This window comes from Palaemon carinicauda, chromosome 20 (assembly GCF_036898095.1).
Source record: "Palaemon carinicauda isolate YSFRI2023 chromosome 20, ASM3689809v2, whole genome shotgun sequence".
Taxonomy (NCBI): domain Eukaryota; kingdom Metazoa; phylum Arthropoda; class Malacostraca; order Decapoda; family Palaemonidae; genus Palaemon; species Palaemon carinicauda.
Genome location: NC_090744.1, coordinates 43454300 through 43526237, shown reverse-complemented (window position 1 = coordinate 43526237; position 71938 = coordinate 43454300). Strand labels below are relative to the sequence as shown.

Below are 71938 nucleotides of genomic sequence, written 5' to 3'. Positions count from 1 at the left end.
TGCCCGTAGGGCTTGGCCTCTTGCCAATCCCATGGCAAAGGAGCTCAACGACACTGGATCCGCTGTCAGGGGAGGTAGAGATGTTATGAACGGGACACGATATCCCTGACAGATTATGGAAATCGTCTAGGAATCGGCCCCGAGTTGCTGCCACCTGTCTGCGCAACTTTGAAGGCATCCCCCCACTGGTGGACATGCAGGGGGACTGCCAATCCTAGCGTTTGCAGCCTCGGCTGCTCCCTCTAGGATTCTTTCCTCCCCTGGAGGACGCTTCGACACCGTTGCCTTCGCTGCCACAGCCGGTTTCGTTGTCTTGGACGGGGGAGGTTGTTGAGGTGCCGGAGGTTTATAGGGCTTTGATGTAAGAGCCCTATGAAGGAGGGAGTCCTGGTTGGATTTCCTCCACCTCTCGGCTGCTTGTTCCAAGTCTTTAGGCTCGAACAGGTTCTTCCCTAGAAGGGAAGAATGTCTGAGCCTTCTGACCTCGACGGCTGGGACCTTCGCGTGGAACCTCTCAGCCACCGCATCACGACGTTTCAGGATTGAGTTGGCCCACAAGTTTGAGACTTGGTGGGCCAGAAACTCAATGGTGCGGGTGCCCGAGAGGAGGAAGGTCTCCAGGGCCTTCCTGGTGCTCTCCTTAGAAAAATTTTCGGATCGCAACAGGATGCCAAGAGATCCCAGCCAGATGTCAAGTCACGAAGTAGCCTGCATGGCACACTTCGCGACCTTCTCCTGGCTTATGATCTCAGTCGCCGAGAAAGTCACTTGCTGGCTAGAGAGTCTCTCAAGAGGGACTCCCTTGGTAAGCTCTTCCACAAAGTGGTGCAGGGGAAGAGTCTCCTCCGTGATCTCGAAGTACCTCCTCTGTTGGACGCGAGGAGGCGGGAGGAGTTTGTTGTCAGCCGTGGAACGGTTGGAGGAGGCGAGCTCAGAGAGCTGGCCCTCGACCTTATCCCTGGCACTCTTCACCCCTTGGGACCAGGTGTTACGATCCTCGTGAGGATCGAACCAGGTTCTGTTGAATTGATTAATGAAATGGGGACTCTTCGACTAAAAAACACAATGAAACAAAAGGAAATATAGAAAGAAAACTTGTAAAAGAAAACATAATTTTATTTACAACTAGTCAAAGGTAAATGTTTCTTGATTGAGTACTTAGGAAGCACTGAACTAAACAAAGAAAATCATTTGATTAAACTACACTCCAGCAAATAGGGGAACAGTCAAGATGGTAGATAAATAATACAAAAGGAATACTACTCTTCTCAGCAGCTCTCGACAGTTGACAGGGACGGAGATATTTCAGGTCTGGCGTTTCGTCGTTGGTAATGAGGGCGGGTGGCAACTCGTTCGGACATCTCGGACAAAGCTGGTTACGTCTGCATTCTGATCCTTAAGTCTTCTCTTCTTCTCTGAGCTTGTCCTCCCTCTCTCTCTCTCTTTCTTGTCCTTCCTCCACTTCTGTCTTTCGGGCTCTCCTTTCTCTCGATCGCGTGGAAGTTTATATATCCCTGTATGGGAGGGGTTAACTATGGACAGTTCCATATAAGGAAATTTTCTCGTTTCTTCATCCTCATTGGTGTTCCTTTAAAACCGCTGATAACACCTAGACGAACGCTCTGCTGGTGTAATCAAATTCCATAACGTTGACTCCTTCAGCTAATGTATATCCTTCGGCGACAAACACTGTTCTTCTTCTCCTATGGTTTCCTTGGTCTGCTATAGACAGGGGATCGTTATGCTCAAAGACTGCCAGCCTAGGCACATATCTTGACGATGACAGCTTCAATAAACAAAAGCGGGACCTTATCTCTCTCTCTCTCTCTCTCTGCTTCTCTAAGAGTAGAAAAATCACATGTTTTAACATTCTTTTCTATATTATTCTATCTACCCATGACACCAGGCCAAAGCTGCACTGGCCTTAGCGGGTTTCTGAGTGCCAAAGACTCGGTCCAGGACCGTGTCCTTGCCCTCGCGAGGAGGAATCTCAGGATCGGGAATCCTGATGAGATGCCTCATCAGGGTCAGGACTTGCCAGAAGGCATGCTCTGACTCTTGTGGCTCCCCTCCTGGAGAACTGGCAGCGAAGTCTCCCGTCCCCAAAGGCTCTTCTTGGGGGGACACGTGGACGTTCTCCGCGGCTCTTGTAGGTTCTGGACGGATCCTTGAGGATGACTTGGAGACTGTCTTGGAATGCTTGGGTTCCCTCCTGGGAGGAATACAGGACTCCAACAACGACGTCTGAGGGCTCTTCTCTGCTCCAACCCGGGACAATTCTCCAGCGCGAGGTGGGGTTTCTCCCAATGGTGCGATGGGAGAACGCCTCACCTCGTCAGACTCCCCTGAGGACGGAAAATGCTCGTCCACGGGAGAGGGAGAAAATGTCTGGGGGGGAGAGGGAGCCTTCCTCAAGGATGTCCGAGGAGCCAGCTTGACCCTCGGAGAAGTTACAACGGTTTCTGCTCCTCTCTTTCTCTTCAGTGGGGTCGGAGCCGCCATAGTTTTGAGACCCATCTCAGCGAAGGCAGGTTTGACAACCTGCACGACAGCTCTGATGAGCGATCCAAACCATGGCTGCTTACTGACAGCAGCGCTGTCAGAGACTCCCTCTAAAGGGAAGGGGATCGGGCGATCCTTTGGAGTAGACACGACTGCTGGACCTGCCTGGAAGGAAAGGGAAGAAGAGGAAGGTTGGTTCCTGGACCCATCTGGTGATTTCCCTCCCTCCTGCGAGCGCGCTGGTTTGCGCTTGCGGGGGGGTGGACGTGAAGATGACCTAGCTGCTCTCGTTCCTGTAGGTTCGCGCGGTGGCTCGCGCGGTAGCTCGATTTGTGTCTCCCGATGAGAAACGTGCTGGGGATCGCGCTGGCGTTCGCGCGATAGTACCCTACTAGGATCGAGCTCGGGCGATCGGTGAGGGCGCGCGGGCGAGCGTGGGCGCGCGGGCGAGCGTGGGCGAGCGCGGGCGCGCGGGCGAGCGCGGGCGCGCGGGCGAGCGCGGGCGAGCGCGGGCGCGCGGGCGAGCGCGGGCGCGCGGGCGAGCGGGCGAGCGCGGGCGCGCGGGCGAGCGCGGGCGCGCGGGCGCGCGGGCGAGCGCGGGCGCGCGGGCGCGCGGGCGAGCGCGGGCGCGCGGGCGAGCGCGGGCGAGCGCGGGCGAGCGCGGGCGAGCGCGGGCGAGCGTGGGCGAGCGCGGGCGAGCGTGGGCGAGCGCGGGCGCGCGGGCGGGCGCGCGGGCGGGCGCGCGGGCGGGCGCACGGGCGGGCGGGCGCGGGCGCGCAGGCGGGCGCGCGGGCGAGCGCGGGCGCGCGGGGGCGAGCGCGGGCGCGCGGGGGCGAGCGCGGGCGCGCGGGGGCGAGCGCGGGCGCGCGGGGGCGAGCGCGAGCGCGCGGGCGAGCGCGAGCGCGCGGGCGAGCGCGGGCGAACGCGGGCGCGCGGGCGAGCGCGGGCGAGCGCGGGCGAGCGCGGGCGAGCGCGGGCGAGCGCGGGCGAGCGCGGGCGAGCGCGGGCGAGCGCGGGCGAGCGCGGGCGAGCGCGGGCGCGCGGGCGAGCGTGGGCGCGCGGGTGAGCGTTGGCGCGCAGGAGAGCGATGGCTCGTTGGTCAGCAATGGGGCGCAGGCGAGCGCTGGCGCACAGGCGAACAATGGCGCGTAGGGCGTGTAGGTGAGTGACTGCGCACAGGTGAGGGTGCGCACGGGCGCGTTGGCGCGCTGGCGAGCAGGCGATGGAGCGAGCGGGCGCTCAGGAGACCGATGGCGCGCAGTTGCGCGATATGAAGAAGCAGGAAGCGCAGGTGGGAGTGCAAGCATTTGCACGCACGATGGAGATTGTTCGCGAGCATGTGGGCACGCAGGATCTCGGCAAGCTTTAGGTGAGCGCCCACGCACTGGGGTGTTACCCCTAGCGCGTGGGCATCCAGGAGGGCGCACAGCAGGATCTGGTGTCTGCGCGCGATGGCGCGTAGGCGATGGCGCGTAGGCGATGTCTGACGAGCTGGCGAGGTCCTATGGCGCGTAGGCGAACGCTGAAGAGAAGGAGAAACTCGGTTCTACCTTCATGGGCCAAGATCTGGAGATCGTGGGCGCGCAGGCGAACGATGGCGTGCAGGTGAACGCTGGCGGGCAGGTGAAGAGCGCTGGCGAGCAGGAAATCGTGGGCGCGCATCAAGATGAGGGCGCGCAGATGTACGCTGGCGAGGAGAAGACCGCTGGAGAACAGGAGAGCGCTGGCGAGCAGAAGAGCGCTGGCGCGCTGGTGAGCAGGAGAGCGATGGCGAGTAGTCTCAGCTGCAGAAGGTCTCTGGGGCGTTGTCTCCGAGGATGAAGTTCTGAGTAGAGAGGGCTTCACCGCAGGCGAGCTCTTGCGCGCAGGAGAACATTGAAGCGCAGGGGATACCTGGTGCTTAAGGGACTTGCTCACATTGTGAGAAAGCCCCTTTTGCCCCGAAGGGACCGGTGCCCGTTGGAAAACGGGATGCGTGGGCGCCCAAAGCGCGTCAGTAGCCAGGAACGGAGACGGCAGGACCGAAGGTCTGGCAGGCAAAGGAGAACAATCGGCAGAGAGGTCCAAGGATGCAACTGCAACGGTCGGTGCACAGTGAGGAGGATCCTCTGCGGGGGACTGCGATGGAGAAGAGCCAAAGAGGCGCCTCCTAACTCCCTTGTGAGGAGAAGGAAGGCCTCTACGGCGAAGAGGAGGGCGAGCCTTCTGACGGAAACGTCCTCTGGGGGCAGCAGGCAGACCATCGTCAGTCCTCCGAAGAGGAGTCTCTGTTAGTGAACTCCCCCGAGGGGGAGAATCACCTGCAGGAGAGACCGTAGGATTTAGCTCCTCCCTCGAAGGATGTTCGGAGGGAGGAACTAAGCCTTCAGCTGCATCGGAAACCAAGGCAGGGGTTTGACCTAACTCGTCGGAGGCCCCTGCCACAACAACGTCGACGATAGACAGAGGATCAACCTCTGCTACTGCCAGCGACTGTTTGACAGCAGCCCCCAACTGGATTAAGTCAAACAGGGCTTCCCTGGAGAGCTAGCCCTTAAGCCCCAAGGAAGCCCAAAGCTGCAACAAATCATCATTAGCAACAGTGTTAAAAGATAAATCCTCCCCCGGGGGAGGAGGAGGAGCTGCCTCACTATGGGAGGCAACTCCCTCTCCCGAACCCAGAGGTCGGTCAACAAAAACACGGCCTATGCTACCACTCGACGGCCTCTCGGAAGAGGCCGCTCAAGCGGGAGCTTCGGAGGAGGTTCGGGATACGGAAGAAGAGTCCTTGGAATTTTCTTTCTTCTAGGAAACCCTTGAAGGAGAAAGATCCCTTTTGGACTTCTTCTTCCGGCACCGGGAAAACCTCTCCCACTGGGAGGAAGACCACTCCCTACACTCTCTACACACTTTGTCTCTATCACACCGTTGGCCCCTGCAGAACGGACATAAGGTGTAAGGGTCCGTTTCAACCACCAACATATATGTACCACAAGGGCGGTCAGGTAATCCGGGACACTTCCGCATAATGGTAGAGGCCAACTTCCAAGCACACACTGCAAAGAAAAAGCAAAAAAGATTAAGGCTGTCAATAAGCGAGGGTGGGAGCAGACACGTCTGTTCATCACCCGAGCCAAAAGCAAAGTGAGCTACTCACCGGTGTGTGAGGGGGGGGAGGGGTAGCCATCTGCTGCCTGTAAATCTCGTAAATGGTATTCAATGCGGCCCTTTACAGTCAGTCCCTAATCATCTGAACGGGATTCACAGACCTCCAAAATTGTTTCCACAAATTTGTCCGTGCTTACCCAGCTAAAGTGTCCCTTGTCCAAATAAATTGTACATCCACAGAATATGCAGTCCTTTGCACTATCAAAAGCTCCACTTGAGCATCTTGTGGTTCTCTTTCCTGGCTCAGACGCACTACTTTTCTTTGCAACATGGCTTTTAATGTTTTTAACATTAATGTACTGTTGACGACAGCTTTTATGCACTTTAATACCAGCTTCGACTACAAGATCGTCTTTCCACTTTACACTGGCATCATTTATTCCTTATACCCCCTTCCACTGAAGTTATCACTGAAATCCTCAATCTCCTCCTTGCAGATTAGGCAAGAAGCTTGACTGACTGTGCTTGCACTCATTGTTGAATCATATCTGAAATAGAGAAAGATGCGAATTAGTTATGCAGTTAGATCTAATAAAATATTTGGAAAATGCCACCTCTACCCCCACAACATTGACACATAATAGGCCAACATAATTGTTTATGATCTTAATGTGTTCTTTGTCCCCAAAAATGTAGGAATAGACACCAAGATCATGAAATTTGAGTTGATAGTGATAGAGTTATGATCATTCAAAAGTTTCGGCTGCCATCTTGAACGCCATCTTGAAAAAAAAAACACTTTTCCGGGGGTCAAAGTTTGGTAAACTTTTAGTATGTTAAAAAGTACATTAAAACCTACCAGAATCAGTTGAGAAACCTTTTGTTACAATTTTTTGGGGGTTAAACTGTATTTTGCCCTGACTATTTGGTAAGGGTAGAAGAGATTCCTTAGCCATGGTAAGCAGCTCTTCTAGGGGAAGGTCACTCCAAAATTAAACCATTGTTCTCTGGTTTTAGATAGTGCCATAGCCTCTGTGCCATGGTCTTTAACTGTCTTGTGGTAGAGTTATCTTGCTTGAGGGTACACTGGGGCACACGATTCTATCTTATTTCTCTTCCTCTTGTTTTTTTTTATTTCTATAGTTTATATGTGAAAGATTTGCTGTCATGTTGTTGCTGTTCTTAATATTTTTTATCATAATTGTTAAATTTTCTACTACTTTGATTCGGTCTTTGTGATCCGGCTTTTCTTTCATGTTGTATATCATAATATTACTCTTCTCTTTACCTATTTTCAACCCACATTTTTATCAAATTCTACTAAAAGTTGATGTTGCGCTTTGGATAATCTTTATTCTCTGCAATCACCAAGGCATCATCTGCTAAGATCTCTCTTACGAGCTGCCCTGGTGCAAGAGCCCGTGTCTTTCTATAGACAAGGTGTTCTTAAACGAACGAACGAACAATCTGCTAAGAATGATGATCCTATCTCTATTAAATGATTTCTAAAGCCATTCCCTCCTTTTATTTTCTTCATTACTATATATCTAATTAGCTTAAAAAATGAAGTCGATCATGTGCAACTCTGTTTTATTCAACTTGTAATCCCCATTCCTTGTTCTATACCTTCCCCAAAGTTAATACCTGTAATATCTTTTGGTAAATATTTGCAATTGGCCAATTGCACTTATAATTTTGGTGTGGATTCTGTATTCTTTTTACAGAGTCGAAGGCTTTACTAAAATAACCCAGCCACTGAGGGGGGCAAGCCAGCCTCAACTTGGTGCCGGTCCCAAGCCCAGGTAAATGGGGAGGGTTGGCGGTAGGAAAGGCATCAGGCCATGAAAAATTACCCAAAGTGTGGGACAGAGGTAGATGGAGAACACTGACCAGAAACATCGACCCCACATAAAAGTGGGGAAAGATGCAGACAATGAAGAAGAAGAATAAGAAGGCCTTACTAAAATCTATAGCAGTTACTATAAGGGGTTTCTTATTTCTATAACACTCTTCTACACAGTACTGAAGTATAAAGATAATGTCTTCTATTCAACCTTCTCCTGTAAATCCTGCTTTGCACTCATCATCTTTCTCATCCATTCTTAGGCGATTTTCTAAATCTTCTTTCACCATCAACATGACTCTCTTATATGAAATATTCAGCAGAGGTCTTAGGTCTTTTTTCATTGGTCTTCTTTTCTTTACACTCACTTTTGTTCTTGACCTCTCTCGGGTATTTGGTTTTTCTTCTTCATCTAACTCTTTTTGGTAGCATTTCTGTAGGGTCTCAAGATTTTTTTCTAGTGCCTTATACCAAGAGGTCGGATGGACCTCTTGGCTATAAGGCACTAGAAAGTAGCAAGCCGGATGGGCTTGCTACTTTCTTTGACTTTAGTTTTCCCAGGCAATTCTTTACTTTTTCTATTGTGATTGTTGGATTTTCGATTTGATTTATTACCCCATTTGGTTTCATTACAAGATCATAGTGTTCTCGTAGTGTTTCTGGGATACTGTATCCATCCACTTTTATGCTGTCAGTCTGGAACGCTATTTCATTTTCATATTCTATCCATATTTATTCATTCCAAACGAAGGCAACTCCATTTTTGTGTTAGCAATATATGGTTTTCAAGTATTTGACTAATTATTCTTCTTTTTCATAATTTTGCTTATTTACTTGCTCGCCGAAAAGATATATTACATCATTATGGTCTTTTTGCCTGTTGCTTGTCTAGGCTTTGGCAAAGTTTTTTTATTCTTGTCTCTTTTTATTTCTTATGTTGCCTTTCTTTCAAATGTAGTAGTTTCTTTCTTTATCAGTTCGTGCACTTCTCACTTCTTTTCATCATATCAATTCTCTATTGCTTTTTTAACTTCTGTGTTATTTTAATTTCTTTTCTTTCTTTGTAGTTCCTTCCTTTCAATTATTCCTCTTCTTATTTCAGGCTTCATCCAGGGTTGCTCACCTATCTTTCCTTCATGAAGTATTCTCATTTTATGCTTCCTTCATTATTTGGTATAATCTTACAATTTCCTCTACTCTTATAGTGTATTCCGGTCTTAGGAATAAACTATTTTCATCTGCCCTTGAGTATTTTACTTTTCCCGTCTTCCTTTATCAAGTTTTTGTTTTGCTCCATCTTGTACAGTATTCTAGTTCGAAGATGATCAGAATATGGTCCGAGATATTAAAATTAGATTTTTCGTTGTCTCTAATCATTTTGTAGAATGTGGCGTGAAGAGGCAAAACCTGATGAATGGGAGTTAGGAATGTTGATGAAAATGGCAAAAAATTATATCTGACTTATTGCAATAATCACAGAGGCATTACACGTCAGTTGTCATGAAAATATAGTATGCTTATTCTAGACTAGAGAGAAAGATTGGTGAAAAACTGAAAGATGAACAAGCAGGATTTCGAAAAGGTAGAAGTTTTACTGACCAAATTTTAATTTTAAGACATGTTGTAAAGCAACGTGTGGCTTATTGGAATCTATTTTGATGGCCTTTGTTGGCTATGAAAAAACCTTTGATAGTATGCATCGGCCAATTTTGTGGAGAGTCCTCCGTTATTAGGGAAGTCTTCTTAAATATGTAAATTTTATTAACTCTGTCCACGAGTATAGCAAATGCAAATATAATGTTAGTGGATTCCTATCTAATGAATTTCAAGTGAACCGTGGAGTACTCCAAAACAATGTGTTATCACCTATGTCGTTTATTCTCCTCATCGATTTTGTAATGCATAGAACAGTTGGGGATGGTGGAGAAGGATCGGACTAGATTGGTAACAGGAATTAGCTGACCTAGAGTATGTTGATGAAGCTGTCTTCATGAGCAAAACGCCACAGGACTTGCAAAGCTTGTTTACCAGAATGCATAAAATATCACATGAGGTAGGACTCAAGATAAGTAGAAGACAGACATAGATGACTGGAACGTAATATGCAATGGAAGATGAAATATCATTGGAAGGAGAAAGGATTAATAAGGTGGAACAATTTAAAATATTTAGGACAATGGCTAGGTTAAGTGAAATTTGGAAGTCAAATCGCCTGAAATTACATATAAAAATCAGACTACATATCAGTTTAGTGAGATTGGTGTTACTGTATGGACATGAGTCGTTGTATGACATGCAATATCCAACAGAATTTGCGTATTTGAGAACAAAGGTCTAAGATGAATACTGGAAGTTAAATGGCAGGACAGGATTAGAAAGGGAACTATAAGAGAGCTTACTCAAGTGCCATGTGTGGATATGATCATAGTGAGGGTTGGATGGAGATGGATTGGGCCACGGTCCAGATATAGTATGGGCATGCTCTTCGCACTCCCCAAGAGAGATTAGTTCACCAAACTTTCAACTGTGCTCTACATGGCACTAGAAGAGTTGGAAAACCCAGCCCTACATGACAGGATTATGAAGTGTGAAGTAGGAAATGACGAATGGAAAAGTATTGATTTAAAAGCTCAAGATAGACTGATAGAGACGACGGGCGAAATCTAACCGAGGCCCTTTACATCAATAGGCGTAGGCAGAGATGATGATGATGGTGATAATAATCATTTCCAAGATACTTATACTCCCTGTCAATACTTACTGATCCACTCTTCGCTTTTGCTCTTATCTTTTTATTTTCATTTTCCTTAAATTGCTTTCTTTGTCTATTAGTAATAGGCTTACGCCTGAATTGTACTAAAACCGAACTTCTTTGGTTTTCTTTATTTTTACCTTTTTAATATTTTTAGACTCATGCTATTATGAGTGATTTATAATAATAATTATATTGTATTTTGAATTTCTATAAATTGTGATTCCTGTGTCTAGCTTTCCTTATCCATTACGATAGAACACGTGTGTGTAAACACCATCTCCATGCAACGTTTATCCTCACATTTCTTCCCTATTAGCTGTTTTACTCATTTGTGCGGCTTCAAACAGTATTGCCAACAGTTTTAGACGAAAAATCTTAAGACCGGCATGTCTCCATAGAAACTTACTTGTACATTGTATAAAATTGAACAAAATGAAAACACACTAAAAAGCTAATAAAGGATTACAGTATGTCTATTTTATCCATATCAACATATGACTGTTTATGTGCGTTTAGGTGATATTAATTGATTTTCTCTGTTTTATGGTGGGTTGTCTTCAAAGCTAATTGGGCTATATTCCCCTGGCATTCCCCACACGTGACATGAATGACATATAAAGGATGCTAATATTATACAGTAGTATGGTACGCGTTCGAATATAAGAAATGAAGTGAATCTTATATGGGGCTGTTTCATGGCATACAAAAGCTCACTCTGCGAAATAAGTTTGCGGGCACTCTATCACTTTATAAGATTATACTTAAGATATAGCGTTTCTCCTGTAACCATAAACAACAGTCTTGAATGAAAATCTTAAGCTTTACTTTTATCCCATTCAGTCTTGAAATCAGTTGTGATAATATCCTTTTATCAGCGTTAGCAATCTATTGTGGTAAATTTGATATTTTCGAACTCTTCTTTCAGAATCATGCTAGGATTTTGCAACATACCCACGCTTATATCTTGTTTTTTTTAACTCCCAAATTTGGACATGAAAATAAACATTAGAATCAATATTACATATATAAACTATGAAATTTAATAATAGAAAAAAGAGTATGAGAAATAAGATAGAACAGCGTGCCGAGTGTACCCTCAATCAAAAGAACTCTAATTCAAGACAGCGGAAGGCCATGGTACAGAGGCTATGACACTATCCAAGACTAGAGAAAAATGGTTTTATTTAAGAGTGTCTTTCTCCTAGAAGAGCTGCTTACCATAGCTATTCACCTCTACCCTTACCCAGAGGAAAGTAGACGAAGACCTTGTTCCTAATCTGGAATCAGAAGTGTCATGAAGAAACTCCTTGATTGTGGTTATGATGTTGGCATGAGTGTTCTTTATTTGAATGCTGCTTTAGACTGTGCTAGTTATGGGGCTTTTATTTTCACACTTAAGCAGATGGCAATTGGTGGGTCTTTTCTTAGTATCATTATTGAATTTCTAATCAACAGCCATCAAAGAGTAGTTGTTGATGGACACCATAGTGACTACCGGAATATAATATCTGGTGATCATCGGTGTAATGTTCTTAAACTTTTACTTTTCCGTTTTATGCATATGGGGGGTTGGCATTGATGGAAAGCTTCTTGTTCATATAAATAGTGCCACTCTTTTTGCATCGATGCCTTCCCCTGAATGTAGGTAGACCTGTGGTTGCTGAATCCCTTAATAGAGATCTAGCTAAAATTAGTGCATGGTGTGAATTATGGGGATATGAAATTCAATTCTATCAAAACTCAATTTAGGATTTTAGGCAGGTCGGGATCATTGGATAACACCACAAATATATTTTTCACGGGCAATGTTTCCTCAACTATGGGTAGCTCATATTAATTTTCAAGTGTGATCTTTTATTGCAAATTTACTTCTGAGAAACATATCCAGTTTGTCCTTTCCTCAGTTGCTAAGGTTAAAAAAAATGGTATATTGTGTCTTTCAAGAATTTGAGGAAAAGTTTTAGTTCGTTCATTTTACCACGGTTTGAACATTTTCCCTTGCCTGGTCTTCAGCAGACTTGATGGACTAAACCTTGCTGTCTGCTAGATTCCTTATTCTCGATTTTGATATTACTCTCAGAAATTATCGTTAAAATAGCTCTTGTGCAGGCTGCATAAGAACATATTTCATATTTCTGGCCACCATTTGCCTTCAGATACAATGAATGCACTTTATTCTAAGTCTTGTCCTTTTACCACAAGTCTCAATAATGTAAATTAATAAAGAAGTTATATTCCAGCAGTGACCAGAATGTGGAATGATCTCCCTACTCTGGTGATTGATTAGATGGAACTTCATAAGTTCAAGCATGGTGTAAATGCTTTTCTATTTAGCATGCTGGCTTAAGTCTCGTTTCATAGTGTATGTACAACTTATCTGTTTGATATATATATACGATTTTTTCTCTCTCACTTTATAGTTTACTGTTTCCTTTATTTCTTCTCCACAATGTGGAGCTTTGGGTTTTCCTACTGGGGTAAAAGCTTTAGTTATGATAATAATAATAATAATAATAATAATAATAATAATGATAATAATAATAATAATAATAATAATAATAATAATAATAATAATAATAATAATAATAATAATAATAATAATAATAATAATAGGAAACCAAATTGAGTACAGGAAATATATGATCTACCGTAAAAAGAAATATCAGAAAACGTTTAATACAAATATGAAAGCCAAGTGAAGACTGCTGGAGAGAAAGCGCTATAGAGTACTAAAGTAATGTGGAAGGAGTAAAATGGCATAGTTACATAATAAAGGTAATAGTAATTGGGAATATGAATAATAGAAAAGGGGTGTTTATCGTGGTAGATTACAGCTAGTGGGAGTTCCATTACTTAGCACAGAGTAAGCAACGAGGAGCCAGGAATTACGTATAGAAATGAATGGTGGAAATTAGAATAATGGAGAAATGTTTGCCTCTCAAAGGAACAGAACAAGAAATGAGTATACGTAGAAATTGGACAAGTCTATAGAAAAAGACACACACAAAAAAAGAAAAAAAATAGAGAAAAAATAATGACCATAACAGACTTAAACTTAAAAAGAGAGTAAAATAATAAAGAATAAATAGCAAAAGGAGGTAAAGGTGATTAAAGACGATAAGATAAATATAGTAAACAAAAATAGGAAAGAGACCAAAATTTTATCTAAGATTCAAGATAAAAAAATCAGTCACTGACTCTACCGTGTTTAGAGGCAAATTCATCACCCTATAAAAACAATCGAATGATTTAATTCATAACGAATACGGTATGATCTTTGTAAATATTCTATATATTACAGAGAGTAAACTTATTGGGCGGTATTTTTCAGGTCTTTTGTATCTCCCTTTGTGTAAATTAATAAAATGATAACCAATTACTAAGTTATATATATAGAGTATTCTTGCAGGCCTTAGGTCTAGAGTTAATCGAATTTTACTATCATGAGATCTCTATCTATTATTAAATTAATTGTTATGCCATCATCTCCTTCTGCTTAGCTTCTTGTCGTGTCTTCTAATCTTTTTTTTTTCTTTTTCTTTTCGTACCGACTCAGGTGTTTCATTATTCCTTTGACTGGCCAGACAGTACTACATAGGACCCTTCTCTCTGGTTATGGTTCTTTCCCTTTGCCTACAAAGACACCGAATAGTCTGGCCTATTCTTTACAGATTCCCCTCTGTCCTCATACACCTGACAACACTGAGATTGCCAAACAATTCTTCTTCACACAAGGGGTTAACTACTGCACTGTAATTGTTCAGTGGCTACTTTCCTCTTGGTAAGGGTAGAAGAGATTCTTCAGCTATGGTAAGCAGCTCTTCTAGGAGAAGGACACTCCAAAATCAAACCATTGTTCTCTAGTCTTGGGCAGTGCCATAACCTCTGTACCATGGTCTTCCACCGTCCTGGGTTAGAGTTCTCTTGCTTGAGGGTACACTCGGGCACACTTCTATCTAGTTTCTCTTCCTCTTGTTTTGTTGAAGTTTTTTTATAGTTTTTATAGGAAATATTTATTTTAATGTTGTTACTATACTTAAAATATTTTACTTTTCTTTATTTCCTTTCCTCACTGGGCTATTTTCCCTGTTGGGGCCCCTGGGCTTATAGCATCCTGCTTTTCCAACTAGGGTTGTAGCTTAGCATTTAATAATAATAATAATAATAATATTGGCAAAGTTATTTCTTATATCACTATTGTAGCGCATTGTATGTAAGTTTTCTGCAATTTTATCATTCCATCTCTGTCGTTGATAATATTTCCATTTTCATAGTTTAAAGCAAACATCTGTTCCAAGTTTTCTTTTCATCATTTTTACGCATCCTCCTTTCTTTAGTGCTTCCTCAATTTTGATCAGTGTGTTTACAAATATATTTGGTGTTTAGTTTGTTTATTGTTTTGGATAATTCTGCTAATTCTATTTCATCTCTCTTGGATTATATCCCCATTTCCAATATTTTCTTTATTAGGCTTTTGTTCTTATCTGATCATTTTCATTGATCTTCTTCAGGAACTTTTCCACCTATCTCTTTTGCTGATTTAAATACAAATTGTGTTAGATTACTATGCATTTCATCTTATAACTGGGTGTACCCATTTTTATTGCTGAATTATACTCATCAGATTTTTCTCTTATTACTAGAGTCTATTTTCTTTCTTAATTTTTTTTTCTTTTCTTATATTAAGATATATTTTACTTCTCAGCATTCTATGGTTGCTCTTTATCTTGTTTAACATTGTTACATCTTTAACTAAATTAATTTTTTTTCAAGGAAAATAAAATTAATTTAATTTTTTCGTTTCTCCATATCCATTTTCTGTGTCCCTTTTTATGAAAGAAGGTATTCAAAATTTTAGATTGTTTTTGCAATGATGACTCCTTTGTCATTTCTTGTTCCTACTTCAAATTTACCTACAATACATATTGTATATGATAGTTACAAATAATTATGCCTTTACTGAGCATGATAAATATTAATTCAGGCTATAGGCTTTTATTTTACCTAGAGTTCTCTACCAGCTAGAGACTACTTCTCAAAACCCAATCTAGTCTAATTAACAAATTGCTACTGTAACCATAGCTGAAATATGTACCAAGGTGAGAAATATAAAATACAAAATCCGTAGGGAAGAATGATAAACAATGAAATTATTCATGATCATTATTTAATAATATGGCAAGCACATAACCTTGGCAATTGCTTTCAATTTGCAAATTTACATCAATTGCCTTTAGTTCAGAATCTCTCATGTAGCTCAGATGGCAAAAAATTTTGTGCAAATGTCCTGCTAAGTTATTAAACTAATCACTTACTAGGACTAAGTCTTGTTAGGGGATAAAGGTAAGTCCTTAAATATTCTAGAACATATAATAAATATCTGTATTACTGTGATATTTTCAAATATATATATATATTTTTTTTCATAGCAGCATTTCCTGAAAAGATGCCAAAAAGAAGCCAAATTCTATTAAGGGACCAAACAGCATTTTTACTGTCTTATTTTTGGTAGCCAAACGGAATAAAAAATAGCCAAATTTTAGATTTTTGGCCTAAAAAGGGCCAAATTGGCAACCTTGCTGGTAACTTCTTTTCCATTCTTATCAATTTTCTGTATGGAAAATCATGGTTTTCAAAAGATCTTCTCATGAAGCGTTCAGATCAAGTTATATTACTTACGTTTCTACACGTTTACTTTGTGATTGACAATATTGATTTTTAGCCCTAAAAGAATTTTGGTTCCATAATCATTCTTCTTCTTCTTTTTTTCCTGAGAGGTTCTCACGTGTTGTAGTGTTGGCAACAATTCTCCAGCTTGTTTAGTCCTTTAAAATCGCAGCAAACATGGCCGATACGACGGAAATCACGAAAGCCCTTGTCTTGTCGTATTTAACCCAAACAGATGCAGGTTTAGCGAAGTCAGCCTCCAAAAAGCTTGGTCCGGTAAGTAGAGAAGTGACTGTAAATTGTTAAAGAATGACTATTTAAGAATCGCAGTGATGTGAGGTGGATGTTTGGCGGTGTCACTCCTGGGGGTAGAAAGCATTCTCTCCCTCCACACGTGGACGAGCTGAAATCTATAATTTGATGTTCTGTTGTTTTGTCGCATTGTTTATGTTATTTATGCAAACACAACCTTTAGGTAGATGTTTATTGTAATGAATAGTCTGTTAAATTCTGTAGATATTGTTAGTTGTTCGTTAACGCGTAATACGATGTATCGTTCGCTTATCGAGCATGTAACATCGGATATGGTAGTAGCCATTAAAAATATTCATTATAAAAGTAATATACTTTCTACTATGCCACACTTGAAGAAAAACTGGATTTTGTATCACCAAGTTATTGAAACGTCTTCAGATTAAGTACTGTAATGAGGTCAATTGACCGCAAGTCAAGGAAAGGTACTATTCGGATAACATCGTCTGGTTGAAACCTTGCATTTCGGATTGGAAAGTGTGCAGGACCATTCTCATTTCAGTTCTTTTTTTCCCTCTCTCTCTCTCTGGTCTCAGGTCAGGCCGCAAAATGCAGGAGAGTTAGCAATTGTTCAATGGCTGCTTCCTCTTGGTAAGGGTAGAAGAGAGGTTTTAGCTATGGGAAGCGGCTCTTCTAGAAGAAGGGCAATCCAAAATCAAACCATTGTTCTCTAGTCTTGGGTAGTGCCGTATCCTCTGTACCATCAGGGCGATATCTTTCTTATTACTGGCCATATAGTTTTTCATTATGGGGAAGATGTTCTTTACAATGATCCAACATAACATAATATGATATTTTATTTTGAATATCATTATTTACCTTTACCACAGCAATATTTTTTAAGTTCAGCACGGTCTGAACGCAAGTCACGGGTAGCTCCTGCTTAGTTTCCAACTTTCCCGATAGATAGAGCCCGTGTCATCCCAGTCTAAGAAACATTCGTTTTTACAATTTAATACTGTCCCGTCAATCTACATATTTACCTCTTTGTTAAGTTTGTAGTTTTTAGGGACACGTCATTTATAGTGATATTTGATACCATTATGATAATTATCATGAATTGTTAGGTTAGGGAAAGGTAGTTACAATGCGTCGTACGCTGAAGCCACGGCCAATTTACTTGATCGTAAAATTTCCCGCAAGCATTGTTTCCTTCCTGACTATAATAACACCCGTTTGGCTGCGCTCGGTTCGCCTATCAGCTGTTGGCGCAAGCTTGAACAGTTATCGATGTTCGGACTTATGTTTTCGCTAATTCCAACAATCTTCATTTTTAACCTCTTGTTAAGATTGTTATTTCGTTGGGACACGTTCTGAAATTATGCCGAATACTAATTTGTTCTATATACAACCAAAGGTTAGGCTAGCCAACATCTAAAGATATTTCGGTAGATAAAGTCAGTGTCAAACAAAGCAACCGAACTAAACCTTTTGTTGGCCGCGTGATTTCAAATTTTTAATCCCCCCCCCCACATGACCCGAGATTGACCTGGAGTCAACCCTTTCCAACTCTAACCGCCGTATTGATAACCGCGGCCAATCCGGGTAACTGAGCAGTCACATAACTTCCCGCACGTGGCCCAGTGAAAACAAACCACACTTTAACGTGGGGCTGCATGAACGGTCGTCTGTTAAAGCTAAATTATTCGCCATTATGCCATCATCATGTGTTATTTTCAACTGCAAGAATCACAATATGATGCAAGGAAAGATGTTGCATTTTTACAAGTTCCCCAGTCGTAGCAGAAGCCCGGATAGGAGGGGTAAGTGGCTTGCAGCATGCCAGCAAATGAATCCAAATGGACACAAATGGTCCCCACCAGAGTCGGGTTATTTGTAGTGAACACTTTATCTCAGGTATTTATGAAATTTAACATATTTTAATATAATTTAACATTCTGGTGGCTGGTGTTCCAACAGTATGTCTATTGGTGTTCATTATGAATTTATATTATATTGCCAAAATACAGGTAAACCCAACAAGACTGAGAAAGAACACCCAGACTACATTCCATGCATACTGCCTTTGAAAGACAGCTATGTCAAAGCCAAACGACAACTTGAGAGGTATGAGCGAAATAACAAGAGAAGGCGATTGGTTTTTGAGGCCAGCAGTAATACACCTCACACTTGTGTGCTGTAAACAGTTCAAAATAATTATTGTTTATCATCATTTTTAACTTGCAAGTGTTGCTAGAAGTTAGAACAGTTGTATTTTATATCTTAGTACTCACCTGAAGCATTTAACTTTATATTGTAACGTGTTTTAGCAGCTCCATCCAAAGAATTCACGTAATCGTAAGCCATTGCTCTGGTTTGTTTTCACTTCGCTTGATTCCCGCGCTAGCTGTCCCGTGATCGATGACGTCAGCTCGCGGTTATGAATTGGATAGACGTGTTTCGTACAGTTACTCTTTGAGCGATATTGTTGAGTTTATCACTCATATTGATCAAATTGAATCGATTAAGACTTGAAGGTATATACACCTACGTGATTTTACTCGAGTTACCCCTGAATTCTTTCATTATTTATTTCGAGAAGGCCTCTTAGGGGATTTTAAGGGTCCATGTGAGAAGTGTACAATTGGTGATGTTGCGACATCGAATAGTAAGATAAGCCTGAGTAACTTTTTTATTATGTCAATGTGGTTAAGATATAATTTTGAGTGCTGCCCATACCTTTTTTGTGTAGGAGAGAGACTTACGAAGGGGGTCCGGGGGGTAGTGACCTGGGAACTACTAGGTTTGGTTAGGTTGGGTTTGTGGGGTTTGTATGTTAGCGACAGTGTTTGGGGGGTCGCAGGGGGGCGTTAGCCCTCCCCTGTTAGTTCACTTGGAAGGTAAGGACATGGCTTGTAGGTCAGGTTAGGAGGGAAATTTTGGGTTAGTTGTCCGTTTTTCTCGCACGTTTCCGACATCCATGACCAGAGTGGTCCTAGTATGTAGATTGTTGGGACAAGTATTTACAAAACTAGTGAAATTATTATTATTTCATTCCCGTGAAAAAAAATGCCTATTTCGGACTTTTTTTACTCGATTTTCGTCCGGTCAAAGGCCTGTCCCCATGAACTAACACGGGGGGCTAATGCCGCGACCCCCTAAACACTGTCGCTAACATACATACCCCACAAACACAACCTAACCAAGCCTAGTAGTTCCCAGGTCACTATCCCTATCCCCCCCGGACTCCCTTCGTAAGTCTCTCTCCTACACTATAAATGCTTTGGGCAGCACTCAAAATTATATCTTATCCACATGGTCATAATAAAAGAGTTACTCAGGCTTACCTTAATATTCGATGTCGCTAAAACCAAAAACTAAAATCTCCTAAGAAGCCTTCTCGAAATGAATATTGAAAGAATTTAGGGGGTAACACGAGTAAAATCACGTAGATGTGTATACCTGAGAGTCTTAATCGCATCAATTTGATCAATATGGAAGATAAACTCAACAACATCACTCGAAGAGAAACTGTACGAAACACGTCTGTCCATCACGGCGGTTAGAGTTGGAAAGGGTCAACTCCAGGTCAATCTCGGGTCATGGGGGGGCGGGATTAAAAATTTGAAATCACGCGGCCAACGAAAGGGTTAGTTCGGTTGCTTTGTTTGACACTGGCTTTATCTAACAAAATATCTTACCTAGATGTTAGATAACCTAACCTATGTTTGTATATAAAACAAATTAGTATTCGGCATAATTTCGGGACGTGTCCCAACGAAATAACAATCTTAACAAGAGGTTAAAATGAAAATTTTTGGAATTAGCGAAAACATAAGTCCGAACATCGAAAACTGTTCATGCTTGCGCGACCAGCTGATAGGTGAACCGAGCGCCACCAAACGGGTGTTGTTATAGTCAGGAAGGAAACAATGCTTGCGGGAAGTTTTACGATCGAGTAAGTTGGCCGTGGCTTCAGCGTACGACGCATTGTAACGACCTTTTTCTAACAAAACATTTCATGATAATTATCCTAGCAGTATCAAATGTCACTATAAATGACGTGTCCCTAAAAACTACAAACTTATCAGAGGGAAATATGTAGATTGACGGGACAGTATTAAATTGTAAAACCGAACGTTTCTTAGACTGGGATGACACGGGCTCTATCTATCGGGAAAGTTGGAAACTAAGCAGGAGCTACCTGTGACTTGCGTTCGGATCATGCTGAACTTAAAAAATATTGCCGTGGTAAAGGTAAATTGTGCTATTATTCAAAACGATAAAATTACATCATATTATGGTATGTTAGATCATTGTAAAGAACATCCTCCCCATAATGAAATACAATTTGGCTAGTAATAAGAAAGATATCGCCCTGGCCCCAAAAACTACAGACATCCTGAAAGAATAAGAAAGAGTAGGAGATTTAAACAAAAGTGAAGAACGGACAAGTAAGTATAGTTAAGGAATATAAGTATCTGTGTGAATGGTACACAGATAAGGAAAACAAAGAATTGAATATCAGTAAAAAAAAAAGCCAGAGGGTCGTATATATGACCCAAGAAATAAGAAAATGTGGGGATACGAGAAAAGTAGGAAAAATGGCATTGGAAGTCAGAAAGAAAATATATGAAACAGTAGTAGTACCAACAATATTTGCCAACGTGGAGACCTGGAGTGTTATAAGGGACAAAGATATGAAAGATCTGGAAAACCTCTAATATAAGATAATAAGAAATAGGAACAACCTGCAAGTACTCCATATTGGGGCATACTTGCAGAAACAGGAATATGGCCGGTGTCCTGCAGAATAGAATATTAGAAATTAATGCTCTTCCATAGTATCAAACTCTGAGGAAAAAAGATTAGTAAGAGAGATAATTTAGGATCAGTTGAAGAACCCGTATGGAAAGTGCTGGAGCAAGAACATAGAAGAAATCTGTAGTAAATATGGGATGGAAGTTGAAGAAATAAGAAAGTGGGGGAAAAGGACCCTGAAAAAAGAAATCAAGAAAAGAATTATGGAAAAAAAAAGAAGAAACTATTGAAAAAAAAAAGAAAATAATGAAAAAATTAAGATTTATTAAAGGAAATGGCCCACAGCCTTATATCAGAGAAATGATTCTGGATAAGAAATCCTTCGTAGTGAAGACAAGATTAAATATGCTCAATTTAAAAGCAAATTTCAGGGGAAAATATGAAGATAATTTGTGTGACCTGTGCAAAGATGAAGAAGATACTACCGAACATTTATTTTTATGCCCAAAATAAGGACAGCTAATGAATGTAGACATAAGTTTAGGTACGCTGAAAAATTCTTGCAGGGATCTGGCTGCATTTACAGGTAGGGCGGAGCTTTTGTAGTTTGTGGGGACAGGCCTTGGACCGCCCGAAAATAGAGTAGAAAATGTCCAAAATCGGCTATTTTTCTAGGGAATGATCACAGAATGATATATTAAATTAACTAGTTTTGTAAATGCTTGTCCCAACAAACTACATACTAGGACAGGGTTGCGATCGCCAGAAAATAGAGTAAAGATCATCACCTATCGAGTTTTTCACGGGAAGTTTTAACAGATTGAAATAATGAATTTAGTAAATTTGTAAATGCTTGTCTCAACAATCTACATACTAGTACCACTTTGCGCATGAATGTTGGAAAGTGCAAGAAAAATGAACAACAACTAGCCCAAACTCCCCCCCCCCCCCCAACCTGACCTACAAGCCGTGTCCTTTACCTTCCAAATGACCTAACGGGGGGCTTACGCCCCCCTGCGACCCCCTAAACACTTTCACTATCATACAAACCCCACAAATCCAACCTAACCAAACCTTAGTTCCCAGGTCACAACCCCTAGCCGGGTTCCTGGTTCCTCCTGGTTCCTTATTGCTCACTCCGCAAAATAAGTTTGCGGGCACTATCACTTTATAGAAAGGTGCAAAGCTTCTAAGCTTATTCTTATTATTGTTATTAAGCTTATATTACCTGTGCCTTAAATAAATATGTTCTTTATTATGATCCAATTCACCATAATATGAAGTTATTTTATCATCTTGCATATTATGATTTACCTTTACCACGGCAAAATTTTCTAAGTTCAGTCCGGTCTGCACACAAGTCATGGGTAGCTTTTCCTTATTTTCAAATTTCCCGATAGATAGAGCCCGTGTGGTCCCATTCTGTGAAGCGATTGTTATTACAATTTAATGCTGGCCTATCAATATACATTCTTACCTCTCGGTTAAGTTTGTAGTTGGTTGGGACACCAATAGGGTAGGTTAGTTGGGTTTGTTAGGTTCTGTTTTGCTAGGGGTTGTGATGTGGGAAATGGGTCCTTGGCTTATCCCTGTCTGTGGGTTATAGGTTGTGACCTACTAAATTGGGTTGTGACCTGTGAAGGGGGCCCGAGGGATTGCCCCGGATAGGGTCTGTGACTTGTTCCAACAGGGTGTACTTACCTCGAACTACTTTCTTTGGAGTATCTGGGATTCGCCTCCCAACTGACCAGAATTTTGTGGTTTCCCCTATCTCCGTTTTCTATAGTGGGTCCCTCTGTAGCGGATGAATACGCGCCCTGAGGCGACCCGGGTCAGTGAGCGCGCGTGGCCAGGTCTCGGTCACCAGTAAGTTTCTGGTCGCGACGTGATCAATATCTCACCGCGCTCTCTCATCCCGTGCGACCCTTTATGTCCCCACGTGGTTCCCACGTGTTCGACATTCACCTTATAATCCTTTACCCACCTCTTTCCCCTGTGTTCCTGTGTTGCTTGGTGCTTTAGTGTTCGGTTATGGAGCATCCTCGTTGTTGCCCCGGGCCTATGGCCGGTAAATCTTGTGGTGCATTCCTCTCTAAGCTGGAGGTTGATCCCCACACCTTGTGTTCTTCGTGTAGGGGCAGTGTGTGTACCCCGTGCCTCTAGAGTGCCCCAATGGGACGTTGCCAGAGTTCTGAAGGCTCTGTCGGAGCCGCCCTTCGAACCCCTTTAGGACATCCTAGACAAGGAGCTCACCCTCAAGACTGTCTTCCTTCTAGCCCTGGCATCAGCTAAAAGAGTAAGCAAACTCGATGGGTTGTTGTACGAGGTCTCGCACACGAAAGGCTGGCGAGAAAGACCACCCCCGCCTCCTAAAGTATGTCTCCTAAGAAAGTAGTTCGAGGTAAGTACTCCGTGTTGGAACAAATCACAAATTTTAAGCAATTTGTATTTTTCCTAACAGTACTGTACTTACCTCGAACTACTTTCGGGTTATGCCCCGCCCATCCTTCCCCGAGTGTCTTACGGGACTTTGATACCATATCCATCATAAACTTACTGGTGACCGAGACCTGGCCATGCGTGCTCATTGACCCGGGTTGCCTCGGCGCGTATTCATCCGTTACAGAGGGACCCACTACAGAAAACGGAGATAGGGGAAACTACACAAAAATCTGGTCAGTTGGAAGGAGAATCCCAGATACTGTACTCCTAAGAAAGTAGTTCGAGGTAAGTACTGTTAGGAAAAATACAAATTACTTAAAATTTGAGATAATTTAGCCATTTTTAACCCAAGGTGTCAAGCAAATGGACGTGACGTCGAACGTCCACCTAACGGGACGTCGAGCGTCCAGCAAGACGTGATGTCGAGCGTCTATTGAGACGCGACGTTAACCATCAAGCAGAATGCGACCCCGAGCGTCAAACAGCTCATGACATGGACTTGTACGCATTTCCACTGTTCAATTCATTACAAAGTGATGCAAAAGTTTGTGTCATACGGAATGAACGGATTGACTCTAGTGGTCCTCTTTTGGCCCTCAGAGAGTGGTTCGCAGAGGTACTGCAATGGATGGTAGACACTCAAAGAAGTTTTTTGTTAAGAGTGGATTCACTCAAATAACCCCACTTGGAAGGTACCATCTAAATCTCCAAACTCTTCATCTAACATTCTTCATATTATCGAAAAACTCACAAGACCTAGAGGTTTTTTTGAAGGAAGTAACCAGAGCTATTGCAGGAGCAAGGAGTACATCTTCCATCAAGGTTTAACAATCTAGGTATGAGGTACTTCGGTAACTCAGATTGCTGACTTTCTGTTACATCTTCGAAGGAAATGCAATTTTGTTTTCCTCTACCATCATAGGATACAAGAGTATGTAGCAACCGTATTCATGGCACTAAGACTTGGACCGGACCTTTCTAATGTTAAAGACCTACAGAAACTTCTCAAATCGTTTGAAACATCAAAGCAACATCTCCAGGATTCACCAGTTTGGAATCTGAATATTGTCCCTAAGTTCATTATGGGTGACAGGTTTGAGCCCTTGCATTCAGCTTCATTTAAGGACCTCACGATGAAAAGACTATTTTTGGTCAGTCTGGCGACAGCTCACAGTCAGTGGGATTCATGCCTTTAGCTTAAGTGAGTGGTTTTTTCGAGATCACAAAGCTATCTGCTCGTTGCAGTTAGGCTTTCTCGCCAAGAACGAATGTCCTTCTCAACCTTGACTCAAGGCTTTTGAGATTCCGAACCTTTCGGATGTCGCTGGCGAGGAGTTAGAGAGTCCTGTGCTCAGTAAGAGTCCTGAAGTTATATCTGAACTGAACAAAAGAGTTCCGAGGCTAGTCGGAAGCTCTTTGGGCTCGGTCTAGAAGTCCTCGTTACAGATGTTGAAGAATGCTCTTTCATTCTTCATCAGGCTCTTAATTAAGAGGCTCATGCACTTTGCAGTAAGGCAGACTGCAAGTTTTTATAAAGGCCAAGACACTTGAAGCTCAAACTGTAACAACTTCGGTGGCCTTCAAACAGAATAGATCATTGTAAAGCATTAAGAGCACAACCTTATGGAGGAATAAATCTGTGTTAGCTTCACATTATTTGAAACGTGTCCAGACTCTTTTTGAGGACTGCTTCACTCTGGGACCATTCGTAACAGCGAGTGCAGTAGTGGGGGAAGGATCCACCACTACGTTCCCATAACCCTAGTCCCTTTTTCTTCTCTTGGAACTTTTATATATTTTTATGGTAGTATGTGGAGATTGATCGACAGTCTTCTGCAATCTTTGATTTAGTCAGGTGGTCATTTTGTTCCTTGATAGCACCAGGAACAAGGGTATTAGTTGAGGTCCTGTCAGCTTAGAGGTTATTTACCGGTTTGACAGCTCCTAGAGGTCTTCAGCCCCCTGGGTGGATTGCTGGATCTCATAAGGATAGCAGACTTAATGAGGCAGTGAATCATTGAAGTCAGCTTCCTTAACAGTTGCAAACCCTTAAGCTTGTTTTAATTAAGTCTTAAGTAATATTCCAACAATGTTGCTGTCTCTAACCCTCCACCAAGGGTGTCAATCTGCTATTTTTATATAACGGGTAATTTGAATGTTTAAAAATGATATTTTCATAAAATAAATTTTTAAACATACTTACCCGCTGGTTATATAACCTTTATTCCCCCCCTCCTCCCCTCTAGAGACATTCTATGTTCATGGAAAATCTGGGGATTCATGGAATGGTTCTGTGTAGCTCGCGTGAGGGCGCTAGTGTACACCTGGCTGCTCTATCTGTGATTGCCGCAAGTTTTGAATTTCTGCCGGACGTCAGAGGGCTAAAGCTATTTGCATATAACCAGCGGGTAAGTAGCCTATGTTCAAAAATTTATTTTCAATATTAATCTTACCCGATGATCATGTAGCTGTCAACTCTGTTGCCCGACAGAAATCTAAGGTCGGGATACGCCAGCGATCGCTATACAGGTGGGGGTGTACACAACAGCGCCATCTGTGAGCAGGTACTCGAGTACTTCTTGTCAACAAGAACTCAATTTTTCCTCTGTCGTGCCACCGGCAAGACCTACTAATACGCCGTCCCTAACTGGATTTGTTTTCACAACTTTTTGGTGAAGTACACTATTCCAGTTTTGAGCTTTCGCTATGCAGGGGTTTTATCTTCATTTCAAAACTTGAACTCGTTTTGGATAGATTTAATTATGGTTACGAAGAGAGTATGGACTCTCTTTCACTTTTAAATGGCCGACCCTTCCCTTAGACGGAAGTGTTGGTGACCAAGAGAGTATGGACTCTTTCACTTTTTAATGACCGACCCTTCCCTTAGACGGAAGTGTGTTTAGGTTTTGGTAATTTTGCTTAACAAAGTTATAGATTTATTTTATATCTCTCCGCCATTTATAGGCCTCTTCGATTAACTTTCCATTTTTTATAAACTTATAAAAATTAATTTTTATGTTTGTTTATATGCGACCTTTCCTAATAGTAGGCGGTCCTTACTTGGAACCGAAGTTAATTAACATTGAGCCCGTCATATCGTATTTCCTTTTAAGAATTTATGCTATTTTAATTTTAAGGTCTTTGAAAGAATTTCTTTGATAGTCTCGTACTGTTTTCAAAGATGAACTAACGTTTAGTTTAGTCTCCGCAGTTGTTGACGTTCAGAACGTTCAACATGCGCTCTATCGTTACGATAGAGAGAGAGTTTTTCACGGTTTCACGTTGCAGTAAGAGTAAACCGATTCTAGCGTTTCGTTCATTCTTTCTTAGCTTAAATGGTTTTAATTCTAATAAAGGAACTTTTTATTTGGGAAACCTTTCAGTTTTTTTCCTTTAACAAATAATATGTTTTAACGATATATAATTGGGCTCATCTCTCAGGTTCTAAGTCAAGAGAGAGAGAGAGAGATAGAGACGGAGGGAGAGAGAGGAGAATAAACGTTTCGTTCAAGCGGGTAACGTTGTTCTCGTTTTTTTACTCTTCTCCCTAGTCGCTATAGGGGAAGAAGGTAAACGTTTCTAGAGTTTTATTCTTGTTCCCAGGCTTTATGCGGTGAGAGATTTTAAACGTAGTTTATTTGATCTAGTGTTTAGTCTCTTTTCCAGCCACTGAATTCTTTATCTTTCATTATGTTTTTCTGTTACATTGTAAAACTGTTTTCGCAATTACTACCTTTTAATGAAGGATAGAGTTGCGTGTTTCAGGTACAAATCACTTAAAGTTTCGAGTTCAGTGAAATAAGTGCAAACAGAAAATCAAAAGTGATAAAGTGATATGCGCAAAGTGTTACAGTGTTGCGTTCGAGGGTTCGTCTGTTCGTGCCAGTTGTTCACCTAGTCCGATACCTCTTACAAGCTCCCAAGCCCAGGGGAGAAGTAATGTCGAACGACTTATGGGTTCCACAGGCCTTGATCGACGAACAGACGTTTCCCTCCGTGGTTTCGGGTGTATCTACACACGTTGCCGACGTGATCACCCCACCCACACAAAGACGAGAGAGCCCATTTATTCCTCGTCTGCGGAAGAGGTTTCTCGCAGAAACCATGGACCAGATCTTGCAGCTTTTAAGTGCAAGTCGGTCCCTTCCGCGCAAGTCCAACGGCCTAGGTGTAGCCACTGGGTCAGTTCGGACTCGCTCCAGTCATCCGACGACTGCACACCTCCCAAGAGAGGCAAGATGGTACCGCAACAGGCAGTAACTCCGTCTGTTGCCGCACCAGCTGTTTTAGACCCTCAGTCACAACGGACAGTAGCTCCGTTTGTTGCCGTCTTTCATAGACCCTAGTGGTCCATGCTGCAGACTATACAGTCTCAGCTTGCTCCTTCATGCAGGAGTATCGTGCTGGAAGGTTGACATGCACCTGTTAATCTACAACCTTCCACGGTTGTGCGCTCAGCAGATACTGCGGCTGCCTGCTCCCACACTCCACCTGTGAGAGCTCCACCTCCGATGCGCAGTCGACCCTGCCAGACGCATGTTCATGCTGCACCCTCCATTGACATGCGTGAGCTACCGCATCAGCAGTGGGAAGGTGCTGTAGAGCTGCCGTGTTTTGACACAATGCGGCATGCTCCGCAACCCACGGCAGTCCCTCCCACGCACCAACACTCCGCTTTTGTTGTTGCCAGCTCCCACACTCCGACTGCGGAGAAGGTTGACGATGCACCCGTGGGCCTACACCTACTACGGTTGTGCGCCCGGCATGGCTTCCTGCTCCCACACTCTTGTTGTGAGAGCTCCTCCACCCATGCACAGTCAATCCTGCCAGATGTATGATGACTCCCACAGACACACGGAGCACTCCGTTGTCGTGCGTGATCTACCACAAGCTGCCGTGTTTTGACACGGTGTGTCAGCCTCCGCAACGCACTGTGGTTACCGCCACTCGCCCGCAGCAAACTAGTCAGTCAGGAGTTGAGGCTTCCCCACACAACTTTGGTTGTTGCCAACTCACAGACTGTCAAACAGTTACATGACGTTGCCTTCTGGTCTGCTACTAATACACCAGTGCTGTATGTCCTCACGCTCCTGTTGTGGTTGACAGTTTTTGACAGTTCACAGACTGTCAAGCAGTTTCATAACGTTGCCTTCTGGTCTGCTGCTTTTGCACCAGTGAAACCCTCACTGAGATAACCTAGCTTTTCTCGGACATGGTTCCTGTAGATGAGAAAGTGCTCTTCTCCCTCCTTCTGATATTCCCTTGAGGACTCTGTCATTTGGAGAGGAGCCTTAAGCTGCTTAGCCTCCTATGGACTTTAATTAAAGCATAACATGCTTCCAGGGAGGGTAAATGGTTCCGCTTCAGTCGCTAACCCCGTCTGTTGCCACACCTGCTCCCATAGACCTTGGGCTTTGTTGCAAGACATGCAGTCCAAGCTTAGTCCTTGATAGAGGATTTTTTTTTACGGAGAAGAACCTTCTTGCCAACGACCTTCCTACCGGTTGGTTGTACGCCCTGTTGACGATGAGGTATCCTACTCACGTCCGCCAGTTGAGATGGTTCCTCCTCCGGTGCGACCCAGTGTGGGTTGCCAGTCGCACGTTGACGTTAAGCTACTCTCGGAGGTGATTGTGGACGTTCAGTGTGTCACTGGGAAGACGTTCAACAACCAGCAGAGGTGACTTGTTGTGACGCAGTGCGGCAACCTCAGCAACCCGATAAGGGGTTGTCTGCACTACCCAGACAGTCTAGACAGTTTCGGGTTGTCGCTGTACTTCCTCGCATCCCCATGGTTGACAGTTCACAGACTGTGCAGCAGTACCATGATCTTGTGTCCGGCTCCGTCACGCATCCACCAGTGCGACCGGATTCAGCGAGTCAGACGTTGCCCACTCCGTTGCCGTTTCCTCATCAGTTTCGGATGAGGAACCCTCTGATGAGGACATGGCTGAACAAGACGATCAACCCCCAGCCCTGCTATCCATCCAGAAGATGCTGAAGAAGGAATACGGCCCTGTCAGGCTGTGGATGAGTCTGGTTAGGACACTGTCATCCGTGGTTCAATTGGTGTCACGTGGAAGACTACACCTCCGTCCTCTTCGGTTTCTTCTAGCTCTTCACTGGAAAAGGACAAGACGCTAGAAGCGGTCTCGATCCCGGTTTTCGGAAGATAAGTCTGGTCTAACCTGATGAAAGGACTTTATCAACCTTTTATAGGGTCTTCCCCTGACTGTTCAGACTCCCAACCACGTTCTCTTCTCAAACGCATCGGACGTAGGCTGGGGTGCGACCTTAGGCGGTAGGGAATGCTCGGGATTATGGAACTCGAGTCAAAGGACAATGCATTTTATCTGCAAGAAGCTTCTGGCAGTACGTCTGACCTGGAAAAGCTTCAGGTCTCTCCTTCAAGACAAAGTAGTGGAGGTCAACACGGACAACTCCCTGCTTTGATGTTCATCTCCTAGCAAGGAGGGACCTACTCTCTGACATGGTGCGAGTTCGCTAGTGACCTCCTCTCCTGTTCAACAGGTCTAGACTTTTCACTAGTAACAAGTTTCTTCCAAGGCAACTTGAATGTCTTAGCAGATTGTCTCAGTAGGAAGGGACAATAATTCCAACATATTGGACCCTCCACAGAGATGTATGCAAGAGACTATGGGTCACCTGGGGCCAGCCAACCATAGATCTCTTCGCAACCTCGATGTCCTAGAGGCTCTCAATACTTTGCTCACCTATCCCGGACCCAGCAGTGGTTCTTTTAGATGCCTTTCTACTAGATTAGTCTCATCTAGATCTATATGCATTCCCTCCGTTCTAGATTGTCAACAAGGTACTGCAGAAGTTCGCCTCTCACGATGGGACAAAGTTGACACTAGTTGCTTCCCTCTGGCCCGCGAGAGAATAACTTACCGAGGTACTTCGATGGCTAGTAGACGTTCCCAGAACTCTTCCCCTAAGGGTGGACCTGCTACGTCTGCCACGTGTAAGAAGGTACTCCAAGGCCTCCACGCTCTTCGTCTCACTGCCTTCAGAGTATCGAAAGACTCTCGAGAACTAGAGGTTTTTTCGAAGGAGGCAACCAGAGCGATTGTTAGAGCAAGGAGAACATCCACCCTTAGAGTCTACCAATCGAAGTGGGAAATCTTCCTAAACTGGTGCAAGTCAGTATCCGTATCCTCGACCAGTACCTCTGTAACTCAAATAGCTGACTTCCTCTTATATCTGAGGAAAGAGCGATCTCTTTCAGCTCCCACTTTCAAGGGTTACAGAAGCATGTTGGCATCAGTCTTCCGTCACAGAGGCTTAGATCTTTCCAACAATAAAGATCTACAGGACCTCCTTAAGTCTTTTGAGACCACGAAGGAGCGTCGTTTGGTTACACCTGGTTGGAATTTAGACGTGGTTCTAAGATTCCTTATGTTAGACAGGTTCGAACCACTTCAATCAGCCTCCCTGAAAGATCTCACCTTTAAGACTCTTTTCCTGATATGCTTAACCACAGCTAAAAGAGTCAGTGAGATTCATGCCTTCAGCAAGAACATCGGAATTTCATCCGAAACGGCTACATGTTCTACATCTTGGTTTTCTAGCCAAACACGAGCTGCCTTCTCGGCCTTGACCAATATCGTTCGTTATTCCAAACTTATCGTATGGTTGGAAATGAACTAGAAAGAGTATTATGTCCTGTAAGAGCTCTTAAGTTCTATTTTAAAAACCTTTACGAGGCCCGTCTGAAGCTTTATGGTGTTCAGTTAAGAATTCATCTTTGCCTATGTCAGAGAATTCTTTATCCTATTATTTTCAGACTGTTAATACGAGAAGCTCATTCCCTTCTGAATGAGGAAGACCAAGCTTGGCTGAAGGTAAGGACACACGAAGTTAGAGCTGTCACAACTTCCGTGACCTTTAAACAAAATAGATCTCTGCAAAATATTTTCGACGCAACCTTTTGGAAAAGCTAATCAGTGTTCGCGTCTTTTATCTTAAGAATGTCCAGTCTCTTTACGAGAACTGCTACACTCTGGGACCATTCGTAGCAACGAGTGCAGTAGTGGTGGGGGCTCCACCACTACAATTCCCTAATTCCAGAACCTTTTTAATCTTTCTCTTGAAATATCTCTGGGTTGTCCGGAAGGCTAAGAAGCCTTCCGCATCCTGGTTGATTTGGCGGGTGGTCAAATTCTTTCTTGAGAAGCGCCTAGATTAGAGGTTGTGATGAGGTCCTTTAGTATGGGTTGCAGCCCTTCATACTTCAGCACCTAGGAGTCGCTCAGCATCCTAAGAGGATCGCTAGGCTCAGTAAGGAAGACGTACTTAAAAAGGCAGAGTAATGGTTCAAGTCGACTTCCTTACCAGGTACTTATTTATTTTATGTTTATTATTTTGAATAACTGCTAAAATAAGATACGGGATACTTAGCTTCTAATGTTAACATGTATGCTGGTCTCCACCCACCACCCTGGGTGTGAATCAGCTACATGATCATCGGCTAAGATTAATATTGAAAAATTTTATTTTCCTTAGTAAAATAAATTTTTGAATATACTTACCCGATGATCATGAATTTAAGGACCCTCCCTTCCTCCCCATAGAGAACCAGTGGATCGAGGAGAAAATTGAGTTCTTGTTGACAAGAAGTACTTGAGTACCTGCTCACAGATGGCGCTGTTGTGTACACCCCCACCTGTATAGCGATCGCTGGCGTATCCCGACCTTAGATTTCTGTCGGGCATCAGAGTTGACAGCTACATGATCATCGGGTAAGTATATTCAAAAATTTATTTTACTAAGGAAAATAACATTTTTATGAAAATATTTTAATTTTTTTCACTATTTTCTGGCGATCCCAAACCCTGTTCTAGTATGTAGTTTGTTGGGACAAGCATTTACAAAACTAGTTAATTTATTAATATTTCATTATGTTATGATTCCCTAGAAAAACAACTGGTTCTTTGTACTCTAATTTCTGGCGATCCTAACCCTGACCCAACAAACTACAAAAGCTCCGTGGTGTTGTCGCTCATCAACACCACAGAGTGACCCACCAGTAAATGATGGAACTGCTGAAGAGCAAGGAAGGCTGCTCTCATTTCCAAGAGATTTATGTGCTGGTATTTTATTGGGTTCGGACCATTGACCCGTACCAAATGCTGTAGTGAGTGAGTTCCCCAACCTTCCTTTGATGCGTCTGTGAAGAGCAACAAGTCTGGAGGGGTAACTAAAAAATCTTGGCCTTTGTGGAGGTTGTTCTCTGCCACCCACCAAAGAAGATCCGTCATTTGGTTCTGTGATATATAGATCAGTGCGTAGGGAATCGGAGTGTTGGTTCCATGGCGTTTTCAACTGCCACTTTAGGGATCTTGTTCAGATGGCTGTGGGGAACTAACCGGATCAGGGAGGTTGAATGGCCTAGGAGGCTCAACCTGCATTGACCTGGTAGAATCTCCCATTTGAGGATGGGTTTTGCTACCTCCTTTGGTCTGAGGATTTTGTCATCTGATGGAAAGACTGCAGGTTGGTGTCTATAACCATTCCGAGATAAACCAGCTTCTAAGATGGAAGCATAGAAGACTTCTGGCGATTTATAAATAACTACAGGTTTGTATTAGTTAGGGAAAAATACAAAGTATCTACAAATTTGTCATGTTGAACTGGCTGATATTGATATTCTATAAGAATCTTTTCATAATTTATATATTTTTACTTTGTTACTGTTCTTCAGATATTTTTTTTTTTGTATTCATTGCTTCACATATAGCCTATAGTTTATTTCCTTATTTCCTGTCCTCACTGGGCTATTTTCCCTGTTAGAGCCCTAGTGTTTTAGCTTAGTCAATAAGGAGATACTGTGCATTAGCATGATTTAATAATTTAACCTGTCGAGTCTTAAACCTTCAGTTCATATTTATTATATCGGATTTTATATTTTCAGCCGGCAGTAAAGCTTCCATCTGATTCACCAAGTGTTGTGGAACTAGTAGAACATTTCATAAAGTGAGTATTTCAACAATTATTTGTTCCGTAACCGAAATACAAACCACGCTATTTACAAAGGGTATTACTTTTAGCGTAGCTGAAATGGCGAGCCATTAGAATTTAACGAGGGTGTATTACCCCCGCGCTAGTTAGCGGGGGGGTAGGGGAGTGGTAGCTAGCTACCCCTCCTCCCCCTCACACACAGGTGAATACTCACTTTCACTTTTGGCTCGGACTGTGACAGACGTCTCTGTCTTGGTCCTCGCTTGGCAGCCATTGTCTGTTTTGTCTTTACTTAATCGCTTACTTTTCTTTTACTCAATATATATGTAAACATGTTTTCATGTTTGTATATATATTTGAGTATAGAAATAAGTAAGTTTCCTTTTCAGATGTGTGTGTGTAGTGTACGATATCTACGTGGAGGCCTCGGCAGTTAGGCCACCACGGCCTAATTTTATGGGTTGCGATCGAGTTTGACTTCGGTCTTTCTCTCTCTCTCTCTCTTGAGGTCGTTCACCCTTTTACTATGTTTTACTACGCCCTTGTAGCTTCCTTCCCGTGTGGGTGGGGTTGCTACGCCGTACATTTTGTCTCAATTAGTTTATGAATCTAATTGTAGTTGTTAATTTTTCAGCTTGTAGAACGATTCCTTTCGGGGTTTTCGTTTTTTCTTTAGTGTTCATTCATTTTTAAATTACTTAATTACATAGTTACATAATTATAATTGTTATAATTCTGTTTTGGTTACAGCTCTCCTTCCGCGAGTGTAAGTGGTTGTGAGGGCACGTGCCTGTTGTGTAATTCTTGTTCCTTTTCCTCGGGATTCCTCTTCGGAGCCTTCCCGGGGGAATGAATGTGTACTAATATTATTTGTTTTATTTTTTTACAGTTACCGATCTAGTTCGTTTCTGTAATATAGCAACGGTGTGAGCTGTCTGGTTGAGTCCTGGGGATTCGGCTGTTGCTGCCTCCCCCCTTGTATTGTCGTCAGGGGCGTGTCTCCTTCTACTGGTAGTACTCCCGTGTCGACGGACAGCTCTCCAGTTCATTTTAGAACAGTCAGGAGGCTTGCCTCCTTGGGCGGATAACTTTCCTTCCGAGGGAAGTTTTTTCCTGTCCAGGCTTGAGCTTTTCCTCTTTTGGGGGGTTCTTCTCTTGCCTTTTTTTCGTGCGACTATGCTCTTGGTGCTGAGCGGTCGCACCTGCAGTTTCGCTCAAGGGGCTGGGCAACTGCAGGAGCTCCTCTTCGGAGGATTGCCCCTCTTAGGTCACTGGCTGACCAGTCTCTTCCACGAAGTGTTTCTCTTTCGTTCGCGAGAGAGTACACTCATAGAGACTCCTCTTCGGAGGTTTCTTCTGTTGCTGTTGCTGTTGGCCTCCCTCGCCGTAAGGCCCTCCGTCCGCCTCGTCGTAAGGGCCTCTCATCTCCCTATAAGGGTGCTTGAGGCGCCTTTTTGAATCTCCGTTTGCAGCCTACAACTTCTTTTTCTCGATCTTCCGTCTTGGTGCAGATGGACAGCAGTCTAATCTCGTCTTCCGACGGGCAACGGTCTTCCCGACGGACAACGGTCTTCCCGACGGACAGCGGTCTTCCGACGGACATCAGTCTCCCGGCGGACAACGATCCCTTCGGGGCAAAGGGTTGCCCCCACGGGGGTTCTTCCCTTGCGTGTCAGGGTTTCCCTGCGCGCCCTTCTGTTCGTCAGCGCTCTCCTGTTCGTCAGCGCTTTCAAGATGATCTTCCCTGTGGTTCCTGTTACGTGCCCTGTGCGCCCACGTTCGCCCTCGCGATCTAGAACAGCGATCACCAGCTCGCCAGCGATCGTCAGCTCGTCAGCGATCATCAGCTCGCCAGCGATCGTCAGCTCGTCAGCGATCATCAGCTCGCCAGCGATCGTCAGCTCGTCAGCGATCATCAGCTCGCCAGCGATCTCCAGATCGCCCACGTGTGTTACAGCTGGCACGCCAACGTTCTCCAACACTTCTGAAGGAACATGGTTCGCCAGCTACTAGCTCAACTGCGGATGCTGATCGCCATCGCGCGACCCTCAACTGCAGATGCTGACCGCCATCGCGCGACCCTCAACTGCAGATGCTGACCGCCATCGCGCGACCCTCAACTGCAGATGCTGACCGCCATCGCGCGACCCTCAACTGCAGATGCTGACCGCCATCGCGCGACCCTCAACTGCAGATGCTGACCGCCATCGCGCGACCCTCAACTGCAGATGCTGACCGCCATCGCGCGACCCTCAACTGCAGATGCTGACCGCCATCGCGCGACCCTCAACTGCAGATGCTGACCGCCATCGCGCGACCCTCAACTGCAGATGCTGACCGCCATCGCGCGACCCTCAACTGCAGATGCTGACCGCCATCGCGCGACCCTCAACTGCAGATGCTGACCGCCATCGCGCGACCCTCAACTGCAGATGCTGACCGCCATCGCGTGACCCTCAACTGCAGATGCTGCTCGCCATCGCACAACCCTGAACGATTGCCCGCTTACGCATGCTGCTCCTCATCGCACCACCCTGAACGATCGCCCTCCTGCAGATGCTGATCACCATCGCACCCTTTCACGCGATCATTCACCTGCGCATGCTGCTCGCCATCGCACAACCCTGAACGATTGCCCGCTTACGCATGCTGCTCCTCATCGCACAACCCTGAACGATCGCCCTCCTGCAGATGCTGATCACCATCGCACCCTTTCACGCGATCATTCACCTGCGCATGCTGCTCGCCATCGCACAACCCTGAACGATTGGCCGCTTACGCATGCTGCTCCTCATCGCACCACCCTGAACGATCGCCCTCCTGCAGATGCTGATCACCATCGCACCCTTTCACGCGATCATTCACCTGCGCATGCTGCTCGCCATCGCACAACCCTGAACGATAGCCCGCTTACGCATGCTGCTCCTCATCGCACAACCCTGAACGCTCGCCCTCTTGCGGATGCTGATCACCATCGCACCCTATCACGCGATCATTCACCTACACATGCTGCTCGCCATCGCTTACCGCCAGCGATCTTCTTCACCTACGCGGCAGCACGATCCCTCGCCGTCACGCCCATTCCCCTGCGCGCCCGCGCGATCGCTCGCCTGCGCGCCCGCGCGATCGCTCGCCTGCGCGCCCGCGCGATCGCTCGCCTGCGCGCCCGCGCGATCGCTCGCCTGCGCGCCCGCGCGATCGCTCGCCTGCGCGCCCCGCGCGATCGCTCGCCTGCGCGCCCTCGCGACCGCTCGCCTGCGCGCCCGCGCGACCGCTCGCCTGTGCGCCCGCGCGACCATTCGCCTTTGCGCGACCGTTCGCCCTCGCGCGACCATAGTTTGCGGCGAATTCCACAGCCGGTGGTAGCAGCAGGGACGCGTGCTCCTAGGCGGCACTCGGGATCACCTCCATCCAAGCACAGGTTGGTAGTGCAGGACGAAGACAGGTCAGTACAGCATTCTTCCCACCTTCTTTTCAGGCAGGAACCGTCGTGTCCTCTCCAAAGGATCGCCCGATCCCTTTCACCTTAGCGAGGATTTCGGACTCTGTGTCCTTGGAGCAGCAGACATGGTTTGATCCGCTGGCACGGGCGTTAATGAGGGCTATGAAACCAGCACTCACCGGCCAGGGTAACAAACCAGCGGCTGTCTCTCCTACGCTGAAGAGAAAGAGAGGAGTGGACTTCGTGGTGACTTCCCCCAGGGCGAAGTTGGTTCCCAAGAGGTCGGTCTCGAGGGTCCCCTCTCCTGCACGAGTACTCTCTCCTTCTCCCGCCCTGGAAGGATTTTTGGCGGGGGGGCTTTCCGTTGAAGATTTCTCCATCGGACAAGGGGTGACTGCTTACCTCTTCCTCTGGGAGCTTACCAGGTTCTTTCCCTCCTCGGTTACGGCCCGAGGTTTGGTTCAAGGAAGCTACAGGAAGATCAAGGGTACTTTCCTCCTCTCGAGCTCAGGCACCTTGGCCTTTCGTCGTTAAGTATCTACTTGCGGACAAGCTCGATGTTTTACCATCTGGACGCACTGACTGAAGGCTTCCTTCGGGTGTCTCATCTGTGGAGGTCAACGACCTCAGACACCCTTCCATCCTTGAGAAGAGTTTTGTCTTTGCCCAAGGACAGAGACTTAAACATCTGCTGTGCGGAGTAAATCGACTTCCGGTTTCACTCCTCCAAGGCGCTTTCTTCCAGACTCTGCAGGGCTCCAGCTCCCTCTTCTTTCAACCACGTCGGTCTAAGTTATCGGCTACGACAACTGGGACAAGGTGTCCAATTGCAGTTTCCTCCTGTCAGGAACAGATGGCACGGGAGACTCCCCCGGGGGGGCATAGTCCTAAAAGGAGTTCACGAACTCTAGGATTGCAGGTTTTTTCGCTGGGAGGATGCTTAAGGTTACTCATCCGAATGACAGCTTCCCGATGCCCATTCCCGCACAATCTCTGTGAGTAGCCAAGGATATCGCGCCTGCCGTCTCTGTCAGCGAATTCAGTGTCTCTGAACCTCTATGCCATAGCATCAGCAGAGTTGCCCGGTTGGGCAGAATGATCCATACCTTAGGCGAAGGTCTTCCTTAGGATCATCGACGGCTTCACCCCCGGCCCCCTCAGTCGATCCTTTCTTGTAAGGAAGGATCTGAGAGGGGATGTCCATAGTCGACCTCTCAGCCCTGATCAAGTTTGTCGAACAAACTTCGGCCAGCGTAGACCAGCAGAATCGATCAGACTGGTAACGAGGCGACAGGACTCCTTTAACCCTGGATCGGAAGGACGGGTACTTTCAGTTTCCATTCCATCCATCTTCCAGGGTGCTCGTCGAATTCAGCCTAAACTGCAAGTATTCCTGCTTATGATGCAGTGTGGCTATCCCGCCGTGGCATAGCAGGTTTGTTTCCCCAGAGAACTCTCCCTGCCTTCCTCTTGGCCGCTCAGGTGCAGACTTCCGCCTCCTCTGCTGTTTGGAGGGCTGGTCAACTCCGGTAGGCTCGGGTTTCGACCTTCTTCAGCGCCGGGAAAAGCTTCCGAATGCTGACCATGAGTGTGGGCTCATGGTATTTTGCTCGGAGCCTTCTCTTCCTCTGCCTCAACATCTGGAGTATCTGGCCATGATATTGAGTCAACCGCCTTACCACGTTGGAAACCCCGCTTCTCGTCCGTCCAGCGAGGTTAAGCAACGTCGGCACTTGGATGGGTGACCACCTGGGGACGCCAGATTCTGTTACCACATCCTCCGAGCCTTCCTTTCGGTTGACTGTGGCAAGACTGAGGAGAGTCGCAGTACCTGTTCTCAGTCAAGCAGAGTTTTCAGCCCTACCTTGGAACGTTTCCTAGTTCTTCTTTCCTCATTGACCCGTTTATAGTCCGAACGGTCGCCTCAGGATAAGTTCCATGTGGGGCGATCCAAGTTCCGGTGGCTTCAGGCAATGTTTAACCGGACTCCCTGGCCCTATGGGACCAGCGGAACTATTAAACCTGCAATGGGTGTTGACCTATGGAGCCTCTTGATGGTAGTGGATATTCTCGTCCTTTCCCCACATTCTTGATGCGGTTCTCGGACTCGTCAAAGGAAAGGGGGGGGGGCATGTTCCGGTCCAGGCCTATGGTCAGGACCTGAAGGATACCTCTCCATCATTCAGGCAGGCTTAAGGGCCTTAGTCTGGCCCCTCTTCAGTCCTACCGCTCCTGCCAAGTCGCCCCGTTGCGTGTCGACTTCATGCTAACCAGCAGGGGACGCATTTTCACACCTTCACATCTTGCAGTAGAGATACCGGGATGATTGAGATTCTCTCAATTCCACCATCGGCTCTCTCATTCCAGGCAGGGGAATGTTTCTCTCAGACTATCCAAGCAGAGCCTCATAGAGAGAGTGTACCTAGGGGTCTTTGACCTTGGGTAACCAGCAAGTGCTGATCTGGGGGACCTGATCGCGACAGCTTGGAACCTCAAGCTTCCGCTAGTTTTCCCCCCAGTCTCAGACCCCGAGACTCTGGCAAGATGCATTCCGGTGATGGTGGGACAACTTCGACGCCTGCGTCTTCCCTCCTTTTTGTCTGCGGACAATGGGTCTCAACAAAACCAGGTTGTCTGTCAACCTTTCAATGGGAGAGCTCCACTGGGACTATGCGCAGAACGGTTTCTGGACCCTCTGCTTCCCCTGACGGAACTCCCGGGAGAGCTTCTCCCACGGCGCAGGCTACTCAAGCAACCACACTGCGACATCTCTCCCGAACCGGGGCGTCGCTTCGGCTTCATGCCTGGAGACACTACGCTTCCTCCTCTAGAAGAGACAACCCGCTACAGTCGCGGTACGGAGGTCGCGTCATCTGCGATAGTCATCCACAGGGGTCTCCCAGGCAAAGTGAAGAGTCTAAGGTGGTTGGTGCCGTGGGAGATATACCTCTTCCCGTGAGGCCTCTTCTCCAGCAATAACGGTCTTATTGCCTTTCGGCGGGAGGAAACTCCTTTCCGCTCTTGGCAATGAAGCCTGTCGCTCAGCCTTTCCCTGACCTTCAGGCTTAAAGGAATAACTTTTTCCTGCCCGCTGGATCTATTCTCGCTCATGCGAAGCTACGATCGTCCCTGCCCTAGTCGGAGGAAGACCTCCAACTTGGAGCATGGCTCGGACTTTTAGTCCTTTAAGAGATCTTCTCAAGACCCTTTTACGACAGGCCTCGGATTGTATTCCGCCTTGGGTCTTCTGCTCACTCTGGCCACGGCCAGTGTGTAAGCAATCTTCTTGGTCTCTTACTACTCCCCCCCTTTCTAAGGAAGAGGGGAAGGCAACATTCAGGCTCGCTCCTGAGTTGTTGGCTAGACTCAGAATCTGAGGGTCCCGACCCTTCGGTCCGATTCATTCAAGATTTTGAGTCTCCATTCTGTGTCTGATGTCCCAAGACCTTCTCTTTCTTGCCAGTACAGGAATCGAGAGGTTAGCGCTGGGAACAGCTGCAGTTTGGCCTCAGTTGCAGCCGATTTGGGAACACAAGGAGGACATGGGGGGAGAGTCACCAGTATACCTCTTCAGCCCGGACTCAAGGACATTCATCTCGACCTGTCTTCAGACCCTCCCCCGTCACGTCGCCCTACAGCACGATGTTGGATACATCGCAACGTCCCTCGCCTTCGAGTAATACTACTCTGTGACGCAGGTGCTACAAGCTGGAGTCTGGAAGCGTCTGATGACCTTCGCAGCCCGCTTCCTGCAGGGCGTGACCCACAGGAGTCTCGATACGTTTTCTATCGCTCTGTGGTGGCTACACAACAGCTGGTCTAACCTCAGGCTCCTTTTTGGACAGGTAGCAGAAGGTTGAGGGCATTGTTATCAGGTTTTAGTCTGCATGAACGAAAGAAGTATGTCTGGCCCTTACTTCTTTCTTCATCATCCCCTCTACGGGGAAGCAGCATCCTGGTCTCTGCATAGCTGACCTCGAACCTCTGCAGGTAAACCATGTTTCCTTGTGTTCCGAGTATTGAGTCAATACTGTCGCGTCCCCCATACCCTGACGAGGTGGTATTGGGAACGTCCTAACCCAGAGTTCCTTCTGGAACTCCAGGTCAACTGCCTAAGACGGGTCACACTTCTTCCTTCACACACAAGCTTACGTAGGCCACATGGTTCCTTGCGGTGCAAGGAACTTGTGAGGTGCAGGGACTCCTTTTCTCGAGTGCGACTCACTCGGATTCTGAGTCCCCGGGTAAAGCCAAAGCCAGTATGGCTGGGGACTTTCCACCCTTCCTAAGGGATAAGTCACCCTTTGTAAATAGCGTGGTTTGTATTTCGGTTACGGAACAAATGACAAATTCGAAGATAATTTGTATTTTTCCTAACCATACAAACCTTAGCTATTTACACATATTTGCCCGCCAGCCCTGTCCCCCAAGACAAGTCCTACCTCTAAGTGAAAGTGAGTATTCACCTGTGTGTGAGGGGGAGGAGGGGTAGCTAGCTACCACTCCCCTACCCCCCCGCTAACTAGCGCGGGGGTAATACACCCTCGTTAAATTCTAATGGCTCGCCATTTCAGCTACGCTAAAAGTAATACCCTTTGTAAATAGCTAAGGTTTGTATGGTTAGGAAAAATACAAATTATCTTCGAATTTGTCATATTAAATCTTTTGCCATTGTGGAAACACGCTAGTGGAATATAGTACAGTATTTTATTGAATATACTGTAGTACTACGTATCTTGAGTTTGTCTTTCCTTGTATCTTTTCACTGTAGAAGCAGAAACTAATGTTTTTGTAATTTATCTAATGTATGGGATATGTGGTCTTGCAGAACTTCTCCAAACAAACGACGATTAAGCTTAGAGACTCCAAGTGCCAAGAAAGCTCGCAAAGATGAGTCTAGTTCAGAGGAAAGTTCAGGTAAGATTTATTTTGCTTTTTGATGTATTTTTTTTATCTTGTTACAACTATTAGTCATAGATATCCTCCTTTTCTACACTGCATATCCCAGTTGTACTAAATTGCTCTATTCAAGATTGAGGGGGGGGGGGGTTACTGTTCAAGCCTAGACTATATAATGCTTCGAATGATGCCGGAATCCTGACATGGGTGATTTTATCTTCGATTGTCTTTTTACCATTATGGGCAAGATACAAGATGATAGAAAGGTCTCTTTTGTTATTGTTGGTGATTTCAATGCTCACCGTAGGGAATGGTTAAATTCTGTTTCTCCTACCTATTACCATGGCTTAAGAGCTTTAGACTGCCTCTGAATCAGGCTGTGAGCAAATCATAAGTGAAGCTACTCACAGGTTTGGTAACTGCTTGGACTTCTTATACACAGACTCCCCTGACGTTATAACAATTAAGGTTGGTTCTCTCATCTGCTCATGCGTTGATTTCATTTGTAGTGAAGACTGAACAACCTGTCTCTGATGTATCTTACTAATATAAGATTTATTTGAAATCTCAAGCTGACTGGAATGGGATTTTGCATGATATTTTGGACTTGAATTTGTCACAATTGTATGGTAGTGTTGATCCTGTATTCCCCTTGAATGAGAATCTAGTCAACATAATTGATAGACATATCCCTTCTCGTGTGCTAAGGTACTGAGTGAAGGAGAAACCACAGTTCAGTGATAATTGTAGACTTGCTTATTTGGAGAATTAGGAAACCTTCATCTTTGGAAGGGTAACAGATGAGATTTGACCTGGAATAACTATACTCAGCTTAGAGCTTTTGCTCAGAGAGTTTATGCTTCAACTGAAAAAGAATACAATTTAACCATAAAAGAAACCCTTTCTGGTACAACCCAGGAGCATAAGTGGTGGACTACCCTTGAATCTGCACTCTTTGGTGTAGATGCAACGGTTCCTCCGTTACTTGAACCAGATGGCTCTGTCACTCACTGTCCAATGGACAAGGCAACCCTTTTGGGTGATGTGTTTGACACCAAGCAGAGTAATGAGAAACTCTTAACTTCCTCATTCCTGTTTTCCTGAGGCTAGTTTAGCTTTTCAATCTCGTGAAATTAAAGCGCTCTTGATGGACCTTGATGCTTATGGATGTGTAGACCCAAATGGTATTTTTCCTTTGTGTTTTTTTTTTTTATAAAGACAGCAGATTTCTTAGCTCCAAAGTTATATGTTATTTTGTGCAAGTTAGCAGGAAGAGGAGCTTTTACCACTTGTTGGAGAATTGGTAATGTTACTTCACTATAAATGTGTTTGTGGTAGCTCAAGTCCAACTGATTACCACCCAATTTCCATAATTCCCTTATTATTTAAATTTTTTTTAATGTGTTTTGGCAAAATGTCTGAATAGGTTTGCTGAAGGTAATCATCTGTTCCCTAGTTTGTAATTTGGTTTTCGTAAAGGTCTTGGAGCATGTGATGCCCTTCTTACAATCTCCAATGCTGTACAGAAATCCCTTGATAAAGGCCTCTGTTCATCTAAGCCTTAGGGGAACAAGACTTTTGTCAATTTTTGGAAATGTGTAGTTCCCCCTCATTACTCTAATGGCGATCCTTTACCTGCGAGCTAAAGATGTTACCGAAATTGTCACTAGAGAACATACCTTTGACATTGGGTCCTTAAGTTCACTTGCGGGTAGAAGCTTGGTACAAAGGGCACAAGTATGATTATGGAAATGAAACCGAAGGAATAATACAATTGTATTTTGAAGTTTTTACTATGGAATTATGAGATAGATTCACAAACGAGTTGGTAACGTCAAAATGGTGTCATGCAAAGGTAATCTACTTTTCAAATCCTGATTAATTTGACTTTCTTTATTTTTCAGAAGAGGAAACAGCACCCAAGAAAGCCCCTCCCATGGTCAATGGGAAGAGTCCAAAGACTCCTGTAGGTGCCAAGAAGAAGAGGGAATCATCATCTTCTGAAGAGTCCTCTGATGAGGAACCTGCAAAGCCCACTCCTGGTAAACAGGTAAGAAATTTTGGGATGCTTCAGGTTTATCAAGATATACTATTTCAACACAAATTTGTAGGTAGTAGGTTGGCCAAGGCATCAGCCACCCAGTGAGATATTACTGCAAGTTATTTAGTCCTTTGCCTAGCCACAGTAGTACATTGGACCCATCTCTGGTTATGGCTCAATTTATTTGCTTACATATACAATGAATAGACTGACCTATTCTTTATACATTATCCTTTTTTCTCATACAACCAACAACACTTGAGATATCTGCAAAACATTCTTCGTTCAAGGAGTTAACCGCGTAATGCACTAGTAGTGGTTAATTTTTTTGCTTGGTAAGGGTAGAATAGACTTTTAGCTATGGTAGGCAGCTCTTCTAGGAGGACACTCGCTTTCAAACCATTGTTCTCTGATCTTGAGTAGTGCCATAAATCCTGTACCATGATCTTCCACTGTCTTGTGTTAAGAGTTCTCTTCTTGAGGGTACACTGGGGAACACTTATTCTATGTTTCCTTATGTCCTTTCCTCATTAGGCTATTTTTCCTGTTAACTCTTGGATTTATAGCATTCTGCTTTTCCAACTAAGGTTGTTAGTCTAGCTATAATTTAGTAATAGTATGTAATTATGCATTGTATTGTTAGTGCCCAAGACTAGAGATAAAATTCTTGATGAAGATTAATGGTCGAGTAAGTTGATGCAAGTAGAATCTACTGAAATGAAGAAGATATGAACTTGTTCTGTGATACTTTGTTACCTTAATAATTGAAATTGAATAGATGGAAGTAACAATTCTTATGGAATCTTTATTATTGTATGTCTTAAAGAAATATTTTGGAATCAATTTTGAATTAAGCCATATGCCTTGTAGAAAATGTATAAAGTTTCATTAATTTTGAAATATTTTAAAAGTTCAAGCGCTACATTAGCAAGTCAGTGGGAGTCAGGAGCTCAAGGAAGCAACTCAAGAGTGTCAAATGTAAATTGATCACTGTCATCTGCAGTTGTCGACTGCCATAATCAGTTATTTTGTCATTTTAGTGCTGTAACCTTGTAATAATAAAGTAATCCTAAGCTTAGTCAGCATATTTGTGTCTCCGTTAGAATCTGATTTTTGCCATGGATAATTGCTTGAACACTGTGACCGTTTTCCTAGTACAGTACCTGTATAATTGTTGGTCTACCTGCTAACTCAGAACCTAAAACTATGGGGAATTGAATGATGTATAGGGATTCTACCATAAAATAAATAATATTGACTTGTGACCAACAAGAATTCACTACAGTAGATGCCTTATCATAAAGGAAACATAAAACCTGCTGACAATTGTTGGCATTGAATTCCTATGAAAAAGAATGATTTGAGGATTTTCGCTAATCAAGTTCACATGAAATCACGAAAACATTTATGAGAAATTTCATGACTTCATCACAACTATGTGTTATGTTTCTGAATTGAAGGCTTACAGTTTTTGGCGATAATCATACGTAATCTTGTCAAGGAGCTTATGTTTTGAAGGCATATAGTTGAAAATTTTTTGATAAACTAGTGAAATAGCGAGTTTCATGAATTTGAAATACTTTGTATTTTGAGTTGGGTAATTGCTGTTTAATCATTTTAACGTAATCCAGATCAATGGTTTTGGTAGTGTTCTTGAGAATATTCATAGTTTTGAAAATACTTATTCAATTTTTTTTTTCTATTTCAGAAGCAGACGCCAGCCAAAAAAGTCCAGAAAGTTGGTATGTACATAAGTTTGTTCCTAACTGACATACAAACCACGCTATTTAATAGGGGTATTAATTTCGGCGTAGCTGAAATGACAAGCCATTAGAATTTTAACGAGGGTTTACTACCCCACCACTAGTTAACAGGGGGGTAGGGGAAGGGTAGCTTGCTACCCTCCCCCCCCCCACACACACAACACACACCTGTACTTGAGCCCACTTTGCTCTCAGCTCGGGTGGTAGTCGGACGTGTCCGCTCTCACCCTCGCCTCTCTGACAGCCATTAATGTCTTTTTGCTTTCCTACAGTTTTGAGTGTGAAGTTGGTCTCTGCGAATATGCGCACCTGTCCTGGATTTCCCGACCGCCCTTGTGGAACATTCATGTCGGCAGTCGAGACGGACCCTCACACCCTTTGCCCTTACTGTAGAGGCCAACGGTGTGATAGTGGTAATAAGTGTGGTGAGTAGGGAGTGGTCTACCTCCCAGTGGGAGAGGTTTTCTCGGCGACGTAAGATGAAGTCCAGGCTGGATATTTCTTCGAAGTTTTCTTTGAAAGGAGAAAATCCCAAGGACTCTTCTACCGTTGCCCAAACCTCCTCCGAACCTCCCACTCGATCGGTCTCTTTCGAGAGACCGGCGAGTAGTAGCGTAGACCGTGGTTCTGTTTACCGATCTTGGGGTTCGAGAGATGGCGTTGCCTCCCCGAGCGAGGCAGCTCCACCTCTTCCCCCGGGGAGGATTTAAATTTAAATTTAAATGTAACAAGTTTATTCCAGCTTTGGTGTCCCTTGGGGTTCGAGGGTTCGCCCTCCAAGGAAGCACTTATTGACATCATCCGGTGCCGCTGTCAAACATTCGCCGACTTTGGCAGAGGTTGATCCTCTGTCTATTGTCGACGTTGTGATGTCAGAGGTATCCAATGCGGTATCTCCTAATACCTCTGCCTCTTCTCATCCCGCAGTAGCTGAAGGCTTAGTTTCTCCCGTTCCTGCTCAACCTACGAGGGAGAAACTAAGTCCAACAGTCTCTCCTGCCGGTGATTCTCTCCCTCGGGGGAGTTCACTCACAGAGATTCCTCTTCGGAGGACTGCTGAAGGTCAGCTTGCTGATCCAACGCCCCCCAGAGGGCGTATACGTCGCAAGGCTCGCCTTCCTCTTCGCTGGAGAGGCCTTCCTTCACCTTATAAGACGGTAAGGAGGCGCCTCTTCGGTTCACCATCGTCGCTGCAGTCCGCAGCAGAGGAGCCTCATCATCAATCGCCGACTGTTCCGGCTACAACCCTGGACCTCTCTGCGGATCGTTCGCGATCCCTTTCGGTGGAAGGTTGTCCTTTCAAAGAACACGTCGACCTACCACCCGACAGACCTGCTGACCTGCCGTCGCCGTTCCTGGCAGCTGATGCGCTTTATGCGCCAACTAGGCTAAACCTGTCTTTCATAGTCAGGCACCGGTCCCTTCTGGGCAACAAGGGCGTACGCGCCATCACGCGCACACGTCCCTTACGCGCAACAAGGGCGTACGCGCCATCACGCGCACACGTCCCTTACGCACCATGCTAAGCATGCACGCCAACAATTACCTAACCTCACCGAGATAGCGCACAGGCGCTCACCTGCTGCTGTTCCTGAGATAACGAACAGGCGCTCACCTGCTGCTGTTCCTGAGATAGCCCCCCACCGCTCACCTGCTCGCCAGCGCGCTAATGCGAGCCTTCAACCTACTGCGCGCCAACGCTCTCCTGTACGCCAACGATCTCATGCGCGCCCACGATTTTCGGATCTGGGTGTGGTAGGGAAGTCTAAGACTTCTCCTACTCATCAGCGCTTGCCAACGCTCGCCAGCGCGCGCATTCACCTGCGTGCTCCCTCGAGGATGCGCGCTTACGCCCATCCCCTACAGCAGCTACACACCGCCAGCCTGACGTGCGCCCACAAGAGGCATGCCAACGAACACAGGTTCCGACTACGCGCCCGCCCGCAAGGGATATATCTCCGCGCGCCCTACATCATCATCTGGGGCGAGCCATCTCTCGCCTGCACACCCACGGGCCTTTCATCTTGATCCTGCGCGCGCGCGAACATTCACCCTCACGCGCGAGCACACAATCAGCCTCCTGCGCACGCTTCTACGCGCCCTCGCAATCCCCCTCGCGCACATCAGCAGTCCCCCCGCGCAGGCGACTGATGCTGCGCGCGGCCCCGGGTATTCCCCATCGCGCGAGCGCCACTCCCCCGCGCGATCGTCAATACCCTCCCCTGCGTGAGGCTGCAGGACAACGCACGGCAAGGTCGCCATCGCCACATCCCCCCGCAAGCGCAGAACAGCGCGCTCGCCGGTGGGGGGGAAGGTTCCAGAAAGGTCCTGGGACATTTCTTCTTCCTTTTCTTTACAGGCGAACCCCCCTGTGGAAACTCCTCCCAGAGATCGGTCGATCCGTCCCTCCAGAGTGAGTGTCTGACAGCACAGCTGTCAGCCAGCAGCCTTGGTTTGGGGCACTAGTCAGCAGTTACGCAGGCCTTCAAGGCTGTTCTCTCTGAATTGGGCCACAAATCCTTGGCTGCGTTTACCCCCCCCCCCACTAAGCTGTCTCCTCGTAAGCCTTTGAGGCAGGCCCCCTCTGCCCCCAGACTTTTTCTCCCTCCCTGTCGGACGAGGACTTCCCGTCCTCAGGGGAGTCACGTGAGGTGAGACGTTCCCCCATCGCACCAATGGGGGAAACCCCATCTCGCGCTGGAAAGTCTTCTCGGGTAGGGGCGGAGAAGAGCCTACCTCCGTCGTTGTTGGAGTCCTGCATCTCTCCCAGAAGGGAGTCAAAGGACTCTAGAACAGTACCGAAATCCTCGTCAAGACTTTGAATGGAGCCAGCCAGTCACTCGGAGAACGTCCGCGATTCTCCCCAAGAAGAGCCTTTGGGGACAGGAGACTTCGCTGCAAGTCCATCCGGAGGAGAGCTACTGGAGTCAGAACATGCTTTTTGGCAAGTTTTGACCCTTATGAGGACTCAATGGGTTTGCTGACCCAGAGATTCTCCCTCGAGAGGGCAAAGACACGGTCTTGGACCGAGTATGTGGGACTCAAAAACCCTCTAAGGCCAGTGCGGCTCTGCCCTGGTCTCAAGGGGTTAAGAGTACTAGGGACAAGATCGCGGTCCAGCTCTCTGAGTTAGCCTCCTCCAGCCGATCCAGTGCCGGCAACAAGCTTCTCCCATCTCGCGTTCAGCAGAGGAGGTACTTCGAGATCATAGAGGACCCTTGTTTAGCTCTTCCCCTTCACCATTCTTTGGAAGAGCTTACCAGGGGAGTCCCTCTTGAGAGAGACTCCAACCGGCAGGTTTCATTCTCGGCGACTGAGATCCTTAATCAGGAGAAGGTTGCAAAGTGTGCTATGCAGGCCATTTCGTGGCTTGACATCTGGTTAGGGACCTTAGGTATCCTGATACGTTCGGAGGATTTCTCCAAAGAACGTACCAGGAAAGCTATGGAGACCTTCCTACTCTCAGGCACTCGCACCATCGAGTTTTTGGCCCACCAAGTCTCGAACTTGTGGGCGAACATCATCCTGAAATGTTGGGATACGGTGGCTGAGAGGTTCCATCAGAAGGTCCCTAGCACCGAGATAAGCAGGCTCAGACATTCTTCCGTGGAGAGAACGAATCTGTTTGAGCCTAAAAACGTGGAGCATGCTGCTGAGAGGTGGAGGAAGTCCCACCAAGACTCCCTCCTACATAGGGCTTTGACATCCAAGCCCTATAAGCCTCCAGCACCCCAGCAGCCTCGTCCTACAAAGACCACAAAACCGACAACGGCAGCGAAGACAGTGGTGTCTAAGCCCTTTCCTATCAAGGACAGGAAAGGCAAGAAGTCCTCCGGGGGAGGGAAAAATCCTAGAGGAGCAGCCGAGGCCGCAAACGCTAGGATAGGCAGTCCCCCTGCATGTCCGTCAGTGGGGGGGATGCCTACAAAGTTGCACAGACAGGTGGCAGCAACTCTGGGCCGATTCCTGGACGATTTCCGTAATCAGTCGGGGATATCGCGTCCCATTCACATCTCTACCTCCCCTGACGATGAATCCAGTGTCATTGAGCTCCCTTGCCATGGGATCAGCCAGGGGGCAGGCCCTTCGGGCAGAAGTCCAGACCATGTTGAAGAAGGGCGCTCTCCAAGAGGTCGTCGACGGGTCCCCAGGCTTCTTCAGTCGACTCTTTCTTGTAATGAAGGCGTCTGGGGGCTGGAGACCAGTCATCGACCTGTCAGCTCTGAACAAGTTTGTCAAACAAACTCCGTTCAGCATGGAGACCGCAGACACGGTAAAACTCGCAGTGAGACCGCAAGACTTCATGTGTACACTGGATCTGAAGGACGCGTACCTCCAGATCCCAGTCCATCCATCTTCGAGGAAGTACTTAAGATTCAGCCTAGACAACAAGGAGTACCAGTTCATGGTGCTGTGTTTCGGTCTCTCCACAGCACCACAGTTTTTCACCAGTGTGTTCACCCTAATATCGTCGTGGGCACACAGGATCGGCATCCGTCTCCTCCGTTATCTGGACGACTGGCTGATCCTAGCAGACTCGGAACCATCCCTTTTTCAATACAGAGACAAACTTCTGGGACTTGGCCAGGATCTGGGGATCATGGTAAATCTCGAGAAGTCCTCTCTGCTTCCCACTCAAAGACTGGTATACCTAGGCATGATTATAGACACCAATCTCCACAAAGCCTTCCCATCAGACGACAGGATAGCAAGGCTGAGGAAGGTCGCAAGCCCTTTTTTCAGACGAGAAGAACTTACAGCCCAATCGTGGTTACGTCTCCTCGGTCACCTCTCATCTTTGGCTCTTCTAGTTCCCAACGGTCGCCTCAGGATGAGATCCCTCCAGTGGCGACTCAAGTCCCGGTGGAATCAAGGTTACGATTCCCCGGACGTCATGATCCCTATGGGACCTGCGGAACGGACGGACCTCCAGTGGTGGGTGAGACGAGAACCTACGAAGAGGAGTGGATCTTCTCGTCCTCCCCCGGATTTGATGCTGTTTTCGGACGCCTCAAAGAAGGGGTGGGGCCCCCACGTTCTACACCACAGGACCTCAGGCCTGTGGTCAGAATCAGAAAAGCGCCTCCATATAAATCATATAGAGACAAAGGCCGTTTTCTTGGCCCTTCAACAGTTCCAACAATACATGGCGGGTCACAATGTGGTGGTGATGAGCGACAACACCACAGTAGTAGCTTACATCAACAAGCAAGGAGGTACCTTTTCGAAGCAGCTATCCCATCTTGCAGTAGATACTGAGATGGACCGAAGTCCACTCGATTCCGCTATCGGCACGTTTCATTCCAGGCAAGAGGAATGTACTCGCCAACAACCTGAGCAGAGCGTCTCAGATAGTGAGTACCGAGTGGTCTTTGGATCGTCTAGTAGCCAACAAAGTCCTGACTTTGTGGGGTTCCCCTACTGTGGATCTGTTCGCGACAGCGTCGAATTTCAAGCTCCCGCTATACTGCTTCCCAGTCCCGGATCCCAAGGTGCTCGGGCAAGATACATTCCAACATCGGTGGGACAACATCGACGTGTACGCCTTTCCCCCTGTAATGTCTGATGAGGAGGGTGCTCAACAAGACCAGAATATCGGTCAATCTTTCAATGACCCTCATAGCTCCACTATGGCATCACGTGGAATGGTTTCCGGACCTTCTGCAACTCCTAACGGAACTTCCGAGAGAACTCCCTCCGCGACACGATCTACTCAGACAACCACATGCCAACGTCTTCCACAAAGCCGTAGCTTCGCTACGACTTCACGCCTGGAGACTATCCAGCATCTCCTCGCTGTGAGAGGATTTTTGCAACAAGTTGCGATCAGGATGTCTGGACATCTACAAAAATCATCCGCATCTGTCTACCAGGCAAAATGGAAAGTCTTCTGTGGTTGGTGTCGTGGAAGGAGTTTCTCTCCACTCGATGCCACTATTCCAGCAATATTGTTCCTCATGTATTTGCGGGAAGAAATGCGCCTCAGTCTCGGCGGTGAAAGGCTATCGCTCAACCTTAAGTCTAGCCTTCAGGCTCAAAGGAATGGACATTTCTTCCTTGCTGGAACTTTCTCTACTCATACGAAGTTATGAACTTACCTGCCCTCAGTCGGAAGTGAGACCTCCTCCCTGGAAGGTGGTTCGAGTTCTCGGGTCTCTTAAGAGACCTCCCTATGAACCATTACGCCAGGCATCAGATCGCCACCTAACTTGGAAGATGGTTTTCCTACTAGCTTTGGCTTCGGCCAAGCGAGTCGGTGAACTTCATGGTCTCTCGTACGACATCGCCCATTCAATGGGATGGAGGGAGGTAACGTTCAAATTCGTCCCTGAGTTTATTGCTAAGACTCGGAATCCGGGGGTGGCGGACCCTCGGTTTGACTCCTTCCAGACTTCGAGTCTCCGTTCTGTAACAGATGACCCAGACCATCTCCTACTGTGCCCAGTAAGGAGCTTGAGGCTGTATCTCAAAAGAACGGCTGCAGTCCGTCCTCAGGTGCAAGCATTGTTCGTTAGCACTGGGAGGACTAAGAGGAGAGTCACCAAGAACACCATCTCGGCATGGATTCGTAGGGTGATCCATCTGTCCCTGAATCCAGACCCTCCTCTGTCACGTCGCCCTAGAGCACATGATGTCAGGGGCGTAGCTACGTCCCTGGCCTTCAAGAAGAATTTCTCAGTGACGCAGGTTCTTCAGGCTGGGGTGTGGAAGCGTCAGACCTTCACAGCCCACTACCTGCAAGACGTGACCCACAGGAGGCTCGATACATTCTCTATCGGCCCTGTGGTGGCTGCACAACAGCTGGTTTAAAACCTCAGGCTCCTTATTGGACAAGTAGCAGAAGGTTGAGGGCATTGTTACCCGGTCTTAGTATGCATGAATGAAAAGGTTTGTCTGGCCCTTATTTTTTTCTTCATCTTCCCCTCTCTTGGGGAAAGCAGCATCTATCTTGGGTTCTCTGCACAGCTGACCTCAAACCACTGCAGGTAAACCATGTTTCCTTGTGTTCCTAATATTAAGCTAATACTGTCATGTCCCCATACCCTGACGAGGTGGTATTTTGAGAGTCCTAGCCTAAAGTTTCCATCTAAAGGACTACAGATCAACTTCCTAGGACGAGTTACACTTTATTAGACCTTCACACACAGCTTGCGTAGGCCGCAGTCCTTGCGTAGCAAGGTTCTAGCGGGGTTCAGGGACTCCTTATTGTTGAGTGCAGACACTCTCAAATAATGAGCCCCCGAGCAAAGCCAAAAGCCAGTACTGTCTGGAACGTTCCACCCTTCCTAATGGGTGAGTCACCCCTATTAAATAGCGTGGTTTGTATGTCAGTTACGGAACAAATGACAAATTCGTAGATAATTTGTATTTTTCCTATGTATACAAACCTTAGCTATCTAGTCAAACTTGCCCGCCAGCCCTTTCCCCCTTGAAGTCCTACCTCCAAGCAAAGTGAGCTCAAGCACAGGTGTGTGTGTGTGGGGGGTAGGGCGGGGGATAGCAAGCTACCCTCCCCTACGCCCTGCTAACTAGCGGTGGGGTAGTAAACCCTCGTTAAAATTCTAATGGCTCGTCATTTCAGCTACGCCGAAAGTAATACCCCTATTAAATAGCCAAGGTTTGTATAGTTAGGAAATATACAAATTATCTACGAATTTGTCATATTTTTAAGTAAAATTTTGAGTAATCCATATTTGCCATGATCTTGAAATTTAGAATGCAGTTATTGTTCACGTGCTGAAAACCAATATAGTACAATGTAGTTTTAGATTTTGTCTGGGAACTTGTCTTCATTGGATTTGCTAATTTTGGTAGTTAAAGAGTCATTCGTTATCAGAACATATAACTCAACATAAGGGAAAATATTTCAGCCGCACCTGAATCCAGCTCTGAAGAATCTAGCTCTGAAGATGAGGCAGAACCAGCCAAGCCTGCTGTTAGTAAGCCTGCCACTCCAGTAGTGAAACCTGCAGCTAAGCCAGCAGAGTCAAGTTCTGAGGAGTCTAGTTCAGAAGAAGAAACGACTGCACCAGCTGCACAAAATTATAAGCCTGTTAATCCATTAGCATTAAAATCTCCTAAAGCTGTAGCTACACCAGTAAGCAAACCAGCTGAATCTAGCTCCGAAGAATCAAGTTCAGAGGAAGACGACGAACCGGCGAAGCCTGTCGCCAAGAAAGCTGTCACTCCAGTTGTTAAGCCTCCGGCAAAGCCTGCCGAGTCGAGTTCAGAAGAGTCGAGCTCTGAGGAAGAGGAAGAACCAGTAAAGCCAGCTGCAAAGAAACCTGCTCCACCAGCTGCCAAGCCACCTGCTAAGACTGCTGAATCAAGTTCTGAAGAATCTAGCTCTGAGGAGGAGGATGAACCTCCAAAACCAGTTGCAAAGGCTGTGACACCTGCTCGTAAACCAGCAGCTAAGCAGGCTGAATCTAGTTCCGAAGAAGAGTCAAGCTCTGAAGAGGAACCTGCAAAGCCTACTCCGAAAGCTGCAAAGCCTGCTCCTCCTAAAGCAGCTGCTAAGCCAGCTGAATCAAGTTCAGAAGAAGAATCAAGCTCGGAGGATGATGAACCTCCTAAGGTTACAAAGCCGCCTGCTAAGGCTGTTGTCACTCCTGCTGCTAAGCCAGAAGAATCAAGCTCAGAGGAAGAATCAAGCTCAGAGGAGGAACCTGCAAAACCTGCTCCAAAGGTTGGAAAACCAGCTGCCAAGCCTGCGGCTAAACCTGCAGAGTCCAGTTCTGAAGAATCTAGCTCAGAGGAAGAGGAACCTGCTAAGCCTGTCGCCAAAAAGGCTACCACGCCATCAGCTAAAGTCCCAGCAAAGCCAGCCGAGTCCAGTTCAGAGGAATCTAGTTCAGAAGAGGAGGAAGAAGCAAAACCCGTGGCAAAAAAAGCACCCACACCAGTTCAAAAAGCTGTTGCTCCGAAGCCAGCAGCAGAATCTAGTTCTGAGGAAGAGTCCAGCTCTGATGATGATGATGCTCCACCAGCTAAAGCAACTCCAGCTAAAGCAACCCCAGCTGCCAAACCGGTAGCAAAGCCAGAAGAATCAAGCTCTGAAGAAGAAAGTTCAGATGAGGAGGAGGAAGCCCCAGCCAAGCCTGCTCCTGCAAAGCCAGCGCCTAAAGCTAAGGAAAGCAGTTCTGGAGAAGAATCTGATGAAAGTGAAGAGGAGGAACCTAATAAAAAGGCCAATACCTTTACTCCTGGGAAGCTTTACAATGGTACAGCTAATAAGGTAAGGCATGCTTTTGTCATTTCAAGAAATTGTTTTGTAGATTGTTTTATTCAGTCAAGTTTCATTACAAGCACTAGAAGGATATTAATATTTCTTTTACTTGGAACAAATTGTGAAAAGAATGTGAGTTTTCAATCAGGTTACATATTGAAGCTTGTCAAACAAATATTGTTTTATTGGCATTTTTTCAAATTACATGTGGTTAGACTGGTTAGGCATGTAGGTAATTTAACAAACTTACACTAGTAGAATATAATCTAGTGTAGGATATTTTTATGAACTACAATTTATTAAATATATTTAAATTTAGTATTACAGCATAAGGAAGTCAAACTAACATTGTTAAAGTTTTTACGAGCAATTTTTGACATAATAATAGTAATATTATAGTCCAAATATTGTAGTATATAGCAGGTGAGAAAAAACTAGTTTTATGAGGCTATTTTATCGTGCCATAGTTTTCTAAGCTTGCCAAGAGAATAATTCTTAAATGTAACCTCAATCCATTGCTAAGTTTTGTTCATTTCAATTTGTGATATGGAATTATAACGTGCCTTGATTTTCATCAGCACCTATTAAAAAATTTCTTAGTTTCCCCAATTAACAAGTCAGTGGATAGTAAAGAAAAACGGTTTGTGAATGGGGAATGAATGATAATTATTGTTGACTCAGAAATGGTGAAAGTACTGCTTTTAAATGATTTTGATGTTATTCTGGAAATTTATTTGTGAGAAATAAAAAAGTGAATAATTACAACGAAAAGGGATGAATTGCACTGAAGAATATAAGGGTTGTCTTTGCCATTGTAAAATTTTCTTGTTTGTAGCACCCACTTTTTAACCTTTAATTTCACATTATTTGCTGATTTATTTCCCTTTTTGTCCAATATCACAGTGAGAAAGTAGTGCTTTTTCCCCCAGGCATTGGATGGCCTTGCTGGGGCATATGGTCTAAAGTCTTTAATTCAAATGAATAATTTGGTTTGAGAAAGGCAGCCAATAATTGTATGGTTTAGAGAATGAACACTACAGTGGTTGGTAGTACAGTACCAAGTTGCCTTTAGGAAGCTATAAACTTCCATACAATTAGTTCCTTTGTTTCATGCAAGTGAAAATACGAGTATAGTGGTATTTCTAGATTTTATTGGTTTTGTACACCGTTGTTTAATTAACAATATATTTACTGTAAGGAATAAAAAAAAAATTTCTACTGATTTTGTAACCCCAGAAATTATGAAATGAACCAATAGTCTCTCTCTCTCTCTCTCTCTCTCCTCTCTCCTCTCTCTCTCTCTCTCTCTCTCTCCTCTCTCTCTCTCTCTCTCTCTGTGTGTCACAGTTAATACTTTTTATTTACATTTGACAGCAAAATGTTTCCTTTCAGAATACCGCCAATTCATCATTCAATAAATCGTTAAATTCCTCTGTGAATTCACCGGCGAATGGCTCTTTAGTTAGCCCAGAGTTGTCAAGGTGGTATAGTGCTTTCTGTGAGACAATTTTTATTGAAAGTATTGTAATACATATATTGTTAAACTGGTGATGTGAGGACTATTACGCATCAATTTAACAAAACAATTAACTGATGGTAATTTTTATGGAATTATTTTACAGCGAGAGCCATTCCGGAGAGTGCGCGAAGAAGAAGTGATCATCAATCCAAAATTTGACAATTCATTTCAGTCCAAGGTAATTTATTACTGAAATTTTTTGCTTTTCTTTTTAGGGCGACAATGAAGAAGATCAGGAATTTGGATCGGGATCATTTCGTCCTGGCCTGGGTTACAAGGGTAAAGAAAGGGGCAGGGGCCGTGGGCAAGGTTTTCAGCGGAACAGTTTTGGAGGGGGAGAAGCCGATGAGGAGGATGTCAACGGTTTTAATAACCAACGGGGTAGAGGAGGGTTCAGGGGCGGAGATAGGCGAGGGTTTAGAGGTGGTGGTGGATTTAGGGGTGGACGAGGCGGCTTCCGAGGTGGCAATGATGAAGAGGGAAATGGTGATGGGGATGAGTCGGGTTCTCCAGGTGGTTTCGGTGGTTTCAGGGGAGGGAGAGGTGGTTTCCGAGGTGGGAGAGGGGGTTTCCGAGGTGGGAGAGGAGAGGATGAAGGGGATGAATCAGGGTCCCCTGGTGGGTTCAGGGGAGGGAGAGGTGGTTTTCGAGGTGGTTTTCGAGATGGTGACAGAGGAGGGAGAGGTGGGTTCAGAGGTGGTCGCGGAGGAGATAGAGGAGGGTTCAGGGGTGGGGATAGGGGTGGTTTCAGAGGAGGAAGAGGTGGTGGTGGCTTTGGGAACAGGGGTGGCTTCAACAAGAGCCCAGGCCTAGGACTAGATGGAAGTGGTGAAAACAAGAAGATAACCTTTGACGACTAGACCCATGACGGCCAAGCACAGAGCAACTAGTTTAATAGTAAGTTTTGAAATAAGTACATTGTGTTTTATATACAGGATACATGGATATTTTGATTTAAGTCAGCCAGAATTTTTTTTTTATCTTTATTGTTACTGATGCCTTATATTTCAATGCTCTGTGTTTGGTTGTGGTCTTGACAAAGGCTTTGTACAATATTGGTGAATTGAGTCTTGTCCATTGAGTAAAATGTTGTATATGTTGTATAGTTTGTGAATAATGAATAACATTGGCATTAAATCATGAAGGTGAAGAGTAGTCTTGAATATTATCTTTGTAAATGCTGTATAGTTAGGATTAACAGGGTTGATATTAACATACATCTTGTTTCATTACAGAGAGGCAGTGCTGGTTCCTGGGGAGAACGAGCATACCACGACCTTAAAGTGACCAAAGGCAAAGGCTTTAGACATGAGAAGAACAAAAAGAAGAGAGGTAGTTACCAAGGAGGGAATTTAGATTTAACAGTGAATTCTATAAAGTTTGACTCTGATTAAGATTTCTTTGTTTTCAAAGTTACTGTACTCCTACTGAGCACTGTGCTACTGCAGCTCTAGTGTGTCAACAGCATCATTCATGTTCTAGAGGTTCACCTCAGGGTTCATTACTTTCACTTCATTATTCCTAGTGCAAACGGTTTATCAACAAAAAATTTAGTATTGTAGGATGGGCATTTCCCTTGTTAACAGTTAATTCTAAAACTTTTTTCATTCTTAATTAGGGAAAATGGGTGCTACAGTTGACAGTACATCATCCAAAGACAAATTTCACATTGTTATTTTTATCTAATATTTCTTGATGCCAGTGCATGGTGGATGATGTCTGTCTTCTGTTGGAAGGGGAGAGATATATTTTAGAAATATTGTGGTGGTTAAAAGTTTGTTATTCACTTTTTGTTTGATAGTAATGTTTTTTTTTGGCTAACCATGCTCAGTGTTGTTGTAATAATTTCAAGAATTTAAAGTCAAAAGGTTATGTAGGATTTTTAGGTTTTCATATTCTGAAACATTGGTTCTGACTTGTGGGAGGATAGGGTTGTTCAGGCAATGTTTTCCCAGCCCTAATTAACTTCCAATGATGTGATGATAGGTGGTTATGAACACTTAAATGTAGAAAAGCATTGGTTAAGTTGAAAATTATGCTGTAGTTTAATCTTATGTCTTTGTGAAATGACAAAGGAGTGTTCTTGCAAAACATATGCTTTTAGCCAATTGGATTTGTTTGACCAGGGCAGATTTATTTTTGCTGCCAATGTGGTTTGCAATCATGTTTGTTTTTTGTAATTCATTACAAAGTAAATTTATTTGGTGTCTTGTTGGTTCATGTTTACTAAGTGTTCTCACTTAATTGAGAGCAAGGTGGTATGTTACATGTACAGTACAGTATTTTATCCCAGAAGCTACTGTCATAGAACTGCTTTCCATCTAGTGAGGCTGTCTTCATTCGTGTCGTAAGAAAGCTTCTGTGTAAGCCTATTTCCTCTCTCGGTTTGCCTGCAGTGTTCCTTGCAACACTGGGAGCAATAGTTTCAAGTATTTTTGTAGCTCCTCTTTAAAGTACAGCTATTAATTTTTATCAAGCCTTACATCTATACTTTTTGCTCTTCCCTGGCTGATTTCTTTCCTGCTTCATCTTTTCATCCCTTATTCAAGATCAGATCCTCATGGTGTACTGGATGAGGGTCTTGTAGGATATCTGTACAAATATACCTCTTTTCAAATAGATGATAGATTTCCTTCCGTATTAGGTGAGGTTTCCTTTCTAAGTTGTTATAGAATATTGATTGGTCTATTATTGAATTGTTCATTAAATGAATTTCCCAAACTAGTTGGCAATACTGTACTGTAATTTGTTTTCACATCTACACAAGTGTGATGTCGATTTTTTTCTCATAAGAATTATCTTTTACTGTATATTGTTCTCTGTTATTTTGCTGCAAATTTCTACAACTATGAAAGATTATTGCAGGATGTTTTGTTTGCCTTGCATGGCCAAATGTGAGGCTGTGCAAGGTATGTAGACCAGATCTCCTGGTGAAGATAATGTTTTTAGGTTCATGTAAACAGCATAACAATATGCTACGGAATTTACCAAGTATAGTATCTATAAATGTACTTGGCAGTACTGTACCTTTATCTTGGATGACGCAGAGTAATCCTTCTTGTGCACGTTCCTCCATATTGTGGTGTCATTTGAAACTGACATCATCATGTACATATTGTTCATGTCATTACTCATTTACTTTTTTTGTATTCTCTGACTATTGGGCTATGCTGCATTACAATGAATTTTTACCAAATGGTGATGATGAATATTTTTTAATTAAATAAATAAAATAAAGAGGAGTGTTAATTTTCCCCTCAAAACCAAAAATTGCATATAAAATAAAGTTGCACAATTAGTCTCTATGCAGATACAAACCCTCTTCATTTAAATGTGTTTTTACTCCATTGCTGATTTGCTACAACCAAAGTTAAAGAAATCGTGGGATTCTGATAACACTGAATCATTACCAGCATCCCACCCAGTAAGAGCGGATGAGTCAGCAAGACTTGCATCACATTACTCCTGGTGGTTGTTCCAATTTGGTCTGCCATCACCTGCCTGCAAATAAAAGTGAGAAGGTAACACGTGTGTGCGAGTGAGAGGGTATCAGGCTACCCCCCTCTAACTTGCGGCAGTTATGCCTCACTTGCAAGTTTTTATGGCTACTCTTAACAGCTTTGCTGAAAGATAATCCCTATAAATAGCTAAAAGTTTGTACCATTAGGAAAAATACAAATGTCTTTCAAATGTGTCATGTTTAATTGTTCCTTCTGTCCAAGAGTCCAATTGAATAACGTCAGGGGAAAGTTTCTAATACTTTAGAATATTGTCTGTTGGTGGTCAAGGGTGTGGGGTTTGTTTCGTAACATCCTGCCACATTATAATGATGCTTGACCAGGGACAGCTGAGGTGGGAAAGAAAATGGACTGTTGGATGAAGGGTGGATTAGAATTGGATTTAGGACATGAAAATTAGAAGAGCAAAGTAAGTTGTTAATCGAGGAATTTTGATTGTGTAGGGAACGAGAACAGAAGTTAGTAGAGAATGCAAGTTTGAGTAGTTAGATTGAGATGTGAAAGGAACTGAAAGCTCTGAAGGGAATTTTAGAGAGGGTGCTTAGGTAAGGATGCTAGAGAAAGAGGAACGAATAGAAGCTATGATGGGTCTGTTGATAAAAATGATGAAAATTTTCCTTGGGGAAGGTCCAGTTGGTGTAGTGGCCTCTACTTCTGGTAAAGGGATAATAGTGGAAGAGAATACCATGGTGAGTGATAATGGGGAATGGAAGTGACAGTGAGGGAAGAGAAATTTGTCATTAAGGATGAACTGACAGGTGAGAGAAAATGGATAAAGATAAAAGTAGAAGAGAAGCCAGAGGTAGTAACCTTGAAGGATTAATTTTCACTGGACTTGGTGTCTTGCGAACAACAGTGATAAACGCCAGCTGCATTTGTATCTGCAGCAATTGCTCCACAAAATTACGTCTTAACGAGAACCGTGCCGCGGAGCACAATGTTTGCAAGCGGCAGGTGCATCGTGTCGACTGGCGTAACCCCGGTCCCCTGAGGGTTTTGTCTTGAGCAAGCACACAGGCGAAACGGGAGAAGCTCATAACAGCTCCTTATTTTACAGGGCTGTTAGCGAGCACCTGTAGTTATGTAGACCTTGGGGAGGGGAGCTTTCCAAACACCAATCTGTGCTTACTGTCGGAAACATTGGAGAGAAAAGTGTTGACTAGAGCATGAGAAGATGGTTTTAGGTAATGTGAGTAGTAGTGCATACTTGAGGCAACAGTAAGCTAAAGCTCTGCAAGAACGGTCTTGCAAAGTTGTAATGGATACTATGGCATGCAACATGGGTGGTACGTAGACCTTCGTCAGGCAGAAGAGTTCGCCTACCCGCTTCGCTAGTGCTCAGTGGATCGATGCGTCTCTTTGAAACTAAGGTCTTTACGAAATACTCGTGCTCGTCCTACTCCCATTCAGGGTGGTGTTTGGTGAGTAGCCTTATGTCCTCCCCTTGCAAGGAGACGAAAAAGCCTGTGCTAAACTTAATTAGTAAGTTCTCCCTTGTGAAAGGTTGAAGCCATGAGGCATAGGTCCAGAAGGGCCTTGCCTCACAGAACTCCAGGAGCTTTGTTGTTCCTGTTGTAGGCAATAACCCTGAAGAATTATAACCTACGAGACTCATTGATGGGAGAAGTGGCCTGGCATCACCATCTGCGCACGAAGGGAAATTGCCCATGAGACTTGTTCCGATGAGCAGGAACTGCAAAGTCGCCTAACTTCGTTGTCGTGAAGCTCTAAGAAGCTTTGTTCCAAAGAGCTAGAGCTAGGCATGGACAAATCCAATACCTGCTGGCAGAAACCCTGGGGTTGGGAACCACTCAGTCGAAGGCCGTTTGCGGAAAGGGGGACCAATACCTCTGACCACGGCAGGGAGCTCTTCCTGCAAGGGGAAGGCAGCTGCTCACTAGTTGGTGAAAGGTAATTCCCCCCCCCTCCCTCCCGCAGACGGGTGAGTTGCCCAACACCTATAGGCAGACCTCGCGGCAGCTCGCTCTGCTTCTTGTCATCTAGCTGAGTAAGCTCTAGTTGAAGGATGGAATTGAGAGCTGGCTGTGAAACGAATGAAGCTAGTTTCTGGGTTCACTATGAAGGGATCCCCCACTTCTCATTCCTACGCCAGAACTGCATGACATGAACCAAGCTGAGCAGCAGTGTGTGCTATAGCTAACTGTAGTACCCTTGGCCAATCCTTACCGGAAAACCTGAGAACCCAAAGGAAGGCAGGAGTTTCCTTAAGCAGCAACGGGAGAGACTCCCCCCTTGGTGGCCACCATCGCTTCCTTTATTGCACCTAAGAGAAGTAGAGCCTGCACTCTGAAAAGAAAAGAGGGATTTTGAGCTCTTAGGCCAGTTGCTTTTTAATCGTTAGACGTTTAAAAGGTTTAAAATAAGAAAGCAAGGTTACGTCTTTACTGAGTCCGAAATAAAAAGTGGCGTTCGGTTACTAGCGCTGGTGTGATTGAGTTGTTGGTCTACCCTCCTCCCCCTCCACTAACTAGCGGAGGGTAGTTACACCTTGCGTAAAAGTTTTACGGCTGGTTTCAGCTATCACCGAAATATATCTCGACTCTAAAGAGTGTAAGGGTTTGTACAGTGCTGGAACAAACATGTTTTTAATTGCTATACTGTTTAGTATAAACAATCTTTACAAACACAAAATGATATAAATGATTACTTTGATGCGTGTGGAGGAATGTGTGTTTATTTAATTGTTGAATGGGAACTTGTTGTTCCGGGGAAGTCTCCATACGTCATGTCCTACAATATCAGCAGAGGAGGAAAAGGAGCGCTATCACTCAGGCACAAACACCCTATTAATAATTTTGATGACATAGTTCACATACTGTATCTTCACTCTAAATGCAAAAAACTGTAATCTGTCCAGAGGCCTGAAAACTCCATACATGAAATAAAAGTAATTTGATGGCCTACTCTAGCTTTGTCAGGTCTAAGGTCATCTACACTCGTAGGCTGTGTGAGATGCTGAACAGGAATTTTATGTTGAGTAATTATTGAGACAATGGCAATGGATTGGAGCAGTGATGTATTGTAGTAAAGTTGAAGACAAGGATCTTTACCCTTGAAGCTTAGATTAAATACTAAGTCACTTGCTAACACACCCCTTATTCCTTCCAATATATTGGGTATTAAACATTCATAATGGACATAATCAAATAAATGAAGGAGTTAAAACACGAAGACGTGTAATTAACCTAATCTTGCTTTATTACACAAATTTACATTGAAAGAAACAGACATCTTAACATCAAGTAAAGAGGATCAAGCAAATACAAAATGTAATAAAAGAAAGGCAATAAAAAACGGATTTTGAGCGAAGCGAAAATTCTATTTTTGGGTGAGATAGCCATGGCGTCCTGATGGAAGGTTCCTTTTTGGTAGCTTCCTTGGGTAAATAACTACTAGATATTCCCAGAGAATTTAACCACAGGTTATCACAGAATTCTAACTTCTGGAGCGAGTATCCTAAAGGTTTCCCTTTAAGACATCGTATATCAACAGGGGACGCATGTATTAACGCGCCACATAGTTATCTGCACCCCACATAGAGTTAACACTTCAATGTGGAGGGGCGGAGAATAGCTGGGGAGCCGTTCCACAGCTAATCTCGTCCGTGGCTACTTTTGGTACTCGAAACGTAAACAAACGGGCGCCATTGCTAAATGGCGTCACGTCCGTCCTCATCCTGAAGCCAGTTGCTTACCGATCACCATGATACAGCAGGACAGGGTGGGACCTGAAAGGCTGGACGAAGTAGCAGGGAGGATCCATCAGGACACCATGGCTATCTCACCCAAAAATAGATTTTTCGCTTCGCTCAAAATCCGTTTTTTGGGCTCAAGCCATGGCGTCCTGATGGAAGAATACCAGAGAATCAATGTATCGTGGTAGATTTTCCCCTTGTAGTGTAAGTGCCGAGGGCTTTGAATAGAGTAAGCATGGTAATCTTGATAGAGGTTCCGTGGGGCTGAAACTTCCTGCCCCCCTTGGCAGAGAAGTCCCAACGGACCATGCTGAGGATCAAAGTGGTTCTTGAAGGGCTACCCACCTTGCGGGGAGAACGTGAAGAACTCGGAGACAAGACAGAAAGGTTGCTATTCATATAGGAACATTCTCAATGACAGACAAGTGGTGGTTAGGCACTGTATATTGTAAAAGAGAACGGTCTGGTCTCGAAGGTATAGCGCAGGTAAGTATTCAGTTAGGAATATTACATAGCATAGGTGAGTATATAATATGGATTGAACCAATTATCTTCATTGTTTTTATAAAGAAAAAAGGAGGGGATAATGAAACTATGACAACCATGTATTTCATAGTATAAGTAGGAGCGGATTGAGACGCACAAGTAAATAAAATAGAAATTTTATTTCACAATTACAGAATATGGTAAATAAATGCAATAAAGGATGTAAAGGTAATTTACAATAAATTATAATGTACATAGTAATGAAAGACTTCGCTCTTGAATCTGAAAGAAAATTTCAAATTATTAGAAGGCACAGGTTCCAGAGGAACATCAGTCTTTAAAAAGGAAAACACATCATGCTCTAGGCATGCGGCACTCGTGTGACGACTACGACATTTCACCTTGAGAAAGAACAGTCCATGAAAAACACTAAGTGTCTCTGAATTCACTACGTATCACACGAGGGTCAACATAGGCACCCGAGGAGTTAGAGTCCCAAGTAACTCACTGTTCTATGCAGAGTTAGGTGCAGGTTTCATAACACTACCTGCGGCTACCACAAAATGTTTGACTTCATGCACTTGTTTCGCGTAATGCTTGAAGAAAACACGCGAGGATTTCCAGCCTGTGAAACTCTTGAGGCTTTCGAAATTCATGCTCTGAAAGAAATTCAGAGACGATGCGACTTTTCTAGGATCATGACCTGCGGGTGTACTGCCAGGATCCGCTCTGCGAATGAAGTAGGTGATTTTCGCTCTTAGTTGTTTCAGTGTCAGGTCGCTACCCGATGTTTCTCCTCTGAAGAGTTGGCCTCCACCAAAGTCAGAAGTTCTACGAAGATAGACCTTGAGGCTCTCTACTGGACATAGAGAGGCATCTTCTTTCAGGGGGCAGATTCTCCAAGGGCCCCATCTTTTGGTGGGTAGTTCGTTTTTAGCGAGAAACGTCGGATCCGGGAAGAGAGTAAGGTCTCCTGAGTCTGAAAACAGAATGTGACCCTCGTCCCTTGATAATGCCACTATTTCGCTGACTCGGGCTCCTGAGGCAAGAGCAAAAAGAAATATAACCTTTTGAGTGAAATCCTTGAGAGGGCATGAATCGTTGTCCAAATTGGAGGCAAAATGGAGCACCTTGTCCAGGGACCAGGAGATAGGTTTTGGTGGGGGTGCTGGGCGTAGACGAGCGCATGCCTTCGGCAGTTTATTGAAGATGTCGCTGGACAGATCAATCTGGAAGGCGTACAGTAGTGGTCTAGTCAAGGCCGATTTGCAAGTAGAAATCGTGTTGGCTGCTAAGCCCTGTCCATGAAGGTGAATGAAGAAGGACATGCAAAAATCGATGGTGATTTCCGTAGGATTTTTCGCCTTGACGAATGAGACCCATTTTCTCCAGGATGATTCGTATTGCCGTCGTGTGGATTCGGTCTTGTATTCCTCGAGGAAGTCTAGACTTTTCTTCGAGATCCCAAACCTTTTCTTCACGGCTAGGGAGAGAAAATCATGAGATGAAGGTCCCTGACTTTCGATGATGAAGCGAAGACAGTAGACTTCTGTACTTGCTGGGAGAGGGATCAGCGTGGGTTGTAGCTCCAGGACTAGGGGGTACCAGTTGCTCCGGGGCCACTTGGGAGCCACTAGGGCCGCTGTTCCTTTGAAGGTTCTCAGTTTGGAGAGGACTTTTAGCAGAAGGTTGGTGGGAGGGAACAGGTAGATCCTGGACCATCTGTTCCAATCCAGTGACATGGCGTCCACTGCTTCTGCCTTGGGGTCCTCGTACGGGGCCACATATCGAGGAAGTTGATTGTTGTCGCTCGTTGCGAAGAGATCGATCTGAAGTTCTGGGACTTGGTGAGAGATGAAGGAGAAGAATCTTGCGTCTAGAGACCATTCCGACTCTATCGGGCTTGTTCGAGATAGAGCGTCCGCCGTCACTTTGCGGAATCCTTGTAGATGAACTGCAGACAGGTGCCATTTCTTCTTCTCTGCCAGACGGAAGATTGGGAGAAGCACCTGATTTATCTGGGGCGATTGAGACATCGAACTACCACCGAGTTGTCCAGGGTTAGACGAATATGGATCGAGGGAGGCGGGGAAAGTTTCTTCAGAGTTAGAAGGACCGCCATGGCCTCCAAGATGTTGATGTGAAACGTCTTGAATAGGGGAGACCATGTTCCTTGAGCCTGTTTTTGGTGGGAGTGACCTCCCCAACCCTCCAGCGAAGCGTCCGTGCGGATGTTGAGTGATGGAGGTGGGTGTTGAAGAGGGATGGACATTTTCAGGGCCTTTGCTTCTGACCACGGCTTTAGGAGTAACCGAAGTCTGTTTGGGAGCCGTCTCTTGAGATCTCTTCGAGCGATGGATGCGGAACGTCTCCAGACTCCCGCGGCATCCTTTAGCTGTGCACGTAGCACTGGGTTTGTCACTGAGGCGAACTGTAGAGAGCCTAGAACTCGTTTCTGCTGACTTCTTGAGATCCGTTTGGATTTCAGCAGTCTTTTGACAGACCCTGCTATTTCCTTCCTTTTCTTCTGGGGGATGGAAAGGCGGTGTGACTGAAGATTCCACTGGATTCCTAACCATTGGAACTTCTGAGCTGGAGAGAGGCGAGATTTCTTTCTGTTTATCTTGAATCCCAGGTGTTCTAGTAACTGGGTAACTTTGTTGCAGGATCTTAGACAATCTTCGGGCGATGGAGCTCAGACCAGCCAGTCGTCGAGGTAGGCCATCACCTGGACGCCGCGGAGGCGAAGCTGTTGAACGATGGCGTCTGCCAGCTTTGTGAAGATCCGTGGGGCCACATTGAGGCCGAAGGGCATGGCCCTGAAAGCGTAGCTTTTCCTTTGGAGTCGAAATCCTAGGTAGGAGGAAGCGTGGTGGTTCATTGGAATGTGCCAGTAGGCATCCGCCAGGTCTATGGAGACCGTGTAGGAACCTTGAGGCAGAAGGGTCCTTATCTGTTGAAGAGTCAGCATCTTGAACTTGTTGTTCGCTATGAACTTGTTGAGGGGGGATAAGTCTAGAATGACTCTGAGTTTGTCGGAGTCCTTCTTGGGGACGCAAAACAGTTTCCCTTGGAACCTGGTTGACTTTACCCTCCTTATCACCTTCTTGTTCAAGAGATCTAGGACATATTCTTCCAGAAGGGGGGTTGATTGGTGGAAGAACTGCTGGAAGGTTGGGGGTGGTTGAGTCCAGCTCCAGCCTAGACCCTTCTTGACGATGCTGTGTGCCCAGGGATCGAAGGTCCAACGATCCTGGAATTGGCGGAGTCTTCCTCCCACCGGAAGCACTTCATTGCTTCTGGTTTCCCGAGGGTTTACTGCCTCGGCCGCTAGCTCCCCTTCCTCCTCTGCCTCTGGAGGGACGGCGAGATGCGTCTCTGCCTGCACCTCTGTTTGAGCCTCTACCTTTGGGACGAAAGGTTGTTGACTGTTGCTCGAAAGCAGGGGTGAAAACCGGCGACTGTGACAAGACCGGTTGGGTGACCAGCTGAAAGGTCTGCTGTGGCTGAGCTGCCACTTGGGGAGTAGCGGATCCCGGAAACTGCCGTCTCTGTTGACGTTGCTGAGGTTTTGGCTTAGTGGGTTTCCTCTTAGGTTGAGGGCCGTCGTCCTGAGAGGATTTTCTTTTCTTTGACATGCCCCACTTATGGAGAAGGTTCCTGTTCTCCGTGGCGGCCTTGTCGGTGATCTCTTTCACAAGGGAGGAGGGAAAGAGGTGCTTACCCCAGATGTTGGAGGAAATCAGCCTCCGGGGTTCGTGTCTCACTGTGGCACTGGAGAACACGAATTCACGACAGGCTTTACGAGCCTTCGTGAAGCTGTACAGATCTTTTACTACGGTCGCCAAATGTGTTTTGGCGAGAACCATGTAGTAGTCAGGGACCCTAGTGTCACCGGCCATGACGTCGAGCTGTACCTGGAGGGACATGGATGCGGCGAGCCTTTCCTTCGTGTCATGTTCCCGTCAAAGGAGATGGTCATTAAGTTTCGGGAGGTCTTCGTTAAACTGACGGCCAGCGACGTCAGGTTCTAGTTTTCCTACCACGAATGTATGCTGGACATCTTTCCAGTGTCTAACATCGGGGGGAGTAGTCAGGGAGAAGGGTCTGCACTCCTCCAGTGCAGGGCAAGGTTTTCCTTCTTCCACTGCTTTATGTACCGCAGTGAAGGCCTTTTCCAAGAAGGGGAGGGTCGCATCGTCTGGTGCGACGTAGGTAGGGTGCTTCTTGCTAAGCGCCGGAAGTTTCGAGCAGGTAAAGCCCCTACTTTTTACTGTATTGGCCAGCATAGCCTGGGCCTTCGCGAGATCGAACACAATCACCTCCTTTGGTTCGGTCTCTTCTTTAGAGGCAGGTTCAGATCGAAGTCGGACGTAACAGTCCGGATAAGCCTCAAAGTTCGGGAAGAATTCCACTTCTTCCAGTACAATCGAGCCGATCTTTTCGCTGATGAAGATCTTGCCCGTTGTAATTGGCATGTGCTCGGCATACCTCCTGGGGTTGGTATCTGAGCATGCAGGGAGGTCCTTAACCGAACTCCTTTTCGGCTGCTTCGAACTTCCCATGTTGGACCTGAAGAACTCGTGTGTCTCACGGAGTTTCTTATCCATGAGAGCCTCGAGCATTCGGAACATCTCCTGGGCGTTGGATGGGGTGGGATCCGGGGTAGCGGACGTAGACGGGAGTGATACGTCCGTCAGTGTAGGAGTCGGTGTGGGGGTGGAAGGTGGAGCGACCTCCTGCTCCGACTCAGGGTATTCCACCTGGTCTTCCTCATAGTCCAGTTCTTCGCCCATGAGGTTCCTTTCCGTGTTCTCCGACACTTCCGACATACGTTCCGCGTTGTCGGCATCCAAACGGCACTCGTGCATGGACTGAGCCATGACTACATCAGGTTCCACCGTTATCTGGACGGTGGGGATCTGCTCCTTGGGGACCGCAGAGTCTGGGGATGCCTTCGGGAAAAGCAAGGCCCTCAAGTCTTCGGTGGCAAGGTATGGTCCGGTGGCGTTCTTTTGGAAGCCATGCACCCACTTGCGTAGCTTCTCTCGAGAAGCGTCCCTAACCTCCGCTAAAGGAGGATTGTTGAACGCCTCGACCAGGCGGTCCTTGCAGACTGTACAGTTCTGCGGGTCCCAAAACTTCAGATCGCCTTTCTTGTTGGCGCAAGGGGCGTGGGTCCTACACGCCGTGTGCCCGTAGAAGTGCGGGCGCTTCACTCCACAGAAGCCGTGGTCGCATTTCACATACTCCTCCTGTAAGAGAAAGAGAACATGAGTATGAGGAAGTCATACTAATGACATATTCTAAAGTTAAATATTAAAAGGTTAATTTTCAACTTAATCTTAAGTGATTATCAACATTGTGATGTTATAGAGTGGAGCGGGAAATGAAGTAGATAGACACATACTCCGTGTAACCCGCCCGGCTGGTTACCGTAACCTTATCCATAGGCAATTTGTTTGTGGCCGAGGACACATGGCAGAATTCTTCATAGATTGCCAGGGAGGCAAAGGGAATTCTAGTAGGAATTGCCTAAGATATAAATCTGGGACTGAGACCACTCAGACCATTAAATTGGGGGTGTAGAAGACCCCATAGGGTAACGGTTTCTGGCAACCACCCGTGCTAAGATACACACAGCATGCTGGAAAATTGTGATATGCAAGAAGACAGCACAGCTACTGATAGAACAGTAAGACAATACCTATCTATTTATGTAGTCAAACCATCTGGTTGCAAAGTAGGGCTATCAGCATGGTGTTGATAGCTAAGAGAAGGGGTGCAAGTCTCTTGGCTCCTCCGGAATGCGCCGGCAGACCGGTGGCCGCTCCAGCAGAGTTTCTGGCATTAGGGAAGACATATAGAGAAGTCAGGAGTAATGCCAGGATGGCGACCGCCGGCACAGCAGCGGCACGCCGGTGGGAGGCAGCGGCTCCGGCAGCCGAAGGCTGCCGGCTTGGTGACAGGGACAAAGGATAAGCTATAGCAAAACCGGACCGCCGGCAATGGATGCCGGCACGCCGGGGGCAGGCCCGATGGACGGATGACCGAAGCTAGGAGGTATGAGGGTAGGCCATCGGCTGTAAACCGACGGGAGGCGGCAGCCCTCCGGCACACGGAGGACTGTCGGCCAGGGGGGGGACAAGGAATGTGTCACCAAGGGGGAGGGCAGTATCGCCGACAGTAGAGGCGGCAAGGGACCAGCACCAGGACAGTTAAAAGAGACAGAAGGAGGGATGTAGGGGTAAGGACACGAACCCCAAGGCATCCCACCTGAATGGGTATACCCATGATAGGGCTAGCCCTATCACCCAATGGCAGTGGGCCGCAGGCGGCCGGGAGCCATAGTAGCCCAAGGGAGGGCTAGGGAACACCCAAGAGGGGGGAGAACCCCTGCGGACAAAACGCATCCAATGGCTAACCCCATAGGACACTATGAAGGGTATATGTACCAGAGCGGACTGCACACAGGGACTCAAGATAGCCCTGTCACTCCACCCTAAGGAGGAGTTGTAGGACATGGGACAGATGGGTATAGGCTAACCCAAGTATAGGCTAGGCCATACAAGGGATAGGTGGGGAGGGGAGAAGAAGCAGGGTCTTCCATAGGGGAGGCTCTGTACCAAAGCGGCCACCAAGGAAGGAAGGACGCTCCCTAGCCTAAGGTAGGCAGCCTGGCTGAGAACGGTGCATGGGTACCATTTCAAGCAAGGCACAGAACTAGCTCCCCCCAAGGCCTAACCTAGAGCAGGGATGTTACTCCCTAAGCTAGGAAGGTGGAAGACGTACCGCAATTGCAAGGAAGGTCAGGTAACCTAACCTCAGCAATTGAGGAAGGGCAGGCCGTTCCTCATTCTCGGACGCAACCCTAAGGGGGGATCATTCCCTTAGGGAGGACAGAGAAGCGATAGGTACTCTGATATGAGCTTGATCCCCTTACGTGGTAGGGGGAGCAAGGCTACACAGAGGGAATGCCCTAAGGCAGGGGGTGAAGGGAGCATATAGGGGTCCTACATTTAGGTTAGGTTAGAAAGGCACACTATCAAACCTATCCCCTATATGGTCCCTGAAGGCGAAAACACTTGCATCACAGTAAACAGTATCATAAAATAATGCCACTATCTTCATAACTTAACCTAGGATCACTGTAATGTATCATGCATGAACACTGATGATAGGCGGTCTGGCCTAGGGGCTAAGCTAGCGATCTAGTATGGGGTCAGGCGATGACCGATAAATAAGCGTCAAAACACGATATATAAAGTTCCTAGCTATGAAGACTAAATAACTAATAGCATCAATTAGTTAAAAAGGCCGGAATAAGCTGTACAGACTAGCTAAATAATGCATGCAATGTAACAGCGACGCCATAAAATGGCGTGTCCGGTAGCAGCACAGCTCTGCCAGAAAACATAAAATATCTCGAAGAGTAAGTTACTTTACGGTCAGAGCTTATTTAAACAATACTGGAACCTGGTACTCAACTTTCCAGAAGAAGGCGAGGCCGAGGGTAGAGACATAGCGAAGATGCAAGTCGATGAAATTAGCACAGGGAAAATCCGTCTTAGTAAGGCAAGCTACCATGAGAAGGATGAGGACGGACGTGACATCATTTAGCAATGGCGCCCGTTTGTTTACGTTTCGAGTACCAAAAGTAGCCACGGACGAGATTAGCTGTGGAACGGCTCCCCAGCTATTCTCCGCCCCTCCACATCGAAGTGTTAACTCTATGAGGGGTGCAGATAGCTATGTGGCGCGTTAATACATGCATCCCCTGTTGATATACGATGTCTTAAAGGGAAACCTTTAGGATACTCGCTCCAGAAGTTAGAATTCTGTGATAACCTGTGGTTAAATTCTCTGGGAATATCTAGTAGTTATTTACCCAAGGAAGCTACCAAAAAGGAACCTTCCATCAGGACGCCATGGCTTGAGCCCAAAAATACAGTATGCATGACTGGAGGTCTCTTGCAATGGTTAATGAGTTAAATGGGGTCGGACATGCGGCCCAAGACTATTAGTCCGTAAAGCAA

The 71938-nt window shown here is 45.5% G+C and overlaps 1 protein-coding gene across 2 annotated transcripts; it reads left to right on the top strand.

Annotated features, from left to right (window-relative positions):
- The first annotated feature begins 15971 nt into the window (after positions 1 to 15971).
- LOC137660314 (nucleolar protein dao-5-like) lies at positions 15972 to 59420 on the top strand. Of its 2 annotated transcripts, none has more exons than XR_011047666.1 (8): positions 15972 to 16130; positions 33244 to 33305; positions 41561 to 41649; positions 43536 to 43681; positions 45381 to 45414; positions 53307 to 54673; positions 56057 to 56361; positions 57419 to 59420. XR_011047666.1 is itself a non-coding variant. In XM_068395127.1 (8 exons), the coding sequence occupies exons 1-7, from the start codon at positions 16032 to 16034 to the stop codon at positions 57041 to 57043; spliced, it is 2442 nt and encodes an 813-aa protein (XP_068251228.1). In that variant the 5' UTR covers positions 15972 to 16031; the 3' UTR covers positions 57044 to 57080; positions 57419 to 59420. The 2 variants fall into 2 exon arrangements, 1 of the variants encoding a protein (XP_068251228.1); XM_068395127.1 differs by lacking the exon at positions 56057 to 56361 and adding an exon at positions 56399 to 57080.
- The last annotated feature ends 12518 nt before the right edge of the window (positions 59421 to 71938 follow it).

Coding starts and splice junctions, on each gene's coding strand:
- LOC137660314 (XM_068395127.1), top strand. CDS start 16,032: ATGGCCGATACGACGGAAATCACGAAAGCCCTTGTCTTGTCGTATTTA. Junction 33,306..41,560: donor CTAGTAGAACATTTCATAAA/GTGAGTATTTCA, acceptor GTGGTCTTGCAG/AACTTCTCCAAACAAACGAC. Junction 54,674..56,398: donor ACAATGGTACAGCTAATAAG/GTAAGGCATGCT, acceptor TTTTCTTTTTAG/GGCGACAATGAAGAAGATCA.